Genomic DNA, 72,089 nt, shown 5'->3' with positions numbered 1-72,089 from the left:
TTGAAGACTCCTGTGGGGTCGGTGGGTCAACCTCTGGACTCGGATGGGGAAGTGAAGAACACCCATCCAAAATGCAGCTGTCGTCTCACAATGTCTTGATTTATAAGCCCTTGTTTATTTATTTTTATTTACACGTGGCATTGTTTTCCTTTCTAAACTCTACGGGAAGAATTACATGGATGCTTTGACCAGTTTCCACGCTGACATTGTGGATACCAGGCTCCCCTCTTCTTCCCATCAAGACATGTCATTTTAATGGGTTGCGTTTTTTTTCCCTCTTCTGCACAGCTTTCTTCCCTGCAACACCGTGTCTTGCTGTCTTCTAACCAGTTAATGAGTGGCCACCCACCGTGACTGTGGTTCTCTCAAGGTTTCTGACTCAATGAGGCTGTTTTTTTTTTTTTTTTTTATTCCCCTTAGTTTCCATAGAGCTTGTTCTCTGCGGCTGCACGTGATGTGGAAAAAGATGCGACGTGCTCCACTGGTACTGTTCCTCAAAGCTGTGTGCTGTAGAGCAGTTTGAGCTCCAGGTGTTTCAATAAATAAGCAGACACACTGCCGCAGGGTGTGGAGTCACTGGGTAGTTTAGGTTGTCTACGTCGAGATAAGGTCGACGTTTACTGTTCCTCTTGATGGGTGAGGTGAGGTGATCGCGCCGGGACCAGATGGTCTGCAGTTGACTGATGCTTCAGGTCGGCAATAAGTGGCCTGGCCTGAGGTCCCATCGACTACATGCCAATAGAAAAGTCAATTGCATCAGTCACTGCTTTGTGAAAGAGTATTATATGCTTTAATTAAAATCCAATTCCATTGATAGAAAGTGATGCCTTCACAAAAGCAATTGGCTTTTTATGTTTGACATAATGGAACTACAAAGGACGCATGCAGAAGACGTGCAGTTTAGATGATGAAACCCTAAACACAATGAATAGTCTCTCTGCTCAAGGCTCATGATGCTCTGCAACTGTGAAATCTAGCAGCAGGTTCACTGTATAGTCTTGTTTCAACAGGGAACCTTTGTCAGTGCAGGAGTTCCTGGTCCACTGATCCCACTGATGCACAAGACACGTGGCAGCTAGGATGAGAACAACAACAACAAACATGGAGGAATCCCTGAACAAAAGCAAACAAAAGCATCTGTTTGCTTTTGTTCAGAGAGGTTTTTCACTACACAGTGACCAGGGTTTCCACTACTCTGAATGGACTTGAAATTCTTATAAAACTGAAATTCTTATCCAAATATTTTCAAGACATTAAAAGAGCTTTAGTTTAAATAAGGTGATATACAAACTTGAATGCAGCCACCATCCTGATTTATTGTGGTATTGTCAAACTGATGCAAAATAAACAATATTTTGTTGTTTAAATGTATGTATGGGTCCATCATTTGATTCAGTAATATACCAAATTCATTCGAAAATGTGGCGTCTTGTGGCAAATATTCTTAAACCACTACACTGCGATGAATTGAGATTAATTCATCACAAATTCTCGAATTAACTACATTACTTTTTTTAAATCGAATCCCACCACTACATGAATCTCAACTCATTTTTCAGGGTTTTTTGGTCTGACCAGTTTGTTTTCCTGATGTCTCCTGCCGGCCCTGCTGCACCATTGTTTGGTCTCATCCTCCTTGCACTAAATGGTTTTTAAACAATGGCAGGGATTTGTTCATCAAAGAAGCGAGAGATTAATATCGTGCTCCCCCGCTATGAAACTGCCAAGAACAGCAATCAGATTATGGCGGATTATGAGGTCCATGACATGATGAACTACAACAAATAAGTTTCTGTCTGACTGGCACTGGTGTTGGCTTGTTAGTTAGCTGTGAAGTGTTGCAGTCATTCTATATGCATGTGGGTAGTGGGTGCCCAGGTTTTATGTCACTTTCACTGTAGTCTCCAACTATGGTTGGATGCCAGAGGAAGAAAGACAGGATGCTATTGGACAGAGTGCGTCTACTCTTTTGCACCTCAGGGCCACCATGGTTTGGAATCTCCAAAGCTCTCCACCATTGTGAAAGAGATTTGTGGATGGAACTTGGTGGCACACCAGCAACATTAACAGAGTGGTATCAGGTGAATTTAAGTTCCATTGTTTATCAACTGAAGAACTGGAAATACAAGGTTAGAAAGGGAAGGAACATAGCTGCTCATTTCAGGCTTGTTGTCATCTGGAGTTGATGTTTTTTGTCCCATGTTTGACGCTCAATCTTTTGCTCCTCAAAGGAAGCCAGAAACACCACTGTGTTCAAGTGGTATTGGAACAGTTGGGCAGCCTACGCCTATATTCTTTAGCAACCCAAAAGTCAAGTCGACACCACAGCCACGTAGAAGTTGCTGTGTTCTGTAAACTTTGTTTTTCGTTTTCCCCAAACTTCCCTGAACGCAGCGTGGTGCTGCAGCTCTCTCAACAGTGAGAGAAAAATCCCTGGATCCAGTTAGTGACCTGGAACACCACCAACATGTATTTCCTTGTCTCATCTTCAACACTTCCTGAATGTTGTATTTCTAGTTATTCTGCCAACGTACAGACAGATTGTCTGGCAAAAACAGAACCGTCTTGGCGGAGGTAAAAACGTACCCTTCGATGTCTTGGAGTCTTCCTGACTGCAGTTTACACACTCACCGTATTAGCAGTAATAACTGCCATGGAATCACTCATGTTTCCTCGGGGTCAAAGGTCATGTACGTTCCTAGTTGTCAATCTAAGCTCCAGTGAAAACATTGATGTGAATTTCAATTATTTTACCATCCACCTATTTCCTCTCAGGCACTTTGCATTCATCAGCTTTACAGTGTTTTTGTAGTTGTGTGATGTGATTTTACATGGTAATTGTTATTCTGCACCACTGCATCTGTAAGAGCTCCAATTACAGGCAGATGCTGTTGACGGAAAATATTGATTTAGCAAACACCACTGCTAATGCTAATAATCATTGCACGGCGACTCTCTCCGCCTGCATTAGAGGCGTTTTGGCGTCTGAATAAACAATTCAATTCATTTTAAGGCAATTATTTTATTATTAATATGTCATCCTGAAACTGTCCAGTCAGAGTTATGACCTGCATTTGCTGACAGAGGTTGCTGTTCTTGATCCGCAGGATGGGCGAGTGTCCTTTATCGGCCACCAACTGGGCGGCGTTTCCCATTCGGCGAACAACAGGGACCAGCAGGTCAAGTTCGCCCGTGCGGTCCAGATCACCTACTACCTCCGTAACCATGGACCAGTGGTACAGGATGTTATCGCCGAGCGGTGGGAGAACGAGTTCTGCACACTGGTCAACCGGCTTTCCACGGCCGAGGCGCCTCACCCGACAGACCAGCTCCATATTCAGTCCCTCACTTCTTTTAGTCTCTGGAGGGACTTCCACCAGACTGGCGTCCTGGCCAAGGGGGAGGTGCTGGTCAGCCTGGTTCTGGTGCTCCTGGCTGCCACCATCTCCAGCTCAATGCGCGACTGCTTGAGAGGGAAACCGTTTCTGGGACTGCTGGGCGTGCTGACCATCTGCATCGCCAACGTGACGGCCGCAGGGATCTTTTTCATATCAGATGGGAAGTTCAACTCCACGCTGCTGGGGATCCCCTTCTTTGCCATGGGTGAGTCTGGCCAAGCGTCTGCTTGTGTGTCTGGGACAGTTGGCTATATTTCCATCCCAAATGTGACAAAGCAAAATACACACAGTGTTGAGTTTTGATGATACACTTCATCACAGCTCTCAATCCTTATATTCCACTTGTTAAAGAATAGTTTGGCATCCGGCGCATCACATTGTTGGCTCCTCTCATGGGTCCTTTGGGGCTACCAAACAGGCATCTCCCCCACCCTTCTGAGTCACACCTATCCCATGACCTCTGTCAAATATCCGGTGTAATGATGAAAAATAGCATTGCTGTGACGGAAATTCAGTTGCCGCACGTGAAGTAATGTGATCTAGGGCTGGGCGAAAAATAAAAATTGCTGCATCGGTTGTTTTGGTTTTCACCGTCTTCTGACGCTCTCGCCTTGATTTCCGCCCTAGATGGATCACGGATTAGTTCAGAAACAGCCATTCCAGATGGCCGTTCGAGAAGTGAATTGTTCGAAATCTGAATCGATTTTTCCCATGACAATGAATGGAAAAAGAACTAATGCGTTCCAAGCCTTAAAATAGTCTTTTGTAGGAGTGAATGTCGAGTGTCTGCTGCAGGTGGCTGTTCCTCTATGTGTGTGGCCGCTGCATGTGGGAGGGGTTGCCGAGTGAGTGACGTCTCTCCAGAAGTGAAGAGGTGCCCGGTGCGTGTCCAGCTCTGAATGTGCGCTTCTGTGCAGTTTGGCTGTGACAAAGTCATAAACCAAGTCACGCTCTGTCCCAGACTCGCCTCAGCCCTGTCCCAGCTCCAGCCCACAACAGGACATCAAACCCTGGAGTGGAGGTGTGGAGAGCGAGCACCTCCCCTGTGACACTCTACCACGGTCCAGTGCTGAGACAGGAAAGGTTTTACACCTCAATATGAAGAAAAAACAGTCAGTAAATGTAGGGACACGTCTGCATACAGAGGCTGCGTTATACACAATAACAAAGCGCGTCATGGGTCTGCTGGTCGGTCCGCGCACGTTATGTTTTTTCCGGCTTTTTTCCGGCGCGTTCGAGTTCTGGATTTTCGAAATCCGAAGCAAAAAAATCTCGAAATTTTTGTTCGAACTCCGATTTGTTCGAAGTCCGGGACGTTCGAGAACAGAGGTACCACTGTAATTTGAAACAGAATCAAACAAGAACTTGCAGACTTGTTGCTGGATCCGTGTCGCTCACGCTAATCGTGGTTAGTCGCACTCTGCAAACTAAGAGAGAGCTGCTCAGTATGGTTCCCTTGAGGTTGTAGCCACATTATTAGCGCCAACACTGTGGTCGTTCCTGGGGTCTTGAACTGTGGTGAAATTACACAGATCCAGATCGGTTTTTGTCTGATGCGTTTGAGCAGAGGTGTTATCGCACCTTAATATGGATACCCTTTACAATACTTATTTACATATAGATGAAACATGCTGAGGTTGGGATAATTCGTGCATAAACTGAAACTCAAGTGGAAGATTCAGTTAAGTGTGATTTTCATGTTTGTCCTAGACCTAATGCGAGTTTCAATCTGGCTTTTAGCTGGAGAGGCATCAGGTGGTCTTAGGGACACCCTAAACTGAAAAGCATGTGAATTCTGGCAGCTCGTTTTTAAAGCAGGATGCTCAAAATTCCCGATCTTAAGTGCCTGTATAGTGCCGTTGTACTGGTTTCCATGGAAAGGGCATTTTTCCTTGTTAGTTTCGTGGAATTACATTGAAGTTCAGCGATTTTCATGCCGTCTGTGAGGTGCGCTTACCCACATCTCGCAAGTCACAAGACTTTTGATTGGTGGATGCAGCGTGTAAGAATGTTGTTACTGGTGGGATGTCAAACGCTGTTGCAGAGTCAAATTTAGAAATTTGTGGAAACTCTCAGTGGAAAAAAATACACTATAGGTTGCACCGTAGTGCTGTCGATGGAAGGGTTTTTTGTACTGTTTTGCACAACCTGTACAATTAACGCTAAAAACCCTTCCACTGACAGCACTACAGTGCAACCTATAGTGTATAGTTTTTTTCCATTCTCCATTAATGATGAGAGAAGTGAAGTTAGTATAACTCAACGTTTTTCCTGCAGTGACAGTGATAAGCGAAAAGGAAGACAAATCAGTGGAAAGCGCTGGCATTTAACTTAAAATAAATGGCGTAATTTGCCCCTGAAAATGCACGGAATAGTGTTTCAGTTGGATTCGAATTTCAAAATATCCCGGGGGGTCATGACCACCTGCTCCACTAAGACGGCTTGTGCCGTCGGCACTCAGCTCCTGCTGCGCCATATATAGCCACCAAAACCAAAACTGGGCCACCGTGTCTTCAGTATACTCTGGAATATCATGCTAGAGCTAAAGCAAAAATCTGTTCTTTGCTGAACCATTTTCCATTCTCTGCTTGCATATTGACAAGAGCGCCCCCTGCTACCTTGAGTTTCCCTTCCATGCACAGTAAGGTCATCTTATCCCCGGAGCTTCGGCACAGCTCTGCTGCAGGCAGGGCTGACGTCACCCAAGTTTAAGTGAGACTGAGGAAGAGGAGGACCAAGTCTGCCTCGTGACCAGGAGGAAGTCGAGCTGTGACCGGGACGGAGAGGTGCGGAGAAGGCCGGGCCAAGGAGAAAAAAGAGGGGAAGGAAAAAAGACGTGTGATATATAGCGCGGTTGAGAAATGGTACAACCAGAGAGGGAGGAAGGAAAGTCAGATGGAGGAGGTGGAGGGAGTTAATTAAGTCTGTAATTTCATGTGACGGGACCTCAGAGGCGGCAGATGTCCCCCCTCCTTCTGGGAGGCACTCGCGCACTGCTGTCTGCAGCTTGGCATCAGGGCAGATGTGAAGAACCAGCACCATTCTTTCTTCTGTTTCAGAAGCACTTAAGGAGGACATTTTTTTCCTTCTTAACATTTTACATGTGAAGAAATGTTCACGGCAGTAAAGTGGTCCTCGGATCTGGAAAATCTTATTTCAACCCCCCCAACCCAAGTCCACAAATGAACCCCCATCTAGTTCTACATAATGGCCCCATTAGTTTGTGTGTAATGCTACAGTCTTGGCAGAGGTAACATGTAGATAACTCTCCATGAGCAGTTTTGAGTTGAGGTCCTGAAGAGAAATGCCCCAGCACGTCTGTGGGAGCAGCCAAGGCTCCATCATTGTAAGTGGATGAGATTTGGGAGAGCCAAACCTCCATCCGTCTCTGCACCTTCCCATCAGGCCAATGTGGAGGGAGGAAACAAACTAGGGGTAAAGGCAATATGAATCTGGAGTGCAGATTTGTCTGAGTGCTTTATTGACCGCCACATCAGCCTGACTTGGACAAATATTAAAAAGTCCAATACGTCTGTAAATCAAATTCCAATCTCAGGTACCTCGCCACAAAGAGGCCTCTGAGAGCTTTGCCTGTATTGGAACAAGCTGGGCCAATATAAGGTGCTTCAATATCAAAACCTGTGGCTCTAAAACCCCCTCACCTCCCGGGAAGAAGAGAGATCTTGGCGGTGATGAATGAATATTAGCGGAAACTGAACTTGTCTCCCAATATTAGAGTGCGCCACAGTCATTTTTCACAAAGAGAAATTCAGATGGAATTTGTCAAATGCAAGTTTCAGATTGAATGAATCACTTTTTTTCAACACTTTGTTAGCAACATAAAAAAGGTGGAGAGTGAAGGCCTCCACCCACTGATTCATACGTGCACATTGTTGTTGGTATTTTAGTTTCGAAATGAACAAATAAACACAAGTGCAGGCATCAAGTTAGAACGCAAAAAGGCACATGATTTAAAGATGGCCACAGATGTGTTGATTCCTAACATTCAACAGGTGTGTCGTGGACATTTTTTTACTATTTATATATTGTTTAAATGTAAAAGATAATGCCTACAATGCTTATAATACATGAAAACTACTGTTACATGTCCATGTCTGTTTTTGCAGAGTGTTAATTCTCTGCTTCTTTTTGCCCACTGGTCCTCGTGGTGTGTCCTGGGAGCGATATCAGCAGGGAAATGCAGACGTCTCAGTGAATAGGTTTTCCACTCCCGAGTACCTGATGACTCAGACCTGCTATTGTGTCCTTTTTCCACAACAACAAGTGCCTTTTGGCCGGCATGTGGAAGACACCATGTGGACTCCACTGGTGTAGCAGACTTGACTATCATATGATGCTGAATTGAATTGAATTTTTTTTACACATCCGAGTTATTAACCTGAAAGGGAACGGCTTCCCACAACTGTCTCAGAGAGCATCCATGTTTTCAGTCTGGCTTTTACCTGAAGCCTTTGCCATCAATTATTTATCACTTTATTCTTGCACTCTCTGAATGTGTTTATTTTTAGCAAGTTTTTGAGTTTTGTCATGCCGATATTTATTGACCAATATCAGGGTCAATCATGAATCTGAATCTCCGCCCCGTAAACAAGGCCACTCCCCTGACGTAAAAATTCAGAAATAAGATTTGAATTGGTCAGTTCAGAGTCTAAAAATAGTAGTTTAAATTATATTCCTGTTATTTTTTGGGGGGTGGGGGTTTCTTGATATCAGAATCAGAAAAACTTTATTAATCCCAAGGGAAATTGTGTTTGTAACATGCTCTGTACACAACATATCACAATAAATTAAAAAGAAATAATATTATAAAGTGCAAAAAAAAAGTGATACAAAAGATCTTAGAAAAACAATGTGCGACAAATGCAGTTCAAGAACAGAAAATGTGCCAAAAAAAAACTTCATTGTATTTTTTTCAGGGACGAATTGTGTGTTTTTATTGCCACACGAAGAAAGGACCTCCTGTGGTGCTCAGTCTTTGAGTTGTGCAGTCGTAATCTAACGGTCCATGCGCTTTTGTATTGGACCAGGAGCTGATGGAGGGGGTGGGTGATGCTGTCCATGTTGTCTCCTGAAACTAAGGAGCATCCTTCTCTCCATAACTGTCTCCAAGGAGTCCAGTTTCACCCCTACCACATCACTAGCTTTGCGGATGAGTCTGTTGAGTCTGTTAGTGTCCGCCACCGTTAATCTGCCCCAGCAAACCACAGCGAACAGATGCTGTGGATCTGACTCCGTAAGGGCGGCATTAGCATTTCCTTTGTCCTTTATATTCTCCAGCATAAGTTTGTCCTGTAGGGCAGAAGAACACTGAAGAAAAAAAGTCTCGCTCGGTTTGCTTCCGATATTAACCACCGATGTTTGTTAGCGAGAGTTGCTAGCTGAATGCTAACATCAGGGACGGTTTTGTAGACACAGCTTTTAAGGCCACTTTTAAAGAACATTGAACCATCCAGTCATCTAATTCCGCTTCTCTTTCAAACCTACGTTGTCACTTCCAGTTTTGCTGTGTCATGCTCCTCTGTTTCATCGAAGCCAGGATTCACAGCTAACCTAATCCGCTATTCTCTCATAACAATGGAGCTAATGTCCAATCTGGTTGGTGGAGCAGTTACCTCCACGTGTGAGTGCACCTTCCCCTAATATTAAACGGCGTCCTCCCCCCCTCTGATCTGCTGTGTCATCTCTGAGCCGGCCAATTATTGCTGAGCGGCGCACGCCATTCCCTTCTCTCTCCAGATCCGTGACAGCTGCTAAAAAACAGACAGAGAGAGGTGAGGAAAGTAAAGAGTCCAGAGCTGGACTCATGAAAAATAAATGTTGTGACATTTAAGCGCGAGCGCCGGCCTGCTCTTTGTCTCTTGCTGAATTAGTTTACCTCGGTATATTGACCTTTATAAAATACAGATTTATTTAGTTAGCACAATAGGCAGCCGGCACGCGGCCGGCTGGGTTTGTGACATCACGCTGAGATCTGATCTAGTCTCTCCCATCTGGCTCATATTTTGCTGTCAATTACGCTTAGAAACCATGGCTGAATCCCATATTTGGCTCCAACGGCACTGACGTGAACGTATTGAAGTAAAATGTTGCATTTTTGTTTTGCATCTCAGCAACCATTCAGTTCAAACCCATTTTTTTAGGCAATTTTTACCTTCAGTTAAGAGTAAAATTGAAAAACTGCCAAGGAAAGGGTCACATTTCTGGCCTCTGATTCTGGATTCTTCCTTCTCCAACAATTGCTCTTTGTCTTCATGGTTGATGCCTCCTGTCACTGTAATTCCTTATTCTTTTCTGGCTCTGGAGCTACTTTTAAAACAACTTTGGTGTCATGATCTAGTCTTGAAATTGTTTTATTTTCCAATACTTTTTTTATCAGCATTCGACATTTTTACTTTCCCCTCCCAAAGCGTCCCAATTATACCAGGAGTTCTTGTACTCTCTGTAGCCTCTGACTGGCTCTGCATGGTCAACAAGTCGTAGCTAAGGGACCAAGAGTGACTCTGAAGCAGCTCAGGTTACAGCGCAGGAGGGACAGAAGAAGCTTCACCAACCAATTGACACAAACTTGAAGTGAACATGTGAGCATCTTATGGATGTTTGCTTTCAGTTCCTTCATGTTAGCGATCTACTCAAGCTACTGGGCCTGACCCTACTCCCTTGCTCTTGCACACTCTGTTTGGGTTTTGGACTGGAGAAGCCGACCAAACGTTTCAGATGACATGTCACATCAAAAGTTAAGTTAAAAAAATCGGAACCCGCTAACCAATTGGAGGTCGTATTCTATGGCGAACAAATAGTCAGTCAAAGACAAAGAAGTTAAATGAAGGAGAAGCTGATCATAGCAGTTGATAGGATCGGATAGAGACGAACCGATTCGCCATGTTGATCAGTAACTCTAGACCCGCCCCCAGTAGGTGCCTTCGAATGCTGGAAACCAGTGATGGGTAGATGAGGTTTCATGAAACAGTGCCCTGATTTTCAGAGGCCACCAGAGGGCACTGTCTGCTGTCAAATGTTTGGACCTGAACTACGAATTCACTGAAACCTCACATCATTTCTAAACCAAGAGCGCCATCTAGTGGCCTCTGAAAATGATGACAGTGTTTCACCAACCCTGCAACACTGTTTCATGATACCTCATCCACCCATCACGACTGGAAACTGACAATGACCGGTTACTAAGTTGCATTTGGTGTGAGTTTAACTTATGAAAAACAATTCATACTCGACGTCATATCTGACGGCTAAGTCATTTTTTGTGGTCCCTATGAGCTTTAGTGACATACAACTGGATCCAAATTGTATTAAATACAAATAGAAAACTCAAAAAGAGATTGACTCAATGTCATGTTTGCATTTAGCTTCCGATATTTGAAAGTTCAATGTTTAGACAAAAAGTATTCTCCAACCTCCAACTTCAGTTGGAAGTGCCTTTTTCTTTATTAAGAAATGTTTATAATCTTAGCAGAGCCGATGTTATTGTAAGTTTTGAGCTAAAAGTTGTGTTTAGAATTAGAACTGGAAACTGTAACAGCTGTTCACTGGTCTGCAGAGATGCGTCAGTGCTCCCGTGGGAGCGCCAAGTCTGGTATTATTAAATGCTCAAGTGTTTGATGAGTGAATCTAATAATGGATTCTTCTTCTATTTTGGGCCCTTTTTTGATCTGTCAGACCCATTTTTCATTTTTATGCCTGCTACAGTGACACACTCACAGAGAGTGACGCGTCACATTCGGAGCCAGTCACGAGCGCTGGCAATCTCAGCAGATGGTGAAAAGCATTCTGGGAATTCCTGCCACTTTCTCGATGCAGAGCTGGTTGACTGATGATCGATCCATGGAAGCTCCGGGATGAGGCTGCTTTGGCAGCTTCAGGGCCGATAATAAGGACTGCATGAGCCGGGTCTATACGTCAATTAGAGAAGGTGAATTACAGCTCAGCAGCAAACACAAGGAAATCATTTCCCAAACAATGAATCCATGGCCTCCTCCATGGATGTGGGCACCTAGCCTCTCTCTTTTTGTCCTATTCATGCCACCTAAATATGCCCTCCAGGGGGCTCCATTTCACCAATGTTGCTCTTGCATCATAGATCAGCTGACTGCGCTTGAATGACAGCAAGAGATTCTTGAGTCGTGAGTCACATATATCTGGATGAGTCCCTCTGATAGTAGAGTCCTCTCCTTTCTGTTTGCTGTGACACTGGTGATACACCAGTCTCTGTTGTAGAGATTTGTTTGTGACGTCTATTTCAATGTCTGTCATTTTGCTTGGAAACAGAATCTTCAGATTTGACATAGTTCATATCATTTTGTTGGACACACACATCGATTGCTCACAGTCACACAGAAGAAGTGTTTTGTTTCCTGAGCCTCCTCCTCTGTTCTTTTAAACATTTCAAATAATTCAGAATTAAATCAACGTTTGGTGCGCACTATATAAAGATGTGTATTTTGTATGTATGTAGATGCCAAAATAAGTCCCAAAATCACAATGTTATCTTATGTTATCTGATCATTCATTTATCTTAATGCATTATATATATATATATATATATATATATCCGATTTTTTTTTTTTTTTTTTTTGTATTAGCCAGAATGCTAATTTAAAGTTGAAAACCCTCAGTACAGACACAAAACCAGAAGCAGGAATTACTTTTCACATTTTATATTTCATATATTCAAATAACCATTACAACTCAGAATCAGCTTTCTCATAAAGAATGTCTACCTAAACATTTAGGAGTCATCCATTTGTGATGGAGACTAATGGCATTAGCATTTCATTTTCCAGAGAAAAAAAAAATTCTCAGAATATATATATATATATATATTATATATATATATATATATATATATATTTCATTCGTCTACTCACTAAACAAGTCTCATTCATGGATTCGTCTCATGGAGACATATTCTTCCGAGACCACCTTGGGTCCTTAGTATGTCAAGCAGTATTGATCTTCCCATTTCTTCCTGCTCTGAGTTCCACAGTTTCCAGGTCAGCTGACATTGAACACACACACACACACACACACACACACGCATGTCTTTGTATCCCAATGACCACTGTGTCTCAAGAAAACATGTCGCTGCGTTTCAGTTTCCAAGAAGCGGTTGGTTCTTCCGTGGGGCTCCTCTTCCTCATCTGTGGTGTTTACTTCCACTAATTCCTCACACATGAAGAGCCATAATGAGGATGCGGCACCGAAACGTAATTTATCGATCGGCAGATTTGATCCGCTCCGATCCTAATGAGCTCTGCCGCATGCGGTTGGGGAGGCTCCTGTTAAGTGTGAAGCATTGCATGTCGAGAATGGAGGCGCTGTATCATTTCCCATTCATAAGTGTGATGAGTTGTAAAGGGAATTTGAGGATGGATTGTTCTGACGCTCCAAGTCGCCGAGAAATTAGCGTTACGTTCATGACTCCGTCACCAGTCAGTGCTGATAAATATTTCAGCCTAATGGAGTTGATAGGAAGGAACCTGGGGTGGGGCTGGAAGTGGGAGTCAGGTACATCGGGGGGTGGGCTCCGTCTGACTCCAGATACAGACTTGGAATAAATCTGCCGCTCTCCAGGTGCATGTGTCCCGCGTCTCCTCCTGTAGTTTTTCCAGTGAATATTATCATAGAATTCACTTCCTTAAAAAAAAAAAAAAACTAGATAATAACTTGTCATTCTTCTCAAAGTTTCCGGTTCTTCCACCTTTCATTTATGATTAAATATGCAAAAAGTCTAATCCATTTGAGAAAGAACAGAGCCTCGCCCCTGCTGCTTTGTTGCTCATTAGGCCCTCATAAATATCATTTATCAGTCAGTCAATAATGAGGCGCTTTCATCTAATTTTAACAAGACAGTCGGCTGAGAATAGATGTTCAAAGCATCGGTTGGAGTTGAGCTAAACATAGCATCAAATGATGGCACTTGATTCTCATAAACTAGGTGTACTTTAAGAAAAAAAAGTCTAAAAAAAGAGTTTGGGACGAGTGATTTCTCAATAATCCAGTCACTCATCTGAGTTTGAATAATGGATTTTGCATTGGATTTTTCAATGTGAGGACAGAAGAAGACAGAATACATGTGTGGGAATGAGAGGGAGCCAAGTGGACAGGTGAAGTTACAGGACGTAGAGATAAAGAAGGTGGGGGGTGTGAAGTACTGAGGCTCAACTGTCCAAGGCAATGGAGAGTGTGTGAAAGAGGTGAAGAAGCAGGTGCAGGCAGGATGGAATCATTGGAGAAAAGTGTTAGGTGTGATGTGTGACAAAAGAGTGTCGGCAAGGATGAAAGGGAAAGTGTCCAAAAGGGTGGTGAGGCCAGCAACGTTGTATGGTTTGGAAACAGTGGCACTGAGGAAAAGACAGGAGGCAGAGCTGGAGGTAGCAGAGATGACGATGCTGAGCTTCTCTCTGGGAGTGAGCAGGATGGATAGGATCAGAGGGACCGCACATGTGCTCTGGTGTTTAGGAGACAAAGTCAGAGAGGCTAGATGGAGATGGTTTGGACATGTACAGAGGAGAGAGAGGGAGCCAGTACATTGATAGATGAAGATGTTGAGATTGGAAATGCCAGGCAGAAGGTGGAGAGGAAGTCCAAAGAGGAGATTGATGGAGGTGGTGAAGGAGGACATGAGGTCTGTAGGTTTGAGAGAAGAGGAAGCAGAGGACAGGGGGAGATGGAGGAGGATGATCCACTGTGGTCACCACTGAAGGAAGAAGCAGGAAGAGAAAGAAGGAGAAGAACAACAAAATCAGCAGTTTAAGATAGGATTTTAGAATCCTCGAGTAGAATCGCAGAGACACCACAAGAGTTCCTAGTTGCCAGATAAATCTGTATGTTGCCACCAGGCCGTTGACAGAGACATTCTGGGGGTAGATGGCTTGACCAAGAGGGACAACACATTCTCACCCCTGAGGCGTCACATATCAACAATTGTAAAGTGGACTTCTGTGTCTACAAATATTGATGCTGAAGTCAGCCTTCCGCGTTTCATTGGATGGACATGCTTCCCCTCCTGAGTAACGTCCAGAGGGACGGGTCAGGGGTAGGATGACTCCATTAAGGCGGGGGGGGGTGCACTTCACTCATAGTGCTAACAAGTACCCATAATAGTGTAGTCGATATTTGACAACTTGGGACTGAGAACATGTTGAGAAGTAGCATGTAGATGTAAAAAAATAAAGGACCAAAAGTCGAACCTTGCGGATCGCCACAGGTAAATTTAGGTGTCGATCTATGGTCTATTTAGGTGTTATCTATGGTAGTATTTGAGTGGAGTGGTCCACTAAAATTGCCTACACAACAGTGTCAAATGCTGTGCTGAGCTCTGAAAGGATTCGAATAGAGCTCTTGTGCTATGCTAATACACTCAATGTCTCGTAGCAGCATCTTGAATTGACAAGCATTGCACTGACTTTATTTAACAGATGTTGAGCTTCCTCTGCACTAGGGTTAATGAATTGCCTCATAATTAAGCAGGTAGTTTGTGCAATAGCTTAGTGAACAGAGTCAGTCATTATGATGGGTGGAGTCTATCCTGCCTAGAGGGAGAGGCAAGGGACTCCCTAGTGGTGGCAGGTTGTATACCGCCACTGACACCCATGCTCACATTTAAAAACACTTCACAGTAGCAATTGACAGCTACATGTATTTGGATGGTGGGAGGAAACCAGAGTTTCTGGAGGAACCCGCCGAAAGCTCAGGGAGGAAATATAAACTTTCCAGCTTGCTCTGCACCTTTAATCCCTTCTGCACAATTGTCTTTTTTTATATTCACCTGCTCAGAGACAGGGAAAACTTGAAGATGCAAATTGCAAGTGTTCTATTTCACACCTGGAGCAATTCCACCAAATCAGTTTCATTCCCACCCAGACTCCTACTCAATATCCTGATAATGATGCGGCGGAGACAGAGCAGAGGGAGTGCGAGTTTTCGTGGGTGTTTTGTTGCCTGTGGTGATAATTCTGTTCTTTCTTATGTCCCATACCCTCCATCATCAAGAGCAAGTTGTGGACTATGGGAGCGAGGAAGATGAGAAAAAAAGTAGGCAGGCAGAAATTTAAATAGCAATTGAGGACAGGGAAAAAAATGGTGATCTGATTTTAAAACATTGGATTTATTTGGCTTTTACACCATTACAGTTTCATCAGTTCCTTCTCAATCTTTAATCTGATACTGTGTAGAGCGTTTTGATGCTTTTAACCCAGCAGAGATCTATGATCCTTGACTAAACTTTGGACCTCAGAAAAAAAAACTATTCTCAAAGATATTGCAATTTTTTCATGACAATATTAAATATAGATATTTCTGATAATAATCTATTTTTTTCGTACATTATGACGACGTCATATCCGTTTCATTCAGTTTGGAAGCCAAGGTCATGCGTGTCTCCTTCAGCCGATCAAACACACAAGTTCCATACTTTTGCATTTATTTTCAAACACCAACTTCTGTCAAATGCATAGCAAGGACCTGTTGCTGGATTCACTTGGCTAGAAAGGCGAGACAAAAGTCTCTTTCGTGAGAGTTTCAGGGTGGTTACAAGAGAATTGGCAGCCCTGTGCTAACATGTTAGCGTTCTCTGGTAGCAGCTGCTCAGAATAGCTCTGGAGGATTATAGATATTGGAATATCACCATCTGTGCAATGCAACCTGAGCTGTAAAACTGTGGCAAAAGTAGTTGGATCTTGGTTATTTAATCCAGCTCCCACAGTGTCTCTCTTCTGCTGCATCTGTGCTTTGGTCTGCGATAACACAGGCTCTCTGCCACTGAGACAATTTAACCCCCAAAATATTACTGTCAGAAGCTGTTCTGACACCTTGATACTGCACATCAACTGCTTTGTGTATTTATAGACAGTGAATAATACCTTTCTAAATACACAAATAGAACCACAGTCACCACTTTGACCTGTGAGCCTGTAGATGGACTTGAGTGTCATGCAATGGCCCACTTCCTGAGAAAGAAACGTGGTAGGTACTGGACCTAGTGTGTGTCTGAAGATTAAATCTGGGCTGAAAGGGGTATTTTCCAATTTATACCTCAATGCCGTGGTGGAACATGTGAATGCCATGCCATGAGGCGGGGCATATGACCTGGTCTTTCAGAACCCAGTATGTCTTACCATCATTTTTGTTTTCAGTTTCTGTAATTATTCCTTTTTCTTCCTCCCGTTTTTGTTCACTGTGCACTCTGTCGCTGCCCGTTCACATCAGGGAAATAGTAACCCAGCCCTGTTGGCGACATCATGACTGACTGGACGGTTGATACCCAGACTCACCAGTCAGTGATCCACACATTAGAACAGAACCCAGTTTTGGGGTGTGTTTTGTTCCGAGCATTTACGGTGTCTCTGGTAAGGGAGTCACTAGCAGAGAAGGGGGCGCCCTTTTCTTTGTGTTCTGAATCTGCCTGAGGAAAAAAAAAAAAACAACATTGTTGTATATTGTGAGTTTATAAACCCCAGTGTTCCAGGAAAGCCTTTTTAAGAATCTCTCATTATGCATGCTCCGATGATACGGCCCAGAAAGTTAATCACCCTGTAATTTTGGTAATGGCTCTATCTTGCCGTAGTCATTATTTCTGTGACCTGCCGCTGCCGCACCTCGCGTGTATCAAACAGTGCACGGCCTAATAGCTGCAGTAATCCGTGTCCGCTCCGGGGAAGCGTCAAAATCTGAAGCCGGGAAGTTTCTTTCACAGCCACGAGAGGCCAAGCGTCAGAGGTGTTATCACCCAAATATTGATTCTGGGGGGGATAATTGCTTTTGAGCGTGCGTGCGTTCTCATCCGTTTCCGTTGACTTCAGATCCCTCCTTCACTTCAGGAGCTCGATGGTGGAAGCAGCTGACTGTGTCTTGTGTACCGCAGACATTTGGTTAAATGACCCAGTGGCTCAGTGCTGAGCTCTGCCATTATTTCTGGGGCAGGAGGGATGAGGCTAATCCGTAACACCTCAACCCCACAACTCCACCAAGCCCTCGAGGCTTCCTGCAGCCCACGACCATCTTTTCAAGCGGAGACTTGGATACAACACCTCTAGCCTCCTGATCCTTTCACACCGAGCTGCAGCATATTTTTCTCAAACTTAACAGCGACTGCCCTCTGACAAACAGTGAGGTGGCAACTGAAAACCAGACAGCATTCCTTATCAGGGAGCACTAGAAGACTGACTCTATGGGGGTTTATTCAAGTGAGTGGCGACCTTCCAGAATAAGTTAAAAGTTAGAGTGAAGAAAAGGCTTTTAGCGAGACTGACTTTACAACTTGCTTTGTAAAAAACAAGCTGTAAACATCGATTTGGTCAAAAAATGACTTTTTATAAAAACAAACATCTGAGTCAAATAACTCTGGTGACACAGTAACACTTTCAGATGCAGAGGTCTCCTGGGCAGCTGTTTTACTCAGCTGAACCTGATTCATTCCAAAATATATATATTTATTTTATTTTTTATTCTTTCCCTTACGACAAGCTAAACATCTACAGTTGTGTTCATCTTCTTTTATATATTTATGCAAGATAAACTTTCACTCATATAAACATTCATTCATTCATTCAAACAAAACATATATGAAGGTTTGCCTTAAGTAAAAAATAGAACCACATGAATTTTGAACCCTGTTAAGTTATGTTGCTCGCATTGGGAAAGGGCGCATAATAGGGCATAATACAGGCACCAATAATGGGACAGTTAGGGCGTCCTGCTGAGAAAAAGTGGGCGTCCATTTGTTCGTCCTCATGACGCCTCCTAGCTAAAAGCCTGTGTTGAATAAAGTCCATCCACCGGTCTTCAGTGGAAGTGATCCAAAGTTGTAGCGCAACAGTCCGGTCCTTCCTCCAGACTCATCCCTGCTGTCACCCCCACTTTCACCCATCAATAATCCTTAACAGTTAGTGGCCCTTTGTAAAACTCATAGTCTGATTTTCCCCTCTCTTGAGTTGTGAGATAGCAACAAAGCTGATTAGAATTGAGCGGCCGTCATGCCTCCAGCCATCTGCTCCATGCTGCGTTTCTTCTCTTTGATTTCGATTAAAGCTCGAAACAGGTTAAACGTGTGGAGAATAATTGAAGTCTGGACTTTAAGGTTAACAAAAGAAGGTTTGTCGCCAGGGGTAGTGTTCAGTATGATGTCCGGTCCGATGCCCTGAAGAAGAAACCGACGTTCTTTTGTAATGTATGAATTGAGCATTCATTTACTGTAGAGAGGCGGTATGTCGTACAAGGTGGAGGCCACTGTGTGACCCCCTCCCCAGTACCATCGCTTTGTGCTGACAGTTATTACCACCAAAGAAGCGAAAACACCAAAACACTCCTCAGATTATAAGGCTTCCATTTTGTAAACAAACAAAAACGTTTCAAAGTTACGTGTTTTCTTCCCGTCAACAGCGTCGGACATCCCCCCAATAACAGCGCTTTTTGGTAAAGGTCCGACCGAAAATAAATATGGTGCCCGCAATACTAAAGCCCCAGGTTCATGAAGGCATGAGATTTTCTGCGAAGAACCATGTAAGTCAGAAAAATTACCAGGGAGAAAGACCCTTTTCATGGAAACCAGTATGATGGCACTGCGAACAGGGCACAAATGACAAGAAATTTAGGGTGCCCTACTGAAAAAAAAGGCATCCAATTGCTCATGTTTTTCAGTTTAGGGTGCTCAAATGCCCCTCTAGCTAAAGCCTGTCCATGAACAGTGGGGGAAACGGTGGCATTGTGAGTCACCAAAATCAGTTTTTATATCGTGTTTGACTTCTTACTTTTGTCATTTCTAAACATGTGTTGCCGCAGACAGTCTCCTTCTTAATGGATCTCAATCCAGCTTCTTCATGTCCTCCTTTACTGCATCCCTAAACCTTGTTGGTGGTTTTTCTCATCTCCTTCCCCTGGTGTCTCCAACACCAACATTTTTCCAACCAACCTGACTTGTGGCCCTCTTCTAATTGAGTCAAACCATGTTCATCTAGATTTACAGCCTCTCCAGCTCAAACGTGGGTTGAAATTCGGCTGTAAGCAAACTCTGACTCATGGAGAAAACCTGGGCCCTTTCTGTGAGAAGTTTTTCTGTGAGACGTTTCATGTTGTCTTTCCATTCAGATGTGAACTGGTTAAGGTAAATTGTCCACCCAAACATCCAGCCCCATCATAAAAGTGACACTTATTGAATCCCTAATACAATCAGATCGCATTGCGTATTGCATTCTTTTTGCCTGGTTAATATCAGTTCCATGTTTGTATAATGCTGGCCGTCGCACACAGCTGATTTAACCAAAGCTCCCGCGCAGAATTCCTCCTGAAACTAAAAGCAAAAAAGAAGCAGTCCATCCAAAGCGTTCAATCCAGCCTTCGCCTTTATGGCTCATGAGCTTTTTCTTCATGTCATGCAGGAACCTTCACGATGGTATCAAATGGCCAGCTGGATTTGTCTAAGCCCTCTGCTTTAAAAGATGAACGCAGTGGATGAAAACGCGACACTTGTGTGAAGAAATTCATCAACAGTCAACAGTCCCCCCACAGTGATTTCCACCGCCCACCCGACATGGAGCCCAGGCATTTTACAAATAAAATGGACAGTGTGTGTGGGAGGGCGGGTGTTCCTGTGTGGGAGACTTGGCGCTGAGGATCACGCGCTTTTGAACACAATATTTTTTGACTGGTGAAAATTTTTCAGATTGGACTCACACGACCTGTGTCTACGGCTGAGAAGTGCGCTGCTTTGTGGATGATGGGTCTAAAATAAGAACTGCCTTTGTTCTTATTTTCATGAAGATAGTTCTGACCAACTTTGAGGGCTTAGTCAGCTGTGAGGCTGGTAACATGAATATGTATTTGGATTCTTCTCGGGGTGTGACGCCTCCTACAGGCCAAGTCATGTGTTCAGCATGAGGACAGCTCATGTGCCAAGTTGCCAGACCTAAACAGCAACAGAGAGAGAGGAGATGGATGTTTTCAGGCTGGAGATAGAGTCACAATTCTGAGCTTGTGTCTGCTGTGGTTGACAATATTAAACCCGCGGACTCTCAGGACTGTTAAAAGGAAGCCTCGGAAAATGTCAATTTTTTTGACTCTATGACTCCGATTTTGAATGCTCTTGAATGGCCTAGTAAAACAACACTTAGGATCAATTTAAATATGCGTACTTTGCCTTTATATTCGTCATATTTGGTGCAGGAAGAAAGGGTACGGACGGGCTGTTCTGCTGTCTCTTAAAATAGAAATCACTGGAGGAAGTGCTGTGGAGTGTGACTTGTTGTTTATAGCTTTTGTATGACTATTTATCCTATAAATTTTTAAAAGTACTTTATTTTTGCGATCTGTTTTATCTTAAAGCAGGCATCACCAAACTGTTCTAGAAAGTGCCACAGTGGGTGCAAGCACACACACGGAAACTGCAAGCAATGTGTGCTTGATGTCTGGAACAGTTTGGTGACCCCTGTCTAAAAGTTTATTTATTTATTTAGTTTTGCGAAAATGTGGTTTGTCCAGTCATTTCTAAGACTCCGATTTTATTGAATTTTTTGGTAGTTTTAGGTTAAAATGTTTTTAAGTAAAAAAAAAAAATGACTTTGCTAGCATTAACTACAGAGCTATACAAGGCCTTGTGAATAGTTTACTGATATTTATACTCCAAACCCCTGGAAAGAATCATGACCAGAGACAATGTCGACATTACTGCTTAAGGTACACTTCCATAAAGAGAGTACCTTAAATAAAAAATAGCATTTTCAGATTGAAGTGAAAGTGAAGCTGCTGAATGCAACTACAGTAGCAAAGTAAGTTTTAAAATCAAGTCATGAGTATGGGAACTCAGTTACTTTTTAAGGGAGTACTCAGTAGTGTGGTGACACTACTGGGCAGTCAAAAAACTGATCAAGTTAAATATGATACTTTTTTTTCCAAAATGGCTGCCTCAGGGGCTCAGAGAGATTCCAGACACTTCCCCAATCCCAACTCAAAAAAACTGAGGAGATGACAGTTTGTATGTTCTAGCTGCGCGTCATGAGCCCTGAGGGTTGCACCCGATTGACAACTCTACATTGTTTGCTTGTATGAGTCTTCGGTCAATTTTTCACTCCGCACACCAAGAGTAGTTGCTACATTTTAATTGCGTTGGTAAATGTTTAATGTTTAAAGACAGATGTCCATTAACTGCTCGACCGTTCTGTCTTGCAGGTCACGGAACCAAAGGGGTGTTCGAGCTGCTGGCTGGCTGGAGAAGGACGAGGGAGAACCTCCCGTTCAAGGAGCGTGTTGCGGACGCTTTCGCCGACGTGATGGTGTGCTACACCATGACCAGCTCGCTCTACATCATCACATTTGGCATGGGAGCAAGCCCTTTCACCAACATCGAGTCCGTGAAGATTTTCTGTCAGAGCATGTGCGTCGCCATTCTGGTCAACTACTTCTACGTCTTCTCCTTCTACGGCTCCTGCCTGGTGTTTGCCGGACAGCTGGAGCAGAACCGCTACCACAGCGTTTTCTGCTGCAAGATCCCCTCGGTGGAGTACCTGGACCGCCAGCCCACGTGGTTCAAAACCATGATGAGTGACGGTCATGACCTGTCCACGCACCATGACAGCGTCCCCTACCAGAACCACTTTATTCAGCACTTTTTGCGCGAACACTACACGGAGTGGATCACCAACACTTACGTGAAGCCCTTTGTCGTCATCCTGTATCTCATCTACGCCTCCTTTTCATTTATGGGATGTTTACAAATCAGCGACGGCTCGAACATTGTAAATCTCCTCGCGAGTAACTCGCCGAGTGTTTCGTACGCGCTGACGCAGCAGAAATACTTCAGCAACTACAGTCCTGTGATCGGATTCTACATCTACGAGCCCCTGGAGTACTGGAACACCACGGTGCAGGAGCACATCAAGACTTTGAGTCACGGCTTCAACAAGATCTCCTGGATGGACAACTTCTTCCACTACCTGCGGGTGGTGAACGTGAGCGCGTCGACAAAGAGTGACTTTATCTCGATTTTGAAGGATTCCTTCCTGCGGAGCCCTGAGTACCAGCACTTCACCGAGGACATCATATTTTCAAAGAACCACGAAACTGACGAGTATGACATTATCGCCTCCCGCATGTACCTGGTGGCACGGACCACCGAGAAGAAGCGGGAAGAGGTGGTGGAGCTTCTGGAGAAGCTGCGCCCGTTGATGCTCATCGACCCGATTAAGTTCATCGCCTTCAACCCCACCTTTGTTTTCATGGACCGCTACAGTTCCTCCGTCATTTCCCCCATCTTAACCTCAGGCTTTAGCGTGCTGACTATTCTCGTCCTCACGTTGTTCCTTGTCATCAACCCCCTGGGGAACTTTTGGCTCATCCTCACAGTGACATCCGTGGAGCTGGGAGTCTTGGGTCTGATGACCCTCTGGAACGTTGGCATGGACAGCATCTCAATTCTGTGCCTTATTTATACCCTCAACTTCGCCATGGATCACTGTGCACCACACCTCTACACCTTTGTGCTGGCCACCGAGCACACTCGGACGCAGTGCATAAAGCTGGCACTGGAAGAACACGGCGCGGCCATCCTGCAGAACACTTCCTGCTTTGTGATCGGGATCATGCCGCTGGTGTTTGTGCCTTCTAATCTGACCTACACACTGTTCAAATGCTCCCTCCTTACCGCTGGGTGCACTGTGCTGCACTGCTTTGTCATTCTTCCTGTCTTCCTAACTTTCTTCCCGCCGTCTAAAAAGCGACACAAGAAAAAGAAAAGGGCCAAGCGGAAAGAGCGGGAGAGGGAAAGAGAAAGGGAGCGGGAGAGAGAAAGGGAAGAGATCGAGTGCATTGAAGTCAGAGAGAATCCTGATCATGTGACAAACGTCTGAATAATCCGCACACCGGTGGATAGACGCGACGTAGTGCCGGACGACAGGTGTTGGTGAATGATGAGTTACCTCTCGAGCTATAGAACCCAGTCTGAGGTGTCGCCTTCAGAGGGAGCGCTCATCACTTCCAAGCATTCGCAGCCCAGCAGGCGAGCGTAGAGAACAGCTCCGCTCTCAGACTGCACGGTGTTACCATTCGCACAAACTGCAACGCCATGGGTTCAGAACTCTTTGAAATACTCGGTACACAAACACCATAGATTCCAGAATTGTAAATAACTTTGAAACAAACGGTATACCCGTCTATTTTTTTGGCGAGTCCTACATCTATTTCCAATTACTCCAATGAGCTGTGTAGTCCGCTCGGCCAATCCAGCCCAGGAAAATATAAGACGCATTAGTGGTGCAGATGAAAGCAGTGCACACAGCTACTCTACTCTTAGGATTAGAAAATACTTGAATATTTTGTGCACGACTTTGGGCGATTAATGCAGTGCGTCCACCCTCGGTGGGGAGCCGAACAGCTGACAACTGGTGACCCAACATCTCTCACCATCATTGATTTAGAAGCTTTACACGATATATATATCCAATGTTATCCAAACTTAAATACTGGCCTTTTTGCATTGATTCCTCACATCGATTTGTTTATTACGTAAGATGCAACGCCCTGTGGCAGAAACCTGTGGTCACCCGAGAACAGAACAGTGACCTCAGAGGCTCAGATGACCAAGTTATCCTTGGCCTTGTTCTATTGATATTGAAACAATGTGCTCAGGGTGATGCAGAGGGTTGACAGCAGGTGACGTAGCTTTCTCCTTTTGCCTGGATTGAAGTTGGACGGTGGAACTCGACTCACGGAATTGTTTATTATGACATCCATTTGTGAAGCTGACTGAACCCCTGCAGCCTAAAATGAATGTTGGCAGTGGCTGTAGACCACAGGTGTCAGACCATCAGCCTTGGGGGACACACCCGGCCAAGATTTTGTCTGTGGCCCAGCGAGAGGTTAAAATACCAATAGGTGGCTTAAAGTAAAATCCAAATAACCCACAATGATAAGACAGCTTTGCTGTTCAACTGGCTGCTTTCTAGCTCGGACGTTATAAATGCCAACAAGTGCTTCAAGGACGAAAGCCCACCTCGCGGAATGGAGTTAGGAAGGGCAAGTTGCATATTCTGAAGCTAAAACTAGCCTCTAATTATTGAAAGTTAGACAGGTCCTGCATTTTGTTTCTGCATATTGTGACGGAACTTGCCCCCTTGTGCGACTGAGTTGGTCATCCCTGCTTTACACCAAAGACTTTTGAATGTGGTTAAGGCAGGCTAGACTGTCGGAAAGAGATCAGCATGAGAGGCTGGAACTATGTTCCAGACTAACCGGTACTGTCGGTAGCCATGGTTGCTCGGGCACTTTTTCCTCAATCGGTACGAATGTTTTCCGAACCGAGATTAAATCTTCCCTGTTTTCCCGACGCAAAATTACACAGTCCGATTCAGATGCATGTAGTCCGAACTCACCTACACTGAACAAACCACCATCCGTTACTTAGCAACAGAATCTAGCAAAGAATATTACGTAGTCACCTCTATTCCTATCTGTATTTGGTTTAATGCATTTTTTCCATTTTTGTCTGGCGAGTGCTTGTGACCTTGCTGGAGGACTCCAGTTTTTTAAGGCATAATTTACTGGTCATGTCACATGGGGTTAACATGCGCAGTGACACAAAAAAGATAGTTGGTCACATGGAGGAAGACCTAATAAACCAGTAACATAAACCATCCCTGCTGAGCCAAACGAAATTTTGTTCACAAGGTGTCAAATCGGGTCATTTCATCCCGAAAGAAGTATTTATATGAAGCATTTTCATTTGACTACAATGCACCATGTAAAAGCAGCTGAAACACAGACAGGTTTAGCTAATGGCCGAAGGAAAGGCATATTGTTGTTATGGGTCAATGAGGTGTCATGAGATAGAGTCCTACTTTTCAGAGACCACTAGATGGCGCTCTTAGTTTAGAATGATGTGAGGTTTCATTGAATTGGTTGTTCAAGTCGAAACACTTTACAGCAGACGGCGCCCTCTGGTGGGCCCTGAAAATCAGGACACTGTTTCACGAAGCTTCAGCGATCCATCACGAGCACATGGCATTTTCCACGTATTTGTACCGGACTTACACCAAGATCAGTATGAAAACACCACCTATATGAAGATGTAAACAACTTCAAAATCAGGTAGATTGGACTGAAAAAAGGTTCAATTTACTCAGATGGCAACGTAGTTTTATATTTAATACTGAAGTTGAGAATACCTCACCCACACTAGGGTAGCACAGTGGCAAGCTAGTCGTGCCAGGGCTCAGAATGACTCGGCCCCCGTGGTCATTTGACAGGATGTACTGCTTTGTTGTCTATGACTACAGGCTTCAGCGCATGAACCACTCTTCTATAGGCAGTAAAGCAAGGTGACGTTTAACTTGTACAACCTCAGAGCAGGGTGACGTCACTCCAACCACTATGTACAAGAGATATGAGTTCTATATCTTAGAAACAGGATACCTCTGTGTGTCGCACATGTTGAAGTCATTTCAATGCTATTGATAATTGCATGGATTCTTTACGTCCTGCGGGAGGATTTTTGTTTTCGACTGCAAAACGTGTCGTGTTTTCACGCAGAGATAAAGTCCAGGCGAGAACCTCGGCGTTATCTCGACCAAAACTCGCTGAAGGTCGCCTCGCAGGTCCTCGATATGAGCTCTGCTAAATTGTCGGATTGCGGTAAAAAGGCTGTGAGTAGCTTATTGACAGCGCATTGACAGGTTTTTACAGGTGGCCATTAAGGGTCCTGCCTCGACTGTCTGGTTTGTTTGTTTCATGAACACGACTGTCAAATTCAATCCGATCCAGAGACACACCAATATGTCTATTTTTTTACATAGGTGTATTTGAAAGTGTAATGCCATTCAGTCTGGATGTTGTGACTGAGAAGTCTATGAAAGTGTGGCCCAGCAGCTGGAGCAAATGGCTCACAAAAGCTCTGTTCTATATGTATAGCAAGAAGGCATGAACTGTTTAAAACACAGGAAATAAATACAAATCTGAAATGGATGACTTCCCAAAATGGACTACGTTTGCATGGCACTGTATTGTATGTATGCATGTATTTCATTTCTATGTATGAAGTCTGCGTATTTTCCCATGAATTATGGTTCTTTTTTTCTTTTCGTTTTGTTTTGCAACACTGTACTGACTTATGTAAATTCTTTTGATGCATATTCTGTTTGTGCTGGAAATGAAAATAGTCTCACATGATCCGTTCCAAATGCCAGAGGATATTCCGTCTGTAAAATAACTGTAATTACTCTTTTCTATATTTTATAAGGAAAAAATATACTATAGAGATTTTTAAGATGTTTCTTAAATAAATGGGGTTTAAAAGTAAAAAAAAAAAAAGGTGAACACAGTAGGCCAGTAATAAACAGTGGAATGTTGCCAATATACTAGATCTTATTCCTTGCACACTGCAGTGTCAATGTCTGTTAATTATTCACAATTAAACTGCAGCCACCATTTTAATTTTGCTTTCTGAGTCTTGACTAATTTATACTCTCTCTCTCTCTCGATCATCACGGGTGTTACGCAGGTGCATCCGACCCGACAGATGTTCCCCTGTTTTCAGGCAGGCAGCGTTTCTGCACAGAGAGAACAATCAAAACAGAAGAAAACTCAACTAGTTTGACAAACAAAGGCATGAGTCGCATGTGTTGCTGAATCGATATCTATATGACAAGACATCTGTTTCCAAGCTGCCTCTCTTACGTACCGTCGAGAGGACACTAGGAACAGGGACATTTCTCTCTCTGTCCTGGATGTGCCCTCGAACCTCCTGTCAGTTGGATGTGCACCAGAGAGGAATCCATCTCTTCTGGGTTCTGGATGCAGAGGCGCCTACAAAGCAGGGGTGAGAAATAAGGCAAGTCACCTTTTCACCCATCAGGTGTCTGGATATGCCTGTTTCAGCTGCAACCTCATTGGTCAAACTATATGTGCTTGACTGGTTGGAGCGAAAATCAGCACCAACCCACCCCTTTGAGGACCGGATTGCTCAGGTCCGCTCTAAATGACGGCCTGAAGATCTGCCACTAAAGGGACTTTCACATCGCATGGGAAGAAAACCCCATCAACAACAGACAATTGCTTACACTGAACAACAGACTCCACCATGAAGATGTGAAGTGGTACTGTGGTAGACACCACTTCTGTCTGCAACCTTACGACCTAATGTGTGCCACTGTAAACCAGGGAGTAGATCAAGAGCTGTGCGTTTTGACTCAGCATACACTGAGTCCTTATTCGTCAGGCAAGATGCGAAGCTACTACTCTCACCCTCCATCCCACGTTTTTACGTGCTATGTTCTGACTGAGGAGAAAGCTGAGCTGAGAGATTAGAGAGCTGTCAACTCGTGAACAGTCTGGACTAGTGATGGGTAGATGACGTGTCATGATACAGTATTGAAGGGATGATGAGGTTTCATGAAACAGTGTGCTGATTTTCAGAGGGCACTGTCTACTGTAAAATGTTTGGACATGAACGGATACAATGAAACCTCACATCATTTCTAAACCAAGAGCGCCATCTAGTGGCCTCTGAAAAAAATCAGATACTGTTTCACAATACCTCAATGACCACACATAGCGCTACCCAGTGTAGCGGAGGTTAACGGAAGCAGTGCCGTTGAGCATGTGGTTTCTATTTTTATCACATAAGGGACGACAGGCTTTGACTATAAAATGAGACTCTGCATAAAAGTGTTTCCAAATATGTATTAAAATCAGTGACACGTTTGGCCTCCCGATGACTTAACCCTGTTTATAACTCCAGTTGAGTGACATAGCTGAGTTTGACGGCAGCGTCAGAAAGGAGGAGGAACAGCCCAGAGGACTGGCTGGCGATGAAAAAAAAAAAAAAAAAAACAGGTAAGCCCTGCTGATATTTTAGAGGCTTCCAGCAGCATGAATGACGACGGCCTTGCGAGGATTATATTTTATTTTGGCGAGCGATTATTGGATTTGCATAAATCAGGATGAAGACGCTTGTCATGTCGTATTCTAATTCATGTGTCTCAAATAATGAAGACATGTTTCCGTCTGTGATTTGGAACGATGGCAGTGTCGTGGTTCGTGTTCCGCCGGCACAGATTCCCTCAAATCCTCAGTTGTGGGTCGGATACAAGGACGCTGAAGCTTTCGAACCGAACCTTGTCTTGTCAATGACAAACAGACGGCAGACACATCTGGAGATAACCAGGGAAGCATGGCATGTTGGGGGGTGGGAGGGGTGATCTTCACTGAGTGTGGCAAATGGTGTCAGAAGTGGGATGGTCATAGTCACAGTAGAAGCAGTCCCTGTTCTAACATTCTTTGGAATGTTAGGAGCATCCCTTGGGCCTGCGACTTCACTGCTTGCTCTGGTACACTGGTCTGGTCGCGTTCTCTGCAACAAATGGTGCAGCAAGTGGGATGTAAGATTAGACCAATATTTTTGGACGTCATGTTTGGACTTGGACGGCTTCATACTGGCATCCATATGCCCCATTTACATGTATCCTTGGTGCGACCTTGTGCCAAGTGAGGCAGCTTTTGAAAAAAGGGGTTTGATGCTTTTGCCAATTTGAGACAAACAGCTGTGTCTCCATTTTGGCTTGATTCCCATTCCCCAAGTCACATTTCCATTGAAGGCCACTGGGTAAGGTGACATGCTCGGATCAGACATGAGGGAACATGGACTCAGGTCCTTGTCGAGTCTGATACCAGCTGGAGAGATGGACACGGAAATCTGCTGCATCGTGGTATAAATGGGACTCATGAATAAATACATGAGATGATGTCATAAACATGACCATTTTAAACCTTGTTTTCTCCCAACAAACCATTTTTTTTAACTCCCCAAACCTTGAAATGAACAAAGATCGGACATTTGCACTCTGCGTCTTAATCCCGGAATTCATTCGGAAAAGCAGCGTGATATAAAATTGAGGTGACACTGAAAGTTTTGCGGCAGACGCCAACTCAGAAGTGTCTTTTTTTCCCCCTGAATAATCCCCTAAATATCTTCGAGCCTAAGCTGGCAGCAGGGGTAGCTGCTGTCATGCGGCGCACCATTGCTGCACCTCCTTGCTGTGGCGCGGGATATTTTCGGATCCCACCTTAATCCCATCATTTTTAGGAGAGAAAATATTTTTCCTTTCACTGCCCTCTTCATCCTTCTTTGTCACGTCGTCACAGCCCATTTCATCGTCTTCATCGCGGCGTGACAACATACCTTTATGTTTTCAGTGCTTATGAAACTGTATATTATTGAACTTAAACTTTAGAAATGTGCTCTGAGAGGACGCATCAGCTTGTTGACAACTCATTTCTGGTTCTTTTTTTTAGAGTGTGTCATCATGATACTTGCTAATGTTTGTATTTTTGTGTAAGTATGGCAATGATTCATAAAAGAAATACATGGCTTTATACTTAAAAATCGCCTGTTGACTTTCTTGTTTTCTGCCTCCCGTTTTCCATGCTTGTCAGTTAATTCACGTTTTTGGTATTTGCGACCCACGAGCTGTTCATTACAAAAGCCAGTCAGATAATGAAAAGGCTCCGTATGGCAGAGTAAAGGGGGAGGAGAGGCAAGCACTCAGAGGCAGACGGGGAGAGGCGAACCACTGCTGCGAGAGGGAAGGCGGCGATAAGAGACGGAAATTTCCTCAATCTGCCACCGTTTCTTTCCCTCCTCCTCTTCACTCGCTTTGACTTGCATCTGTCAAGGAATGAAATATTCATAAAAGCCCAGGCGGCTCTTTATCATCGCTGCAACATCAGGCTACATCCATTTATTTAAAGAAGCACGGCGCCGAGCAGAACTTCGCCTCTTCATAAAAAGAAAAAGTGGTGAAGTGTAAGGGATTTGGACCTCATCAGAAGGAGATGTTTGCGCGGAACTTTGGGTCATGACTCTCCAGTGGGGTGGTTTGCATTATATTATTTCAATAAATCATGAAGGAATGCGAAGAAGCGATATCACAGAGGAGGAATGAGGCCAAAGGCAGCAACCTTTCAGTGATCTGCTGGTGTTGTCAGGAACTTACTGCAGTTTTCAGTCCTGGTCATCCCAAACAAGAGCAAGTCTGCCACCTACAGGCTGCACGGAGTGGTACTTCAAGTGGTGGCGTAAGATCATGTGCTAGACTTTCATATAGGGGAATTCAATTTTATTTAATTTAAACAAAAATAAAATAATATAAAATAGATTGTGATGGGTTCATGAGGTTTCATGAAACAGCGTCCTGATTTTCAGACGCCACCAAAGGGCACCGTCTGCTGTACAATGTCTGCACTTGAATCTCGTGAAGCCTCACATCATTCCTAAAGCAAAAGCGCCACCTAGTGGTCTCTGAAAATGAGGCCAGCGTTTTATCAACCCTGCAATACTGTTTCATGATACCTCATCGGCACATCACTAGTAGGTGGGAAAGCAGTACTTGCAGTAGGGGTAGTTAAAGCTGAAGTGGTAGTAGTGATATTTTTGCTGATATTTTTACTTCAATAACAATTTTTGTTCTCATTAATGAAGAGAATTATTTCATTATTATTATTCAAAATAGCTTGGAATAGTAAGGTAGATTTTGTTTTTAAATAGTAAGTAGAAAAAGTGTGTGTCCTACCTCAAAATCGTTGCAGTAGTTCGAGTATCGAGTAGAGCAGAGTATCGAACTACTGCTAAACTAAAAAGAAGTTCAAGAGGAAGAATGTACAACTAAACTGTTCAACACTTCATCAGCTCGATTTCGAGAAGACGTTGAGTTCAACAAAGAAATTATTCGAAGGAGCCTAAATAAAATGCTAAATACTGGCACAAGACAGTATTTACTCGCTCATACTAAACACACAAAGCGGAAGAAGAACATCACCTTTTCAGTGGAGAGCTGTTGGTTGCACAGGTGGAAGAGACACGGGTCAAGCAGCAACAATAGCAAAGTGAAACTCATATATATATATACTACAGCAGGGAATGAAAGGCACGTGATCAACACATTTAAAATGAGTTTGAAGTGGTGAAGATTATGGAGTTGTAGTTCACAAAGTCAGCCACTAGAGGCCAGTGTCTTCATTTCCGATACCATCCGTGGAACAACGGCTGTATTTATATTGCATTTAAATAGAGTATATTTTCGATGAAAAACGAATATTTCTGAAGCTGTTTTCATGTCAAATAATCAAATAATAGTTGAATTGAATTGAATTTGCATTATCTAGGAAAGTTCATGGGATAAAAACTCTGGTTGCACTTAGCTCTGTAGCTCTTACAAACTCTCATAAAACATTGATCCAATTTGATTCAACACATCCTCTCTTCTTATGAGGGCAAATATTCCTGTCATCTTCATGCAGCAGGAAATATGAGGGCAAGTACAGTTGGATAAGAGACACGTCCATCGCAATACTGTGCATGTATTTGACATGTGTGTATGTCCTCCAAATGTCTCTGTCTCAGATGTCAGAATGGTAAATAGTCAGTCAGTCAAACGGCTTGATATTTAGGGGTCTTGATATGGTGTCTGAGTCTCATGGGTTCCTTCCATTCCCAGTATCTTCGTGCCCAGCTGTGACCTATTGGCCTTTAAGTCCATCTACCTTCTGGGACTCATGATGACATCAAGAGCCAAAAGAAAACTGAAACGATTCATGGGAATCAAAGGAGAAAGACAACTAAAACCTGTTCTTGTACTCAGTTCCTCAACAACTCAGCATGACTTTAGAATACCCGTTGAATAAAACATCTGTTAACACCAACTACATTGCGATTTAACCATTCAACTTTAGCTCTCTGTGACCCAAGGTAAAAGAAATACCACAGAATAAGATGCCTTTGGTTTATGCTCTCCAAGACCCTGCCTCAGAACCACCCTCTGGGGACTTGTTTTTGCTGGGTGCCTGCAAAGCTTCTAGTCCCCAAAGGGACCCAGGTTCCTGGAATTGCAGCATGATTCTAACCTTCCGCTGCTTCTCTGTCACATTTAGACCTAGTATGAGGAAGGGAGGGGGCTTTTCTACTAGGAAAGCTACACCGCCCCCTGCTGGGTGGTGAGTACATCATCCTTTTCTCAATCTACGTTCACTCTCCCAGAACTGGAGTTACCCCCTGGAAACCGCCGATGTCCATTTTTGATGGCAACATTACCATTGACCGGGACTGAAAGCAGCTTTGTGTGATGTTGGCAATAAAAACCAACTCAATGTTAGTGCTGTAAGATGAAAGGACTCTCTGTTCTTCCATCCTAAGGCCCTGCAACACTCACCATTCATTTGCTTTCGTTGACCAGATGCTATCTTTAAGGAGCCGTCGGATTCCATCCCCCCCCACGCTGCAGGTTCCCTTCTAATTCTTCTGTCATTGCTTCACACTGATCCTCAACGAAAGGCTACTTTCGCTCATGGTCTTGCTTGTTTCCCTCCTTCTTCATCCACAGCAGTGAGCAATCCTGACTTAACTTCAGCCAATCGATGCTTCACGTGCTTCTTTCTAATTCAATTTATCCGTAATGAACCTGTAAAGTGTTTACATGTTGCAGCCTGTTTCTCCTCTCATTATTTTCAACCTCTCATCAATATGGTTTTAAACAAGCCTGAGACATGTAGACAGCATCTTGGAAGGTCTTCCTCCTCTCTTTCTTCTTCTGTCCGACCCTCAGATGTGGAGGCTGAGATATTCCAGCGAGGGCCGTCTCACTTCAGCTGCATCTGAAGTGTTTGCTTTGCTACAAGCCATAATATCTCAGCCACAGACTTTAAGTGTTTGTGCTCCGTGCGCTGGCAGGTGTCGAGACGCAAGGGAGGAAAACTGAGGAGCCATCAGCCTCAAGCAGAGGAATATTGTGTGTGACAGCAGTGCTGAGTGCAGAATTAGCTTCAGCTGCAAGACTTTAACTCCATGTCAGATAAACACATCATTGTTTCTTGCGCTTAAAAACCCTCAAAATCTAGGGATGTTGGATGTGGACTTAAAATGAAGAGGAAGATGAAATTGCCCGAAACAACAGGTGCGTTTGATCATTCTAGTTTCAGCAACTAGTGATGGGTTGATGAGGTTTCATGAAACAGTGTCCTGGTTTTCAGAGGCCACCAGAGGGCACTGTCTGCTGTAAAATGTTTGGACTTAAATGAAACCTCACATCATTTGTAAACCAAGAGCGCCATCCGGTGGCCTCTGAAAATCAGGACTGTTTCAACAGCCCTGTAATACTGTTTCATGATACCTCATCCACCCATCACTAGCGCCAACTCGTGAGGAGAACATGACAAATCAACATACTTGAAACAAGGCAGCGAGTCAAAAGTAAACAGCGAATACGTCTTCTGGTCTCCATATTTCTTTCTCTACTCATTCCTGTGCCGAAGGTCAACAAACAGAGCAATTTTTCCAGAATGAAAATAATTGTTCGGTGGTAGACTTCATGAGTGTGTGACATGCATGAGAGCGTTCATGTCCAAGCAAGGAGACTTACAGTAACTGCACTTAAGACCAAGTGGAAGATTTAAGTGGGAGAAAGGCAACAGGGTTGAGGCCACCTGTTGGCAAACACAGTCAGTAGGCAGTGACGCGGTGCGGTATCTGAACTGCCAGGAGTAAACAGTGACAAACAGCTAAGATCAAACCAGCAACCTCTCAGTCCAACAGTCTTGGAAAAACGAGTGTAGAAACTAGTACATGGGGGGGGGGGGACTCATGTGGAGACCTTTGGAGACGAAGTTGCTTTGGACACGAGAGAGAGTGTTGCCAAAAGAAAAGGGAGGCAACAAAGACACAATAAGATGGATCTGATCTAGCTTGAGGAAAGTTTTGGACGTGAAGAGATCAATTTTACGACTCGAAATCGTCCATACATGTGTTACCTCCAGAGCCACCAGCATCAATGTCATCTTCATCAAGATGTAACCTGTTTATTGTGCTTTATGAGCTCAAATCTACATTGGTCACGAGGTGTTGGAGGACAAACTATTCAATAGTATGCTAAGATGAAACCTAAATTTTGAGCTCCAGGAAGGTGGTCACAGCAAACCTACAAACTGCTCAGCTGACCAGTGTCCGCCGCAATTTCACACTTGGACATATTCCACCATGCTTCCAACTCCAAGGTGGGAATTTGTTTGGCACAGACCATCGGTCGCAGCGGAGAGAAGATGAGAGAGAGGGTGGCTCTGTTCCGCTGGCCAGCAGATGATGGAAATGTGAGAGGGAGACCTGGTGACCTTAATAGGCCATTCCTTCTCGCTACAGTAGGTATCCACGGTGAGCTTACCTGGGCCATGGAAGACCAGATTTAGGTTTCCATTTCCAGCAAAACTGGAGACATTTACATTTTGTTTGGTTTTTTATTCATTTATTTTCTGTGGCGCAGAAGTGTCATGTCTCATTTCAGAGACCTAAAAGGGCAGTGATGCCTGTCCATCACAGCACAGACAGAGAGCCACCTACACCACCACTTTATAGGTTTTTGTGGCCAGCAAGAGCTTAGAAACACAGAAATGAAGGATGGAAAGCTGGTTTACCTTCCAGAAAACACACTCTCTTGTGTTATAAGGAGGAATTGGTGGTGAAGAAGACATCAGTCAGCTTCTAATCATTAATAGCTGACATCCGATAACACTCTGTTTGGACCTTTATTTCCCCATTGACAAATGAGGATTCTTCTTGTCGTGAAGCCAAAGATGCCTCAAGCTCGGTCCAACCCTGCTGCGTGGTCATGAGTGGTCGGTCCAGGGTCATTGGGCGTGTCAACGCCACTCCCCCTTTTGTTCTACAGTCACTTTTTGGGTTTATCTTTGCTCTCTCTGTCTTGCCATGCAGTTGAATTCTATTGGTCACACTGGAGAAGGTGTCCTCGGACCTGCTTGTGCTGCCCCCAGTGGACTGGAGGTCAAGCAAAAAAACATGTTTTTGTTGAGTTTAACTAGTGTTGTCATCGCGATCTTGTCTTGTCTAGGTTTCAGATTCAAAACTCTGGATTTCTATTGAAGACCGGTCAAGACCCACAGAGAAAACCAGTTGGTGAAAGAAGGATTCTGGCTTATAGTTCAGTTTTTTTCTTTGATATTTATCAAGGGTCTTGAACTGATCCTCAAGAGGGCCACTGTGTGTTGCTGGCCTTTGTTGCAACTTGTCAGGAGGATACCTAAACATCGACTGTGTCAGGTGTCTGAAGACTGGTGCTGCTTGTTTCTGCTGACACCTGACTGGTTAACCAATGTTAGACTCTTTAGACAAACTGTCTTGGTCTTGTCTCAACCTTTTCCAGTCTCGATAATGTCATGGTCTCGGTGGAGTGGTCTTGACTACATCACTAAATCTAACACAAACAAAAACAGCTTTATTTCAATCCAAATTTTAAAGCCTTTGTGCTTGAATCCTGGATTATTGTTTTCTTTCCGAGCACTCAACAGGTCATTGTAGGTGACTGAGGCGGCTCCAACACAGAATCATTTCAGTAAGGTTTTTATAAACCGCAACAAAACAAATGACAAATGCCGTTTTATTTCACTTCCATACAAGTTTATTCTCCATAGTTGGTCATGCCACTGTGAGATCATGAACAGCTGAGGACAAGCGGCTGAAAATCAGGAGTGTCAAAGCAACAACGCCACAGCTCACTCACACACCGGGTACGACGTATTTGGCACGCTCAAGATAAAAAAACAATGCAACCAAAACAACCCGTTTGAACGTTCACTGCCCTGCAACTATGGCATGGCACTTCCACTCATCCTATTCTCAGTGTATTTTTGGTAAAAACTTGAGCGTCGATCAGGGAAGAGTGTTGCAGATCAGAAGATTTGTGACAAGGAGTTTGGTTTTGCATTTTTAGAGGTCTGAACAGACCCTGCAGTTCCACACTGCAGATGAAAATTCAATGAAAACTCTCGCACAGCCAAGCACTGGTGTCTAAAACTGCCCGAGTCCTGCTCGGGTCTTGGGGTGATTTGAGATCAGTGAATAATGTCTGTGAAAACAGAGGTTTGTTTAATGTACCAGGGAAATCTACTTCAAAATTCTGACTCATTGTGCAAGAAAAAACACTGTATTAAAATAGTGTTGTGCAGTCGGCTGGACAGAATGGAATCTCATTGAAGTTTTTCTTTCTTTTTTTCACCAAATTTATTTAAATTTAAAATTCCCACATTCTTCATTTTTAAACTGGTCATTACCTGTGTTCTGGTGTCACTTCTCAAACAGGTCAAGCAAAAAACAGGACAAAATTTTAAGCTTCTTTTTGTCAAATCTCCCCTCTGTGGCACTAATAGTTTTTCTAGTATAATAAAGTTTCAACATTTACTCCAGTACAAAAGCTACAGGGTCAACTCTACTGTAACACAGTAGGTTTTTGCTGTTTTACTTTTACTTTTACTCAAGAAACATTGACTAATATTTCTGTTCATGGCAAGTACAACCACCGCTCTCATGCAAGAGTGGCGCCTCGGTGACCTGAGTGGCTGCAGTCTGAGGGTGTCGGCAGCGTTTTCCTCAGGAGTCAGGTGTTTAGGACACCAGCGTTAATGTCCGATCACGAGCTGTGACTGACACACAAAAGACGTGTTGACAAAAGCGAGAGGGTAACCAGAGTGCAGCGTGTGATGAACTGCTGCTTCATCTTTTATATTCACCCCTCGACCTCTCGGCGAGGCATCTGCAGCTCTGGCGCGTTCCCTCTCCAGTCACTGCTGCGACACGGATGCCTGAAATGCCACAGTCCAATCCGATTTAAGCGAGCACGAGGTAAGAACTGTACTTTACCACTTCATGTGAGAGTGAAAGGAGAAAATAAATACTTCCCAGTTGATCTGAGCATGAAATGAAGGTGCTGAAGTACCGAACCCAAAATGAACTGCCAAGTCAGATCACACACAGGTGGGGGGAAGAGGGAGGGTGACTGGCAAATAACACACATTACAGTGACAAAATATCTAAGTGTAGGGGAAATGACTGAAACAACTCAAAAGGAATTGCTCACAGTGCAGGGAGGAGGCTTGATTCATAGACTGTCAACAACAGCAAGAGCTGCAGTCGAGGGAGCTCAAATTCGTGAAAAATAGGTTCACGGTGCGAGGAGGAAGAATGGAACACAGATGTCAGAAGACAGATGAAATGTTCGGGGGAAAGAAAGTCATGGTGACTGGGGTCACAGCCTGGTGAAAACTAGGGTTGCTAATAGATAAAAAAAAAATCTCATTTAATCGCAATTTTAACTTGAGTTGACAACATCTAACCATGACGCAGTAAGTCACATTTCTAAAAAGTGCAAATAACATGAGTTAACACGTTCTCAGATGATTATTATTATTATTATTATTATTATTAATCCATTGACAGCCTAAAGGCCCATTTCCTCGACACACAAAATTGTATCCGACGGATTCAAATGATATCACCGTCATCACGTTTCCACGCGTTATTTGCCTTGCTATTGCTGTTAACCAATATATCCACCAGGGGGAGCAGACAAACTCCAAAACAAACATGGCGACTGTGCGAGAACGATGAATTATGTACCTCTTGCACGAAAGAGGAAACAGAGGCAGCGTTGTAGGAGGCGGTGGTCGGTGAGGACGTTAAATATATGTCGTGTCTGTAGGCCGGAATATTTCTACCATTGTTACGTCTTCTTCGTGTCTCATTAGAGCTTTGTTTCTGGTGGTAGAAGCAACACTGCCACCCATGGTTTCCGGTGGTACTGCTCCGTTTGGTCGTAAGCTTTGTGGAAATGTGCTCCATACGTATCCGGAACTGAACGGTGAACATAAATGTCCCTTTAAAATGGACTAAAGGAAAGACAGAGAGAGAAATAAACAGAAAAAAGATTATTTAATCTCTCAAAATTCAACATTGGCCGTTTGTTCACCACGTTGTACGTTGTTTACAAAGCCGTGTCTCATATTCATTCCCTCCTCTACAGGCTTCTAACCCAGCGCGTGAATGCTGCTGAACAAAGCTGTCCACACTCTCTCCTCATTCAACCTTCACGGAAGCAAGTCAACTTTTCCAAGAGAAACCCTTCATGTTAATGGGAATTGATTTGGATCTGGGTTCCAGCTGCTTCTGAGCATTTAATCAGGGGCTGGATGTAGAATCAAGTTCTGCGTCCCAAGATTGAGCCGCAGCGGACGGAACTACCAGCCGCAGCCTGAGTGCTAATAGTCGTAACATTTCAATTCAGCAGTGTTCAGTACCAGCTTGTGGGACTCGTGGTCGCTCAATAGGGATGAAGTTGTTTTGGAGAATAGCGGACCTTATCTGAGGTCACTCAACCTGTTTCAAAAACAAAAACACACCATGATATTTGGACTCCAGGGCAGTCTGACGTCTGGCCCCCGGCAGTTCACAGCCTCCTCAAGCAATGAGGACAATGACAGGTGACAATTTAGTGACGACCTAGACTCAGTCCTTAGACTTGGACTCTCTGTGTCACGCACAAGTGACAATGCCGTCGTTGTTATAACACAGAATATTGCTTGTTAAAAACCACTTACTAAACTTCACATTTTGAGTTTGTGACGCTTGTGTTAGCGTCATCTGAACCACACTCCTCACATGATCTTTTGGGTCACGTTGAAAAAGTCATTTAACTCTCTCCCTGGACTCTTTGGTCATTCCTACTGTTCAGCGCTCTGCAGGAATGGTCTGAAGCAAAAGCCCCTCACACTTGGATGGAGCACTTCAGTGGCTCTGGAAGGGGTGAACAAGCCTCACGTGACAGACGGCCACAGCTGATGTTGTCACTCTGCTACTTTGAGCTTGACTGGGTTACAAAACTGTAGAATTGGGGTGTTAGATGATGAAACTTGATGGAAAAAATGGACGATTAGAAAATGAAAAGGGGAAAAAATGCAGCGGAATGTGAAGTTAATACGCAGAAGATAACTTGTTTAACTGAAACTAATCTTCGCACACTGCGTCCCAGACGGATTAATGATGAGGCTCTCAGTGGAGGTGAGTTCTGAGTGGCTGACAAAGGCTGGTATAAGGTAACTCTGATGCTTTTTATTGATGCTCCCTTTAGGACAAAATTGTAACCGTCCATTTCAAACAATGCTACGTCACAGATCTCATGCTTCCATACGTTATGTTAATATTGCTGTTCACCAATATGTCCACCAGGGGGAGCAGCCCAGTATCAAAGGTCCAAGACAAACATGGCGACTGTGGAAGAGGTATTGACGATGTACGTCTTGAATATATCGCGACTGGAGGACAGAGAATTCCCGCCAGTGTTATGTCTGCTTCGTTTCTCATTAGAGCTACGTATATGGCAGTAAGAGCAACACTGCCCCCCTTGGTTTCTAGTGGTACTGCTCCTTTTGTCTCCGAAAGTTTGGTGGAACGAAATGAAGGCCGCATCCTGCGTACGTATCCGGATCCGTACGTAACGTCATAAATGGGCCTTCAGAATGACTTGGTGTTGTTCATTTTTCTTAATAAAAAAATAAAATATGCATGGGATACTTTATATATCCCTCTTTAATAAAAGAAAGCTTTTGATTAAATTGGGTTTTTCTTTTGCGCTTCAGGAAATGAATGTGACTAAAATTGCCTTTGTCTTTTTTGCTGCTAAATGCTAAACTAAAAGTCCAGGAATTACTGTTAACCGTCTTCACTGAAATGAATTCAAGACTATTTTAGGAGCCTGGTGATTTGATCGAGAGCCCCGCGACATTTTCTGTTAGCAAGTGTCTTCGTGTGCATGCTACGTCCTTGGGACCAGTCAACATGGCATCCTCCTCTAAAGACCTTTATCCACTTAATAGATGCAAGGACAGTTTTAGACACTCAGTTAAACATGATGCCGCCTCAGTGATTGTACATGAGCTTGAAGAATATTTCAGATGTTTAAAATACTCATATTTCATGGTTCATTCGAGTCAGCTGCGTGTGTAGAAGAGTGTTTTCCTCAGCAGAAGACGCTTTTGATGAGTCAACTTGATCCTTTCCTTTCACAAACTTCTCAACACTTTTCTCATTCAAATGGCCACCGATCAGAACAAACCGAATATTCAGGCCAGTAACACATGAACCACAGCATTGACTTCAACATTGAAGTGAACACGTAACGGGGAAAAGCGCTCGGTGAGTGCTGCGTTGCCACGTCACTCTTGAAAAATGTCCTCCTCCATGATTGAAAACTCCTCACATTAAGGTGCAATTTAAAGGCAAAGGCGAAATCTGATGCAGAATTCAACGTCCTTCGGGAATACTCAGCGTTTACACGACACAATGCGGTGCAGAAGACAACAATCTGTACAGACACCGGATTCTTAAACACAAGTAGCTGGACTGAACTCACATTGTGTCGCTCCAAAAGTAAAACAAGAACTTTTAGCACAAAGGTGCTTCAACTGTTCTCTCAATCGAGCAACAGAAGTTGTCCACAGTCGAGTCGACGGCACTTGCAAACACGATGACACAATTTGCTCTTCAGAGGGACTCGAAGCGGATGTTAGGAAGCGCACAGAAGGACCAGCGTGGACGTCAACACGCAGCAGGGAACCAGGAAGAGTTGCAAACGCGGGCTCACAACATCACAGCAGGTGACAGGCAACACGTGACTGGGTTGGTGTCGGGCATAGAAGTGGTCCATCTTTGCAGTCTCACAACTCGATGTGGGCTTCTTTGGCTGGTGCAGGGTCTCGTAATGAGCCCGAGATTGTGTAAAACCTGCACAAAGTGAGAACAGAATTTGGAATCTGTGTAACTACATAATAATAACATTCCGTCGCCAAGAAAGCTTTGAATAGGGATTGTTTTCCACATCAGACTGGATCAATGCAGTCCAAAGGCACCTGACTAGTGATGGATAGATAAGGTTTCATGAAACAGGGTACTGCTTTTCAGAGGCCACCAGAGGGTGCTGTCTTCTGTAAAATGTTTGGACTTGAGCAACAAATTCAATGAAACCTCAAGTCATTTCTAAACTAAGGGCGCCATCCAGTGGCCTCTGAAAAGTAGGACTCTATCTCATGACACCTCATCGACGCATAACTACAATATGTCTTGTTCTACAACACTGTTTCATGATACCTCATCCACCCATCAATACAAACAACTATACAGTCACAAATAAGCAGCGCTTTGGAATGAAACAAAGAGAAGAAATGATGGAAAAAAAAAGGAGATCGCATAACGTAACATAAATACGTACATAACATAAACTATGACCATTTTGTTTGGGCTCATTGTCTATGCAGGCGAGCGATTCAAAACAGCTTCATCAAGTCATGTGATTTGGAGCTGGTTCCCGGTTCTTTTCAAGTCATTTTTATACTTGGTGAACCATGGTCAACCACAGCCGTTAAGACTGAGTTTTCAGTTTCAGAACGGGATTAATGGCTAGTTTAACCGCCAGAAAATCCACAGGGTCAAATTTGGCCCTTTATAAAGTGCGGCTGCTCAATGGGCTTCTTGGGTCCTTCAGGGCTAAACCAACCTAGATTTAAAGCTGAGTCCAGCTCGTGTATGAGGGCGTCAAAAGCCCTCAGAAAATGAAACACAGATTATACAATTCACCATGGCAACACATGAAACTAAATCTGACTCCTACTTCCCCTCAGCGCCAATGGCAACACGATTCTGTATCATCGCTAAGCTCCGAAAGTGAACATATAAAGACAGAAGGTTTTTTTTTTCTAGTTTCCAGTTGAACAAGAAGTTTTGGAAGTGGTCGAGCTTTTGGCAAATGCTAAGTTTTTTAGCTTTACTAAGCGCCCAGACCATGAGCCATCCTGCCACAGCATTTCCGGCCATCACGCCCGACGTGACAGCAAAGAAGACTCTTACCGTGAAGTTCTAAAGTGCCTGCGTCTCTTCAGGAAGCCCATGCACTGTGATTTGGCGCAGCTGTTTTTCAGGTCCACCAGCTGGTAAATGATGGGGTTGTACATTGCAGAGGACTTGGCCAGCAGAGTTGGGATCACAGAAACGGGGATGGGAACGGAGTCTGGCTCACCGAACGCTGATACCACTGACACCACCGCATACGGGATCCAGGCTATTAAAAACCCTGCGCAAACCAGCATGGCCACCTGAGAAGGACAACAAGGGTGACTCCAACCAAGTCTGGGTAAAGATAAGGTCAGAAAACACAAGGGCTGTTCACTCACCTTTGTGAGCTTTATCTCTAAAGTATGGCTGTTTTTGATGCGGGCGTCAAAGTTTGAGATCTCCTTCGCAGAGGACTTGACTTTGAATATTATCCTAGTGTAGGAAAAGACTATGACTACGGTGGGGAGGATGAGGCAGAAGAACAGGATGGACATGACGAACGTCTGGCCAGAGAGCGAGGCTTGAGCCAGCCACCAATTTAAAGTGCAGGACGTCCCGAAGGGTTCTGGGGCGTAACTCCCCCAGCCCACCAGAGGCATGGTGGCCCAGAAGCCAGCGTACACCCATGTGAAGACCAAGCAGAGGAACATGTGGTGACGCTTGAGCCAAGTGCCTGTCAAAAGAAAGCAAGGCGAGGGTCAAAACAGCCACAAAATCCAGGGAGTTTCCACAACAACACTGCAAATGATGTGGTTCTTGACAAGATAAAAGAAACGTAGACATAAAACCATGATACAAGTTATCTTATTTTATTTTCTTATTTCTGGCGTTTGACTTCTCACTAAAAGCTTATCTCAAGCATAACCTTTTTTATTTTTGTCTATAAAAGACAGGAAATTCTAAAATAAGGAAAATAACTGGTGAAATATATTTTATATCGCTGCCCCTGTTTCATCAAAATAAAACTGAACTCAAGTGTCTATTGTTGTTTCAAGCACTGTGAGATAATGCCATATCACAACTCAGTCATTTATTTTACCATCTTAAAACCAGTTTTCTGTGATTTTATCATTTAGTGTTGAGATGTAAATACAGATAGTTGTTGTGTGATTATGTGAATTATACAAAGAGGATTAGGGAGGGTGAAGGAAAAAAAGGCAGAATTCTTGTTTAACTTGTTTAAAGTTCTCACTTCAATCTCAGATTTCTGACTTTAAAGTGAGAATTCTGTCTTTTTTTTTTTCTTCACTGGCCCTAATCCTTGACCGTAGAATTATCTGTCTTGTTCTTCTTATTTGGAATGTTTGTGTTCATGTTTCCCTTTCTTACAAATACAGTTAGCGCTGTAAGGGTGTCCTACGTGTGGAGAGGATCTGTGTTCTGTAACGTCATGTAACAAGTACAGAAACTAGGTGTCAGGGTGTATACCAACCTAACTCAGTGTTTAATCTAGTTTACATGATGTCCTTTTATTGCAGTATGTTTTGTGAAAAAAAAACTTATTAATGATGAGGAAACTTGCTTCAGATTAAACTAAACCAATATCCAGGCATTTCGCCTTGATTTTGGAATTCATGATCTTGTTTCTACTCTGGACATGAAGAGTCATTTTAAGTAATATATATGTGAATTTACTTTCAATAGCTGGCTTTCAGGCTAAATTCAAATACTTATCTAGAATGAAGAGACGAGCATATGGTGCTTATTTCTAGGTTACACACTTCCACCATAGAGTTCTTATTTCCGGTCCAGAGCGACTTGTTTCAGGACTTTTATGCTTTATATTAGTGTTAAAATCTTAAATTTGGAGCACACTTTTTTGGAGTGATCGCAGTGCAGATGGGAAAGTTTCTAGATGAGAAGAACTGACACCAGAGAAGCAGCCGTTTCTCAAGGTCATGAGGGAGCGCAGAAGAGAGCTCTTCAGTTAGCAGTTCATCTGTATTCCACAGTCTCGTAGCAGCAGGCTTCTCAGCAGGTTGTCTGGACTCCACCTCACGCAGATGATTAGGTTCGCTCAATTAGAACAGGCTCATTGTAGCTACTGCTCAGCTGCTAACTCAAGGGTTTCCTGGAAGCCTGTCTTTTGAGGTCTTCCTGGAACATCCTGTTCCCCCGGGGTAATACCAGGGTAGTGGACACGCTGCATCTTAGTTCGGCTAAATATCACTGCCGTCATGACTCCGCTTCCTGGCTCAGTGTCCCTGAGCCATGTTTTGCTTTTTTCCCTCTGTTCCTTTGGCACACGGCTGGAGCCGATTAACCCCTAATCAACTGAGTACTTAAGCACCTGGACTCTAGCAACAGGTGCCAGATCGTCACCTTCTCTCTGTTCCCCAGGAGCGTCACTTCCAGTTCCTTGGACTCACCCGCTGTTTCCCTTTCTTGGGATTTTGGACTTCTCGTTCCCCGTAATTCCCGAGTCGCGTGTCTCTCCCTCTCTGTTCGGCTTCTTGTTTTCTCATGCTAGCTAGCTCATTTAACTCCCGGTTCTCATTGTTTCGGTCTCTCATGCTAGCTAGCTGGTTCTCGTGTCTCCCCCTCTCTGTTCGGCTTGTTGTTTTGTGTGCTAGCTAGCTCATTTAACTCCCGGTTCTCATTGTTTCGGTCTCTCATGCTAGCTAGCTGGTTCTCGTGTCTCTCCCTCTCTGTTCGGCTTGTTGTTTTGTGTGCTAGCTAGCTCATTTAACTCCCGGTTCTCATTGTTTCGGTCTCTCATGCTAGCTAGCTCATTTAACTCCCGGTTCGGTGACGTTTTCGGTTTGGACTTTGTTAGTTTGGTTACTCTTTTCATTCTGTGTTTGCTCTGTTTCTCCCGGTTCGGTGACGTTTTCCGTTGTGTGTTTTCTTGTTTGTTTAATTATTAAATATTTCTAATTTGCTCCTGCCTCGCTGTGGCTTTCACCACTTGCATTTGGGTCCCGCTCCACGTCCCTTCTCTTGATTCGTTACAACTGCAATGCAGGGTTCCACTCGCATGCTTTGAAACAGCGGCTGGGCCCATGATTCCTCACCCAAAACTGGACTGGGATGTCGCCAATGAAGAAGCGATCCAACTGAGAACCGAGGAACCAACAGTGGAGTTTTGACATTGAATTGATGGCAGTAAAAACGCTACAGCAGTCCGTTCCTTCAGGTATTCGGACAGGACGTACACGCCTTAGTTCCGCGAGAAGTTGAGAATTTAGTTATACGTTTCTTTTTTCAAGATTTTTCGGTTGAGGAAACGCACCATGAGCACGTCCACCTCCATGATGTGTGTGGTGTTTTTCTCTTGCTTCGATATTTCCTTGTTTTATCACGTGAGATTTCATGTAGAAACAAAAAGTCACCATTCCGAAAAGATGGGGGGCTTTTATTTAGCCGTAATGGTGCGCCAGAATCCTTTACAAGAAGCAGAGACGCTGCAATGTACAGGAAGCACCGGCATATAATACGGTCAAAGACGCAATGATGCAACTCCCTGGAAAAACAACACCACAGATGGACTCTTCCTCATTTGGGATCTGAACGTCCGCCTCCCCATCAGAATCTAAATCTTCCTCTGGATCTGGTGTCACCAATCAGCACCTTATGAATGAACAAAGCTGTGAGCTTTACGTTGTCCGCAACAAGAATGAAGACCAATATCGACTGAGTGCTGAAGAATCTAGACAAGTTAGTTTTGTTTTTATCTCCTTCAGTGGGTTAGAACCATTTCAGGTTTAGTGTTACGGAGTTGCCCAACATTTAACAAAGGTTTGAGAGATTGCTTGGCCGACTTGGGATCATGGGGCATAACTTAGCTTGTCCTTGTTGTTTTGATATGAAGCTACTCTGTAGAAATGTGAGACAAAGAGTAAACTCACATTCGGGCCCCTCGGATCATGGGTCTACCTTACAAGAAAGGGCTGGTTGTGACGCCGTGTAATGCACCAAGCATCCTCATAACTTCAGGGTGCAAACACAGTTCTGCCGACACCCAGCAGCACAAACATCATCCAAGACCCAGGGTGAAGTGGTAATAGTGAAAATGTCTTTCATTGGTTGATGCCTGCAAGACATCATGTTTGAACCTCAGCAAACTGCAGCTTACTGACGTGAAGGGTGATCCACAGTGACGTGGAGTTGGAGGCAGCTGGAGGCAGCTAACGTTCCAGCCAGATGCGGATCAGAGACTTGGACTTCAACGGATGAATGATCAATACAGCGAGGGATTGAGCTGGTTTTCAACTCGCTGGCGGCTTGTTATAAAATATGCATGAAAAGAGGCTTTAATAAAAATAAAAATGCTCATTTCAGTTGTCCTTAGGCAGCCAGCAACAAATCTCATAGACATTAATGAACTTTTTTTTTTATGTTTGTCATTTGTCGATGTTTAATTCAGATCAAACATTCACAGTAAAGAGTAAAGAAGAGAACCAACCGTATCTGAGATGGCAGATCTTCAGATATCTGTCCAGGCTGACCATGGTCATCGTGATGAGGCTGCCGCACCCGAAGAAGAAGCCGGCCCAGCCGTAGAACTGGCAGCCCTCCCAGCCGAAGGGCCATCGGTGGGAGAGGCTGGATATGATAAAGAAGGGCTTCCCCGTCACTGAGAGGGCGACAGAAAGAGAGAAGACACAACTGTATTGATTTCTTCGTAGAGAGTATATCAACGCCCTCGAGGCTAAGGAGAGAAGGAAGGCGCGGGATTGCTCCAAATAACAAGTATAAGTTCACCGTGGCGGATGTTGTTTTCGATTTCAAACTGATATTTTCAGTCAGAGGTCTCAAACGAATCCATCAAAGGGTGAAGATTTTTATCCCGCAGCACCAGACTCACAATCGAGTGCAGTCTCCAGACACCTGACTGGTGAAACCCTGTGCTGTGTTTGGTTGGATCAGTTTGAAGCGCCTGGTCCAACGCTGTGTTCCATCAACCTCCGAAGTGAGAAGTCTGAGATGGTCAGTCAGAAAAGAAGACAGTGACCCAGGACCGCGGTTCTCACACAGGCTGTGTCCAACACAAATGAGTGGAATGTTTGCGATGTGAAGTGATGATCAACCTTTCCTTATTGTCGTTTTTTGTCAGTTGCAACCTCGCAATCCATAAGTGGAATCAAGGTCAGAGCTGAATACAGAAACATAACTGACTAAAGGTGTCAATATGTCTCACACAAACACAACATTTTTCAAACAACGGAGATCATGTCTGTTGGCGTAACCTTGCACAGCAAAGTAGCTGGAACTTGAATGAAAATACAATGTGCATCTTATGTTCTGCGTTATGAGCAAAATAAAACTTACAGTACATGCGAACCCTGTCACCCGCTCGGTCAGGCACTGCTTTTACCGTAGAACCGTATTTAATGTCTTTCCTGCAATTTCCCCACAATGGGATCTCGAAGGTCTGATGTCTAATGTAATGTAATGTAATCTAATGTAATCTAGTCTAATCTCATCTAAACCCTTTTTACGGCACTGAACTATTATAAATGTGATTGAATTATTTAATCTGTTACACTTGTGGTATATTACATTGATTCAAAACATCTGCCGTATTGAAAACACTCAGTCCATCTCTTCATATGTGCAGCCAGATGTGTGAGTTTAGTTCCACATTCCACAAGCAACAGGCATATTCCACCTATTTAGTCACAATAAGGGATGCGCCTATATCTTTTTTTTTTTCCAAAACTAGTAGTGTACGAGTACTTGCCTTTGAGTACCCAGTGATGCAGATACCAGGGGGGTGTAACAAAGGTCCAACAACCACAGAGATTGAGATCAGTGCAGTATATGTCACCAAAATGAATATTTTACTTAAGAACCTCTGAACTCATGTAATAGGTGATGTAATAACTGATGTAATAACTGATGAATAGCGCCAAACGGTCCAGAATTTTCCCAGAAAACCTGGTAGCCATAGAGGCAGAGTTGGTGATGTAATGAAAAAACAGATTCTATCAGCACAGTTTTCCTTGGAATCAGCCACTGGAGCAGCTTCGAGCTCTCACACATGCATCACACGTCTAGTGAGTTTCGCACGAAGGTTTTGAATTCTAGACGTGGATTTGTTTGTTGCTGTTGCTGTTTGTTTATCATGGAGATGGAGAATGAGGTTTGTATTGACCCACGTAATATTACTACCAGATGAACTCAGCCAGGCACCGGCACCGTCTACTTGACCCCGGGGGACAGGTATCTATATGTATTCATTCTCTGTGGAAGCATGGGAGGAAAAAATGAGAAAAAGAAGGCTACACATGCGACAGTGAGACAATGCATGTCGTCACTTTGAGTTATCAGGTGGATGGACATTTCCAAATATGACCTCAATTTATATTTGGCATATAACATAGCTGGCTATTTCACTCAGTTTGTCAGGTTTATCAAGAAACGTCACTTCAGTGTGGTTATTTTTTTCTCTAGTTTTTCCATTCAAAGGCTTGGTTTATTGGACAACAACTGCCTAGTGACGCTTGTGTCGCCCACAGAGGAGGCTGGGTTTCTTGGAGCAGTTGTTAGGTCTCCCTGAGAGACCTGGAGAGTCGCTCTGTCATCTGCTGCAGACTTGAACAGCATCCAGGTTACCAGCCAGTCGTCAGGACACACCAGCCCCACCATCTATAAATAACTCACGTGTGGAACTGTGAGCTCATATTCAGTCATACGGTCCAATCCATCGGAGAAACAGCGTTCCTACGGTCCAACATAGGCATTTGAGAAACGTGTATTTAAGTGCATTTAGTTGTATCTGATTCTATTGGTATTTTTCTGGATATATTTTGAAATAATTCAAATTTAAAATCCATCATTTGCATACTTTTTCCATGAATTACATCTGTTAAAAAAATATTTTTGGACTCTTTAATTGAATGTCATATTGCAACAGTTACACTTTTTCTTTTCTTTTCACAGTTCACCTTTGCCTAATACCGTAATTTCCGGACTATGAGTTGCTACTTTTGTCTCGTGGTTTGAACAGCGACGCAGCTAATATAAGGATTTTTACAGGCTAAAGAGCATCATGATGGCAAAATATTGAGCTCTGAATATGTGCTGTTTTCAGCTCCGCCCTGAGAGCCAATCTCCTGGAGGATGGGACACGAGAGGCAGCAGCCGAGACCGGCTGCGGTGTTGGAACTTGAGACACTTGGGCAAAAACAGGGCATTTTAGTACAAATAAAAGATGTGAGGAGTTGATGACTCAAGTTCAGAACATTGCCCAGTTTGTTTCATGAGTCAGTCTCCATGCTGGAGCCCGTTTTCCAGACAAGTTTAGAAGTGATCCTCATGCATTTTTAAGCACCACTGACCTTTCTACGGTGCAGACAGCACCACTGCACCTGCGGCTTATAAACCAGTACGGCTCATATATGAACAAGAGCCATTTTCCATCTTAAATTTAGTGGGTGTGGCTAATGTTCTGGTCCGCGCTCTAGTCCGGAAATTACGGTAATTATACACTGTAGTCTTACTGAACCATTTTCATCACTCCGTCCAGGATTTTTCTCCAAAATAACTTGAGTTTCTGGATGGACTGCTTCTTCTGCATAGCGCCCCCTATATTTTTTATATGAACGTGACTCCTCTCAACAATGAGCGTTCAGTAGCGTTCCATTCAACATGGCGGTGCAGTGTAGCGCGAGCAGTCACGTTCTGGCACTCTTCGTTTGATATTACCGACCCAGAACAAAACTACTGATCCAACAGCTTGACAGTAGAAAAGACAGAAGTGTTCCAACTTCCCCTGAGGTCTACTTAACTTTCAGTTAATTATAGCAACAAATCCTCTGAGTCAGACAGCCATTTATTTGACAGAAGCTGCTGCACGACTTCAGCGGGTATTTTTTTGTTTCTTAACTGGAGGATGAAATTATTTCCTCAGAGCATCTTCCATTAATGAACAGCAGCCCGAGATCACTGACACGTATGAGCTCCGTTCGCACTTCCTGCGACTGGAAAATGAGCTAGATAGATAATAATGAATTTCGGCTTTTAAAAAGACTTTTCTCTAGAGTCTAGTAGATTTAAAGAAAAGAAACAGCACTGCAGTTTTTGTAGAGGGATCTGAAAATATGCCAGTTATACGTTTTTATGAAATGAAGCCAAGGTAAAAGTATGTTCTATATCAGTAAGGAAATGAACTGGAAACTGAACTTAAATAGAAAAACACTGAAGCTCAGGTTCAAGTGCAACAGGAAGAGGGGGTGCGTTCCACTAGTGTTCAACTGCAGCACAGTCTTTTTGTGAGCAATGGAAAATGACATTTCAACTTATATTTAGCCCTTATGGGCGGAAACGTATGGATATGGGAGTTGCATTATTGTTACTGTTATTTTCTGGTGGAACACAACAGTAAAAAGTGCCACTTCATTTCCATCTGCCACATTCAAGATGTCAAGTGCAAGTGGATTTTTCACCGATGTCTTACAAGGTGAAACAACATTTTTTTGTCTGGTATGAAGTTCACAGACTGGAAGTAAAGTTCCCAGACAACTGAGTTGGAAAGGTTCGAGCGCCATTCATGTCCAGTGTCAGAGCAACCATCACACCATTCACCTGCAGTCGACCTGTCTCTGACCTTTGCTCAACATCAGACTTTACAGCAGCAGACAATGCAATAAATTGACGGAACTTGAATGAATGAATAGTTATTTCAGTCGCCTCGAACACAGTGTAATTACATTCGACTTCCGTACGACCTCCAGCATTATAAAACATTACACAGCATCATTATTGATCCGTTATATACAGAGATTGAGAAGAAGCAGAGTGAGGAACGGTTCATATAACTTCTGATCCTCAATGAAAGGTTGACCAGAATATTGAGAGCGTCAGACGCTCCTTTAAAGTTGGTCAAAGGGTTTAAAAAAATCAGTCCCTCCGTTGTGGAACCGACAGTTCGAGCAAAACATGCCGCAATGTCAGGCAAGCATGTGACCTGAGGCTGCTCTCTCACTGGTTTCCCTCCTTTTTCCACTGTAGGAAAGACGACGTTCCTGTCTAACCGAAAACAATTTCAAAACAAGTGCATTTATCACGCAGAAAAGACAAACAAATCCAACAGGAGAGAAGTGCCCACAGGCAACACACAGTTGACAACGTTGCTCTCCATAGGTAGAAGTGAAAGTGAGTAGCAATGGAGAAGAGGATAATAAGGTTTCAGGGAGAAGACAGCACCCTATTTGCATAATATTTCCCACAGCACTGTTATTTTCTGAAAGTTTATTGTCAACATTTAAAAAAAAACAAGTCAGTGAAAATGTCAAAGTGGGGAGAGTGCGCGTATTTTGGCAGAAAGGTAGCTCTGTCTGACAAATTCACGAGGATTTTAGCGCTAAGACGAATGGTATTTCTGCTGTAAAAGTTCACTCCTGGAAGTCCAAACCTTGACATTGACTTCTACCTCTGAATGACCCGCTGTTTTGTTTCTGTTTTTGGTTCAGTCACAAGGCTGCGGCAGGAGAAACACTTTCTTAGTAAGTGGCTGCTGGGCAAACACATGCATGGGTTTGTTCACTGTGCACATCGGAGGAATCCTGGTTCACAAACAAGTCAGAAGGCCAGATGGAACCCCTGAGAGCTGATGTGATTTTCTGCAGTTCAAGCCTGTAAATGGACCTTCGTATAACTGCAGCCTTTCGTGCTGTAATGACAGTTGGACTTGATAAAAAACAGTGTACACGGTTGAGTTATCGTGGCTTATCTTTCTCTTGCTATTAGAGCCAGGAAATGTGAGATGACAATCTTGACACTGTCAGCAACTTCGCTCGCAGGTTTAAAACCTCCTCCGAGGTTATCTGAGCCTGACTTGTCCGCGAGCAAAATAACTCGCAGGAATGAATGGGTTACATTCATGAATGTTGCTAACGTGACACGGAGCAGATTAAACTGCAGATCTGGATCCAAGCTGTCTTTTACAGATACATAGCGAAGGGACTGCAGGGGGCATTCACCGGGACACTGCACCATAAATGTGCTGCCTTTTCAGGCTTCATTATGTTTCAGTGAGTCTGGTGCATTTTAAATCGCAGAAAACCTGAAGAATTGCTTTTGTTTTGGTCCCGATGCCTCTGAGAGGGCGGGGCACACCCTCGACAGGTCACAAGTCACATGTAGATAAAATCACCAGCACACATATATACACACACATCATCAATGAACCGCTGTACGAACAGCATGGAGACTGTAGGAGCGCCGGAGGGAAACCCACATGACCTGAACCCAGAGGTGCCTCAGTCTGGATTTGACAGATGCACAGCTCTGAGGCACGAACCACGATGCTGACATACAGACTCCGCCAATGACACACCTTCCACAAGTCATTCAACCATTGTACTGTACTTTCAATAGCGGCAAAGACGTCCTCTGACCACCACTGATGTTGGAGTGACCCAAGTTTGGCGATTAAATCCTGTGTCTTATGTAGTCAAGTTTGCTGGAACTGGTTGACTGGTGCGAGTGAAGTTTAAATCCTTCAAAACCTTCAGGAATCCGGATGGAACGACACAGGTCCTTGTCCCATTCTCAACATGAAAATATGCCCAGAACTTTTCAGGTTCTTCAGCTAACCGACGAGGAGCGATCACTCATTGCGTACCACCAAAACAAATAAATATCAAGTCGTATGAATACGATGTTATGAGAGACAAGTTATGAAAGCAATGATGGGGCGATTATCCGACACAAGCTTCAGTGGACAGGACGTTGTGATGTGATAATGACAGGATTGTAGAGCTCAATAACACTTAAGACAACTGCAGTTCTTCATCACAGTCGTCTTCAGGATCTGACACCTGAAGAAGCTTCCTCGTCTGTCATTTTATTTTTCTTCCGAGCATTAATAAACCAACAATGCTGTGCCACTTAAGTGAGCGATTAAAACAGCGGTGCACCATGATGTGTTCACACTAACATTGGCGACAATTGTCTGGTTTGTTTTATGCTATTATTTGTCGTCGCACTTTACCCAACTTGACAACTTTCCTGTTTCATTTCAGCAAATAACAGGTGCAGTATATAAAAGAAGAGAGTCAAAAATCTATCAACATCAGCTTGGAGGACAACCAAAAAAACATGTTTTGTACGCGTATAGACACCATCGACAATGCTTCACAACCATTGCTCTGAAGCCAGTCAAAGAAGAAAAAGTACCGTACCTGATATGCCGAAGTCAAAGATGGCCAGGTTTACGGTCATCAGCTCCGGCGGCTTCAGCTTCGTCTTCCGTTTAATGGTGGTAAAAAGGACGTATCCGTTCCCCGTGGCAGACAATATTCCTGAAGAGAGGAAGATATGCTTGTTGTTGGGAAACACAAGATTAAATCCATAGACACGTAAACATATTTGGAAAGAGTCACAGCGCTATAATTGGAGGCAATCACCGTTTAATTCGCTCACATCCAATTACCATATGTTTTGTGCGAAGACCGGAAATTGAGGTGGTGTCTTTCGCCATGCAGATCCATGAAAACAGCCCACCGAAATCTGAACCTCTTTAATTGCACTGTTTCAGTTATGCATTCACATCCACCGCAACACATCTATTCTTTCAGAGACTCACAAAAGCAACATCTCTTGCCTTTTTTTATCCAGGGACCCTGACCTGGGTTTGAGCACCATTAGGAGCGAAAAGATGACCAATTGATGCAACCACTTCACCTTAGTTCACACCCCTTTTGCACTGGTTCCATGGAACGACTTTAGCGTGGATAAATGGATGGATACGAACCAATGGACTGAGACTACCCATCTGAAAGACTGCGCGCCACAGGAGGTCCTTTCATCCTGCGGCAATAAAACTGTACCATTCACGCCTGTCAATTCACAATGAAATATTGTTTTGGTATGTTCTTTTCTTTCATCTCATTCTGTTTTTAACCTGCTTTATTTTTGCACATTGTATATAGCCACCACCCATACTCTCCCGCACTAGATAGATAGATAGATAGACAGACAGACAGACAGACAGACAGACAGAGAGATAGATAGATAGATAGATAAATGGATGATAGATAGATAGATAGATAGATAGACAGACAGACAGACAGGCAGGCAGGCAGATAGACAGACAGACAGACAGACAGACAGATAGATAGATAGATAGATAGATAGATAGATAGATAGATAGATAGATAGATAGATAGACAGACAGACAGACAGACAGACAGACAGACAGGCAGGCAGGCAGATAGACAGACAGACAGACAGACAGACAGCTAGATAGATAGATAGATAGATAGATAGACAGACAGACAGATAGACAGGCAGGCAGATAGATAGATAGATAGACAGACAGACAGATAGACAGATATATAGATAGATAGATAGATAGATAGATAGATAGATAGATAGATAGATAGATAGATAGATAGATAGATAGATAGATAGATAGATAGATAGATAGATAGATAGACAGACAGATAGAAAGACAGACAGACAGACAGACAGACAGACAGACAGACAGACAGACAGACAGACAGACAGACAGACAGATAGATAGATAGATAGATAGATAGATAGATAGATAGATAGATAGATAGATAGACAGACAGACAGACAGACAGACAGACAGACAGACAGACAGACAGACAGATAGATAGATAGATAGATAGATAGATAGATAGATAGATAGATAGATAGATAGATAGATGAATGGATGGATGGATGGATTCAGTCAAGGACTGGCAACTCGACTTGGACCAGAGGGTCACTTTCCCCCCTGCGACCAGATCCCGTCCGCTGGTCCAGTGCCACCCTGCTTGGCTCGCCTGCATCACCCCTGAGAGGATGCCATGCTGGAGGCATATGAATGTGGGAAGCTTCACACAGGCTAGATGCGGCTTAGCAGCCAGCACAACAGCAAAGCCGTCGCGGGTAAACAGTGTTCAGATTGTGTTGTTGGTCCATGAATTGAAAATGACAAAACGTTTTCCGGTGACATCTCCATGCAGCTTAATTCCATCTGGAGGAGGTTAACAAACACAGTCTCCTCCTTCTGCCAGAGCACATTTGCGGTGCATTAAAGATGACAAGCGGAGCCCTCGGGCCGCAGCCATCACACCAGGCTGTCAACACCCGGAGAAGCACCACCACTCGTGTCTTCAATTATCAATTCACTTGAGAGAAACGCTCTGTGGTATACAAGAAAAATCATTGGGTAATTTATAACTCATGGTTCGCCATTATGAAAGACATCAGGAAAGACACTTCCTTACTCCTTGCACTGTACTGTAATCCAAAGTCCAATCCTAGTGGCTTTTTTATTCGAAGATATCCTGAATATGTCATACGTTTTCATGCTCTGATGTCTACGGGTGTTTGTTTTTTTCATATTTCATAGGTCAACATGAGGCAACCGCACCACTGACTGACACTCAATCCCCAAAACACCTGCGGTAATACGGTGTACACACAGTGTTTATAGACCATCTGGCTTGCTAGCACACCTCAGATGTGAAGGCAAACAAACCAGGCTTTGGCCCAATAATAGAGTCCACCTGGAGAGGTGGATTCCGGACTGAAGTCGGAGGTTGGATATTCCGCCGCGCGAGAAATAAAACCATTTTTGGCGACGTATTAATATGTGTGACAGCAGAGATGGCGACATCTTTGTTGAACATACCAGAGTGGGAGCTGGGAAAATGGGACATTACCGCATGAGCAGAGGTGTCAAGTGTCAAAGCCAGGGGTGAAATAAGCTGTGGCCCACCTCTAGGATGAAAGCCACAAAATCAGTGACCTTGTTTTGTCAATAACAGAATACCTGATGAGGAGAATTGGCCTTTTGAAAAAGCTTAACCAGCAGGCGTTGGATCACAGCTTTGCCTTCATATTGATCTTTTCTCTCAAAGTCAGAGACCATAGTTGGAAAGTATGAAGTAACCAGTCCAGAAGGTAGGTTCCAAGTGCTGGGGTTGATCTATCTTGTGTCTCTCACAGTGCTCCCTCGGAAGCCGCAACAACTGCTCACACAGTAGAGCTATACCGCGCATAAACTTGAGCTTGCAAGAAGCAGCAGCAGCTGCGTAGGGTGCAGGCGATGGAAGGCAGACACTCGCACTCGCATGCAGATGGATTCAACTTGTAGTTGCATGATATTCACTCCACAAGCACAAAGATTTAAGTGAAGCATCGATGAAACTGAGGATGGAAACTGGTTTAACGGAAGCTAGAACTCTACAACTATCAGTGGCCATAATTTCACTTAAACAAATAATACAATACTGTAAGATAGATGAGGTTTCATGACACAGTATTGCAAGGTAGATGAGGTTTCATGACACAGTGTCCTGGTTTTCAGAGGCCACCATAGGCACTGTCTGCTGTAAAGTGTTTGTACAACTAATTCATTGCAACCTCACATCATTTTTAAACCAGTAGCACCATCGAGTGGCCTCAACCCTGAAATACTGTTTCATGACACCTCATCGACCCATCACTAGTTCTAATGCACTCCCCTCCTGGTGTTGTAAGCTCTGAACAGTGACCCGAAAGAAGACCCTTCAGGATAAAGCAGGACTGGATTCTCCTGTGAGTGAAACAGCCAGACGCTTGGAGTCGAACTGCTGCTCCAGAAAGTGGATATTTCAGCAATTCCTGGCGCTTGTCAGCTGCTATCCACAAGCACAGTCAACTGATGCCTATCAAAACAATAAATGCACTGTTTAGTCGAAAGAAATGGGTAGCAGCATCTAGTTAGGTCCACACTGTGTGATGCTTCACAGTCATGGGTGAGCAAACCTTGAAATAGAGGCAAGGCAACATGGCTGCTGGAGACGTTCTTCAGTGACCTGGACTCTAATAATCGTGTCGTTCCGCTGTCAATTCCTACAGGGGCTTCGAAAAGACACTGTCTTGAATATTACAGGATGAAGCAGCTTAAGCTGAGCTGATGTCAATAACCTTAGCACAATAGAGGTTCGCAACGCTGGTGAGAATAACAGTGTTGCTCATGCTTCAACACATCGGTGGATTTGTTCTCAAGCTCTCGCAGGATGTCTTCACAGGTGGTGGGTGTTCAGCAGGGCTTAAATGGAATGGAGAGCGCTTTGACTCGGTTAGCTCGCTGTTAATTGTTTTCATTTTCTGACCATTTTTCATGTTCCACTGGCAGCTGGAGAAGGTTCCTTTCTGGGCCAACGGTTTGCATTGATGAGGTTTAATAGGGGCAGCTTGGAAATATTGGGATTTTGTGGGATCGACTTGAAATAGATCCGCGACTCAGATGGATGGGTTCGCTGTGAGGCTCCACTCCTTGTTTTTTTTTCCCCTTACATGCCTATGGAATCTCACCATCAGCATGAACTGTACGACTTGGAATCCAGCTGCGGCTTTTCCAGTGTGAGACAAGTCAAGTCGGCTCATACGACTCCGGTGTTTCAAATTTTTACCATCTTTTCAGTGACAGCTGAGTCCATACACAAGGAAACCACATGGCCGTCTTTGCTGGCCCAATGATCCTAAAGGAGTCACACGCATACAAGGGTTTGTTGACACATGGAAATGAAAATTCTGAAGCTTATATCTGTGGTGCACCCCGGTAATTTCAACACAGCTCACCGCACACATAGATACCGATGAGGAGGAGTGGGAGGGGCCATGGAGCTCGCCAGCTCATGGTCAGGAAATGAATCTCACACAAACCCCCATCAAATATCAAATACATTTGAGCAAAGTTAGTCACTTTTTTTATGTCAAGAATTTAAGAATGAAGAAAAAAAAATGGCAGGGGGGCACTTTTTTCTAACTAGTGAACAGGGCGGGGACTAAGTGACTTTACGACTCAGGTGTTATAATTCAAATTCAAAGCATCTTTTCAACGACTTCCTGTTCAGACCATACATGAGGAGACTTCACGACCCTCTTCACTGGCCCAAGCAGGAAGATGAAAAACACCCAAGACGTAAGGCTACAAAGTGGAAGGACCCTGGGGCTTTCGCCGTCCTTGGTCAGCAAAGGGCACATTCAGAGCAAAAGACAAGTTCCACTATCAAAACGGAATCCGATATTTTGTCCAGCTGCCGAGCCGTTGAACCTTGCATTGCATTGATAGATGTGTCTGTCGCTTCATTATACCCCACACCGCCAATAAAGCAGAGCAATTTAAAAAAAAATTCAGCGATAGCAGCAGGAGCATTTCTCCACAAGCCTCAGGTGAAACCTGCTTTTTTCTCCTGCGTACGTGCCGCTTTCCTTCCTCACCGGTGCAGCCTCCAACACCATGGTCACCGCTCGCCTTGTGCGTGGGAACAATGGCTTCAGAGCCAGAAGTCCAAATCTCTGCAAATCAATGGCCCTCATTCGCACTGCACCCAGCAGCCGTCTCCAGAAAGAATTCAGCTGAGATTATTGATTATCTCTGCTCCTAAACAAAAGGTCAGCTGTCCTCAGAGGAACAAGCTCCACGCGTGGGTTGAGGGTGAGAAAGCCTGGAGGACACCTGCGTCAGAGCGCCATGTGAGGATCCAGGTTCACGCTCCCAGCAAGGGTCGCCTCCTGCAGGGCTGGATTGATGGACCTTTTGGCTCCGACGTGCTTCGGTCGACAGGATGCTGCTTTGGCCTCAGTCAGCTGATATGAGCATCTAACTGGCTTGTCGTTGATGGTTCCAAACTCTCATTGTTCAAGTTGAAGGAGATGTAGCTCAGACGGTAGAACGGGATGTTTACGATCAAAGAATGTTTCATTACAAGGAAGTTGTTGTTGTTGTGTTTTTTTCTTTGTTTTGTGATTAATTCGTCTTTGTATTTATGTTGAAAATTGTATGAAGAAATATGATTTATTTATTTTTCATAACTCAAAAAAACAAAAAAAAACTCCTAGGGTAGTCGGTCTGTGACTGAGAGGTCGGCCGGCTCCATCCCTGCTCCCGACATGTTTGCGTGGTTGTGTCTCTGAGCAACACATTTCACATGCCGCGCTGCGTCGCAGCCTACTGCCGTCAGTGTGTGGATGGGTGACTTGGTGTAAAGCGCTTTGGTTGCTGGATCAGCAAGGACAAGCTCCATATTCACCGTTTTTAAAAGTTAGAATGATTCATCTGACCCTGAATGAGGCATTACAGAGTCTCAGTCCTCTGTGGCAAGTTACCTTCTGTCTGACACCTTCAGCCTTGACGCATGTTTTCAACTCTACTTGTTTCTTGTTTTCCATTCATTCTCACATTTTTACTTTCTGCTGCCATATCGCACTGTTGAACACACACGATCAATATCTAACTTTCACGAGCAGCTTATCGATGCCTCAGCACATTGGGATTAAAAGCCGCCGGGGCTTGTTGATTCATTGGCCACGATGATAATGACGTGAACCTCCTTCCAGGTCATTAACTGGGCACTAGACGAGGGACTCGAACCAGCCAGTCAAAGGAGTTGGAGCTCACTGATGAGCGGAGTAACCAGGTGGTTGCTATGTACGCTGGCACATGAAAACAAAACAAAAGAAGCCACAGAAAAGAGTCAGAGTATGAACAGGAGACGGTGGATTAAATACCCAGATATTATATATCTGTTTTAGGGGTGGGATTCGATTAAAAAATGTATCTAGTTAATTCGGTTTAAGGGTTGGTTTAAGAATATTTGCCACAAGAAGAAAACAAAATATTGTTTATTTTGCATCAGTTTGACAATAAATCAGGATGGTGTCTATATTCAAGTTTGTATATCACCTTATTTAAACTAAAGCTCTTTTAATGTCTTGAAAATATTTGTATAAGAATTTCAAGTCCATTCAGAGTAGTGGAAACCCTGGTCATTGTGTAGTGAAAAACCTCCCTGAACCAAAGCAAACAGATGCTTTTGTTTGCTTTTGTTCAGGGATTCCTCCATGTTTGTTGTTGTTGTTATCATCCTAGCTGCCACGTGTCTTGTGCATCAGTGGGATCGGTGGACCAGGAACTGCTGCACTGACAAAGGTTCCCTGTTGTCTGGAGAGCAAACTCTTCAATTAATCTAAATGTTTTTAAATTTATTTATCATATACTGATACAGAAGCTGAAAAGTTCCATGTCAAAGAGCCATGCATAAACAGTTTATTCCGATTTAATTTCTTTTAAATTCACCATCAATTCTCCTTCCACACAAACTTCAACACGACTAATGTATTAAGTTACGCTTCAATCAATTCTGAACCTCCTGATATGAGTCATTCCTTTTTGTTGGGTTTCAATCGCGGTCTTTTTTTCCCTCCAACTAAAATGAAGGTCATTCAGTAGTATTTATGAGTCAACACAATTCAGTGGGAAACATTGGATGGAAATGCCACGAAGAAATGCAACATTTAATTGAGTATGAAAGTAAGTTTGCTGCGTCTGTCATAAGGGGGGTGACGTTTTGAAGGGTGTGTTCCAGCGCTGTTGCGTGGACCAGAACATTCTCACGAGGCAGAATCTACCGACATACATCTTGATAGTTCGTGTACTTTCCTGTCGTGAACCACTGTTCGTGTGCTCAACTGTCGCTGGACACTTCCTGTGCGTCCACATCCCTTCACTGTCTGGTCAGACGGTGGCATGCAGAGTGAAAGCAACTGACCTATAACGCAGATGTACAGCGCTGCAATGATGTCGGCTTCTTTGGAGAGTTTGGAGGCGAAGGGGTCATCGCGAAGGTAGTAGTGCGGGACATACAGGTGGGGAGGCCACGTCTTGTTCGCCATCGCTGCCGTCAGCCAGGAATGTCCTGCCAAGTGGAGGAAAGGGTTGAAACAATGAGGCCACTTCCTCAGATTACATTTAATGAACACCATGTAACACTCAAAGTGTTGGTGAAGGAAGAGAAAACTGCGGAATAATTCATTTTAAAAAAATCGGAAAAAACATCTTGGTCTTGTTTTTATTGTCGTTTTCATTTATGGAAACATCTCTGGTCTCTTGTCACTGTTACACGACAGAACTTTTCTGTTTGAAATCGCTGCGTTTTGTGACCTAGGGGCCTCAGAGATTATTATTATTATTATTATTAAATTGGTATATGTGACTCAGTTTTTTCTCTCCAGTTGAATTATGCCACTCGATTTTTGCCGCTGGGAGATCTATTTCAGATGGATCCCAATGGGAGGAAGTCAGTTTTTTTATTTCCCATTTCATCCTCAAATCTAACTATGTATTTATCCATTTTAATGTCATGATTTTGATGTATTTGTCATATGTATGTGTTGATTAATTAATTGCTATGTGTATTATTTTCATTTACATTTGTGTCTCACAGCAGATTGAAGTGACAGATAAGTGTTGCCAAAGTGTCAAACACCTATTCTATACAACTGATTCTCTTCCCTCATGGAGTGGAGGGGGTGGAGCCAATGTTTTCAAAGACAAACTGTATAAGAAGAAGTGTACAGAGAAATGAAGCCAATGTGAAAGAGTCTGCTGGAACTCTTCAACTCTCAAAACCCTCAGCAACCCCTCAAAAAGAAAACATTACTGTAATTTCTGCCAAATATGAAACAAACATTTGCTTTCATGAAAACGCTTTTGAAAGGCTGATAGAGACAAAGTGAATTTTTCAAAATCCACCCATCCAAAGTCATGTTTTGCATCTTTCATTCACAAAATATTTCAAAGTAAAACTGTCACACAGAGCACTGAGGGCGAGTGATGGGTGGATGAGGTATCACGAAACAGTATTGCAGGGTTGCTGAAACAGTGTCCTGATTTTCAGAGGGCACTAGATGGCGCTCTTGGTTTAGAAATGATGTGAGGTTTCATTGAATGAGTTGCTCAAGTCCAAACATTTTACAGCGCCCTCTGGTGGCCTCTGAAGATCAGGACACTGTTTCATGAAACCTCATATACCCACCACTACTAAGAACTTCTAAATCTGCCCATATGAAATGCCTTTTTCGACTGGTGTAACTGCCGTCGACACCGCTGAGGTCACACTCACCCCTCCACCTTCTTTGCCATGTATTATCACCTTGTTATGCCAAGTGGGTGAAACATTTATAACATGGCCTGCAGCTGTGTCACCGCACCTCATGCTCACCCACACACAGACCTCGGAAATTCTAAACACACAGTCTGTTTTTTTCCTGCCAAAATATGCCTTATATTTATTGAAAATATTAACTCATGTTACGGTAAAAGATGCCGCATTCTTGAGACAAAAAATTGCTGCAGACATCAAATAAACATCATAGAAAGAGCCCATGACAGGAAGTTGCCCGTCTGTAGTGCTGAGTGCTAAAGGAGAAATCTTGACGTGGGACTGTCAACAGGTATGACCGAATGTTGCGCAGCGAAACAGTGGCTGATCTTATACTGGAGGAGGAATTATAATATTTAACTGCAATAAAGACAGACTGGAAAACGAAACACTTCACTACATGTTGATAAAGATAGCAGGGATCCTCCTGTGTAGGAGGGGTATATGCAGCTGTAGCCTTGGGGAGGTAAGTTTCATGACACTCCATATTGAAGGGTTGATGAGGTTTCATGAAACAGTCTCCTGATTTTCAGAGGCCACCAGAAATGTTGTGAAATGTTTGGACTAATTCAATGAAACCTCACATCATTTCTAAACCAAGAGCACCATCTAGTGGCCTCTGAAAATTTGGGCACTGTTTCATCAACCCTGCGACACTGTTTCATGAAACCACATCCACCCACCACTAAGGGCAGGATTAAACAGTAGCTTGTGGCATGTTAATGGTGGTGATAGCAACATAGCCATCTCCTGGTTGGACTGATAAAATGTTGACGGTAGGGATGCATCCCTAGTAAAATCAGGTAGCGATTGGTGAATGCCGATCACTACCTGACTGTCGTCATTGCCGACCACAACTGATCACGTGTGACAGCCGGCGCTCAGAGGAAGCCCCGCTGGTTGTGATGCGTCTCCTCCTCCCTCCTCGCTGCTCACTAAGCGGCGGTGTGGTTGCTCTCTCATGTAAAGTTTGCATCCTGCAACACATGCATGGGAACATGTTGTGCAGGGAAGTGCGTTTAAATGAAATATACCATTTAAAGCGCCAGCACTTGACGTAGCACGGAGAGTTTTCTGGGCTCATGAAAGTGAGAGCGCCGGCTCCTCAGCAGCAGGGTGTCGTTTACGTGGAGACGGACTTGATCCGTCAGCGTTTTGGAGTCTGGTGCAGCGTTCGTCAGCCACCTGAATCTGAAACATCCGGACTGGAAACTTTCATAAATGCAGTGCTCTCTGTCTCTGAGTCCCGCCACAGTATGTAAATATTTCACGGACATAGAGTCTCAAGAGATTCACCTGCGACATCTCACATCGAATTAAATGTTTTTCAGTTGTCCTTTTGACAGAATAGTTGCTGCATTCAGCAACGTGTTTCTATTAAAACGTGTCTCACCTAAAATAATTGAATGGTTCATGTAAATATGTAAATAAATATATGTGTCAGTTATTGCAAAACACTTGTAATGTGTTAAATGTTGTTTCGAAACTTTGAATTATAGTTGCTCAAAATGTGGTTTGGAAAGTTTGTCATCTCACTTTAGAGCGAGATGTGTCCACTGTGACATGGTCTTCAGGCAACACGTCCTCACTTCCATGGCGTCTCATATTGACGTTGGGAAACTTGCCTTTTGAGTCCTATACTGACGAATCAATATGTGACGCCATGGGGGTGAGAAGGGGTTGTCCTCAGGTCATGTCGCAACTAGTCACCACATGAACTCATTTGATGAAGGACTAGTCATCGCTGCCTTATTTCTGAGAACGACTCCTGCCTGAGGCCTGGAGGGACCGATATGGTGGAGGCCGATAATATGGACGACAAAGACCATAGAAATCCATGCTTGAAGCACGCGGGAAGCCATTGCAGAGACGTGAAACTGGTGTGGTCTGTTGTGCATGTGAGCTCCGTGGAACCTGCAGTTTTGAAGACCAGAACAGAAGTACTCCTCAGGAACTAAACTCACGTGCAGAGAGTTCAATGGAGAAATTAACTTCTCCGCAGCCTCTGGCGCGACAGTCATCGACAGCTGTAAATACCGAGCGTTGCTTTGTGCGAATGCCATGTGACCGAGATGGCGCTGTGGCCTTCGAAGTGCTTGTGAATTCGCCAGCGTAGAAGTGTGTGACAGATTTCTGATGATGCGTGAATGTGGGAGATGTGGGGTGGCCTTGGTCTCCCAATGAATCCAGTCGTGTCAAACAGAAAAATCACCTACATATTTTTACACATTTTTTTTTATCAAGGACACAAAATGGGTTATTCAGCTGCAGAAACCAAAATAAATTTTCTTTGTTCGGATCACATCTTTTACTACTCATCCAGCTACAAACTAGAACTACAACCCGCTATCACTGTGTAAATCGAGTCCGAACAGAGTGTTGTGCTTCTTCATGTCTTGAGACAACCATTACTGTATATTCTGCAAGAATTTATCTTGGAAAAGGCTATTAAAGGCAAGTCAGTTACGCTTCACTTCAAGGTCTCAATGAAAATGCGACAGTTAATTTGGTCTCAAATTAATATTGACAATAGTGGCAATAATTTGTTGGACAATTTATCGTCCGTATTTTGACCAAAACACAGACTCCACTAGCGGCGTAACAATTAAATGACATCATCGATAACGTCTGTGCATCGATGCGTCGTATTGCTGTAGGTGTAAACACACAGGCCGCAGGATGGGCATCGAGAAGTGGTTGTTATTCAGAAGCAGTGAGACAATATTCTCTGGAATCAGATGTTCATTTCTGTTCCTTCAATTGGTTCCTGACTGAGGTCCGACTCACCACCTCCGACTGACTGCCTCAGTCACAGTCACGAGTGGCGATGGGTCATAGTGTTCAGAAGTGTGGCTTCGGTTTGCTTGTGAAGATAACGCGCCTGAAGGACGAGCAAACCCCTTCGACACCATGGTAGAACGATGAGTGTTCCGTGTTTGGTCTGTGACGCCACACACCCTCAAGCTAACAGCTAGCACGTCAGTTAGCACAGAGCTAACTTGTTGTAAGTTGTAGATGTAGTGAAGCGTCCTCAGTCCCTCTCCTCATCCTATTAATAATAACCAGAACTGAACTAGGGAGCTACTCTGAACACATTGTTTTGCATTATCATTCAAATAAGACCATTTGATGTGGATGTAGATGATCCACAGATATTTTTATGGGATATAAAGAAAGAACTGGAGCTCTCTGTCAACTGTTTCATGCTTCATGCTTCACAGGGTTGATACATGTTCCTGGATTATGTGTCATTATTTTAATATACTTGTTTAATAATGGATGGGGTCGGCGTATCAGAGTGAGATGATTTAAGCAACTTAAGGTCCAACAGAAATTCAAAATAGGTCCAAACAAAGGTAAAAACAATGAATAGATAAGTCGACAAGGAAAATAATAGTTGACTCCACTGCCTCCAAGTCACCACCAGCTCCACTCAGATATCCTCTGTGAGGCCCACACCACTGCACACCACACCGCCTGTGGCTTGAGATTTAAAACAGAATTAGCCTCACACCACTGTCTCCGAAACAACTGATACTAATTATACACATAAAATCCATAACTGAACGTGGGAATGAAAAATGGAATTTGTCCGGAGGGGGTCATTCAGGTTTTTATAGAACATGCTTTCTTCCATTCCAACTGGAAAAGGAACCTTTGTTTTGAGTCTGACCTCCAAGATTTCCGTAGCACAAGGCCTTTTATTGTCACTTTTACCACGCGATTGAGACTGGAATCATCCGGTTAAAACTCTTCACCACTGAAGAAACAAAAGGGGAAAATAAACACTCACTCAAAAAAGTATAATCTCACCAAAAAACATGGCAGTCTATCTTTATTTCGTCGATGTACCTGTTCACTACCTTTTAAACAGTCCCTCCTCCTGCTGGGCTTCGATATTCTCTTTTCAAAAATCAATTCTATGGTGCACCGCTGCAGGTCATAGGGACTCCTGGTTTCTCATGGTTTAGCATAATGGCAGCGCCGTGATGGTTACGCTTGTAAATACAGACGCACACCGCTGAAGAGCTGCGGCTGCCGTTTCTGATGGAAAGACAAAGATGTGACCTGCAATACTAAACTCACTCTCACTCCGAGTCGTGGCATGAATGTTACATTTTGGGGTTTGACTGGAACGTCTGTCAGTTGACAGGAAATGGAATAAATGGATGCTGAATTAGCAATTTGGACGGAGAAATGTGCTGTTGCTTGCTCATTCGAAAATAGAGAGGTGAAGAAGAATCGGCAGTAACAGGTGAAGCTGTAAACAGATGGTGTTGCTTTGAGTCTTCAGAGCTGCTGATGACACTTCAGCTGCTACACCAACGTGTTATTACGCAAGGAGATACTGGTGAACTTGTGACTGTAATTTAAAGAAGGAGAAAGTGTGTGAAACTGCTGTTTAGTCGTGAAGTGTAGATCATGACAGCGTATTTGTAAGATAGATGAGGTTTCATGAATCAGTGTGCTGATGTTCAGAGGCCACCAGAGGGCGCTGTCTGCTGTAAAATGTTTGGACTTGAACAACTAATTCAATGAAACCTCACATCATTTCTAAACCAAGAGCGCCATCTAGTGGCCTCTGAAAATTAGGACACTGTTTCATCAACTCTACAATACTGTTTCATGATACCTCATCCACTCATCACTGGTGTAGGGCCTGGGCCTTTCAAGTCTTGGTCTTGGTCACGACTCGGTCTTGGGTGAGGTGGTCTCAATTACAAGACTATCACATAATGATGGGTTGATAAGGTTTCATGAAACCTTATTTCAGGGTTTCATGAAACAGCATCCTCATTTTCAGAGGCCAGTAGATGGCGCCCTTTGTTTAGAAATGATGTGAGGTTTCATTGAATTAGTCCAAACATTTTACAGCAGACAGCGCCCTCTGGTGGCCTCTGAAAATCAGGACACTGTTTCATGGAACCTCATCATTCTTGAGATCCTGTGTCATGAAATTTCATCGACCCATCGCTACTGTCATCGGGTCGGGAGGAACATGCATAAACTTGAAAGCAGACAAACAAATTTCAATAGAATTCATTTGGTCTCACAATGGCAAACTCCTCCTTCGTGTCCAGGTCTTGACTCCAACTTGCGCCCTCAAAGTCTTAGTCTAACTTGGTCATGGCATGCCCTGGTCTTAACTTGGCCTCAAGTTAGGTAGTCTGTCTCTGACACTAGTCACCAGGCAACGTCTGACTTGAAAACCACCTCACAGTTTCAGCCCTTTAACTTCCCTGCTGAGGAAATAATGGATGGAAATGTTAAGCACCTAAACCAATAACTGGAGATCTGGCCATATATATATTTTGTATTTCAGTTATTTGGAAAATGAAGAATTCAAATGTTATGTCTTCACTCTAGTTTCTCACAGCAGTTGCAGATCAAATGCCACGTTAATTAGAAAAGCTTCACACAGCCACCAAACACCAGCTCCTGAAGAAGCAGTGGACAGTAAACAACATGCATCCCTCACAACATCCTCGATGCTCCCTGTAATTGGCTTCTCCATCAGCTGACCAGACGCGCTGGGCCACTTTTCTCTGCCTGATGCTAGATGAATTGATTTCTGAGCACAATATGAATAAGACACGTCAGAGGCGCTGTCAAAGACTGGACACGACAGGACTTAAGTGATGCATCTTCACAACACTCTTGAGTCTCTGAGGGATTTAAATAGTCTTCAGTGGAAGCAAAAAAGGCTCAACAAACTCTCACATATATATATATATATATATATATATATATATATATATATATATATATATATATATATATAAAAAAGAGAAACAGCTGTGATTTACACATGTGGCAGCCATGTTGCTAACCACTGCAACTGCAAGTGTTTCGGGATAACAAAGTGCTCATGCTGTGAAAAATATGTACAAGTGCTTTAAGAAATGTCATGAAATACTTAAATAATAAAACAATCTTAATATCTGAGTGATGCTTGGCACGCTGCCGTAGTTAGGATATAAGTAACCGGATCACTACCTTCGGATTAATGTGTCGGTTACGAACAGGTGTCGTGCCCACAGGTGACCAACCGCTAAAACGTCAACCCTAGTAACAGTTAAGGGGCGGCGTCACTATCTAAAAATAGCACCTAATCTATTTGCTGTTAACATTTGTGTCGTGTTAAATTGCGTTTTTTTGGGGTTTTATTTATCAAAATTTGGTGTGAAAGGTCTGTGTCCTTTGATGTGGCCTTTGTGAAATGGCCCCATAAGTTGGACATTTTGGGTCACAATGGTCACGTTTTACTGTGCATTGTGTCAAGAGAACGATGATGTCACAACTAGGCGACTCATGAGCCTGTCGTGACTAATTTAGCTATCCCATTGTGGGAAGAATAAAGGAAGTCTAAGCTAGTTCTAAGGAAAATAAGACGTTGGTTTTAGCAAAGAATCTGGCGATAAGATACGTGACCAGTGTGGGCGCAACAACGCAATATACAGCAGTGCAATATTGTAGGTATTGATATATATATATATATATATATATATATATATATATATATATATACGGAGAGAGAGATATTCTTATATATATACAGTATATACTGTATTTATATATATGTATATATATATATATATATATATACAGACGGCTCAATTTAACCCCCAAATACAGCTGGCAGAGCAGCCTGTCAGACACCAGTGGCCTCTATGTGACGTGACTCATTTCCGCTCTTAGTTAACTATGATATTTAAACATAAACATATAATGATGTTGGAGAAAAACTCCACTAGTAGATTTCATCTTGAAACAGTTTCAAGAGAGACTGCAGCGTGTCCAACACATGGAAGAGAATGACCCCACCCCACCCCCAACCTGAACAGAACACAGCCAATCGAGTGGTGATCTAACAGAGAGAGGAGGAAGCAGAGGGACCTTGACTAACGCTAGATATTATGACGTTTCCTTTGGGATTTTCCTGTTAAAAACACGCTGGAAACCACCATAACCAAGTCCACCTCTATGTTGTGCCCGATGTTAGTAGCTTGTTTTGATGTTTCCACTTGGTTTTGAATGTATTTGATCACGTAAGAGTTCATCTTTAACAAAGACGATTATTCTGTATTGAAGAGTTATTGCTAGACTTAGACTTAGACTTAGACTAGACTTTATTGATCCCTTTGGGGTGACTCCCTCCAGGAAATTCACAGTTCCAGCAGCAATAGAGGCAAGAAAGGGCATGTGGTCAGGAAGAGCATCACACAGAAAAAAAATAAAAATAAACTAGATTAATATTGTATTATTGTTATTATTAGTGTATTATTACGTATCACACAATATCGATTGTGCGTATCGATATTTTCACATGGCTATGGTAAGAAACAAATGTGCGATCTGACTTAATGCACTTTGCTATGACTCCTATACTCCTTTATCATCTCGTACTTTCCTGTTTCCATTTGGTCCCTGCTTCCACTCAATTCATCAGCAGGTGTTGTTGGACACAGCAAAACTTCTGGGATTCATTTGCAGCAGCAAAACTCAAAATAGCGACTGTCCTCAAGTTTTAATGAAAAAGTTTCCGCAGACAGAACTGCGAATCATCATTTAAATGAAAACGGTGGAACCTGTAGACGTGAGTTCACATGGTAATCCAGACTTTACGCTGTGAGTATTTTAAATCAAGCATGCCGACATGCACAAACATTTACTCCAAACACTCTTTTGAAGTCGGGAAACTGCATTCATTACGTCAATGAAACTGCCTTTGGAAATCCTTTGAGAAAATCTTCGTCCACATTCTGATTCAAAGCGAGATTCATGTCTGTCCAAGCGATAAAAAGGAAAATCCGAATAAGAGAATACTTTGTTGCTGGATGTTTTGAGACAAATCAAAGAGAAGAGTTGAAGGCGTCTGGAGTTCACGCAGAAGGCGGTCGCTGTTTTCCCAGTCTCAAAGAAAGACCACCTTTTTCCAAGTTTATTTTGACTGCAGACAGTCAGACAAACCAACACGGGCAGAAACATAACCTCCTCCATTGAGATCAGAGGTTGACAGATAAAGTCATCATTGATGGAAGGCTACAATTTAAAAACGTGAAGATTCAAACTGAAAATGTCCAATAATTTCTGTCTCCACCATCTAGTCACAAGTTCCTCTGCAACTTGCTGCTGGAACATCGGCTGTGTGGGAATAAAGATACAGATGTAATTGCTCATTCAATTCCCAGACGCTTTAAACCCGAAGGGCGCAAACATAATTAGTTTCTTATTTTTACTCTTCAGCTGCCTGAGAAGCTATGTTCATAAGTGCAGGTCCAACATGAGAGCCGCTTCATTGCCAGCAAGAATTCAATTGTTTTTCTTCAGAAAACCTCCCTGAAAGCGTCAATACACAATCAGAAATTGGTAAATAATGGAGAGTTTAACTTGAACCATGAACCAGTCTGTTTTCGGATTGTGGGAGGAAAACAGAGTGTGCACGCAGACTGTTATCAAATCTTCGTAGACGCTCTAAATACTTCAAATAAATGGACTAAACACAGCTAATTTGAATTTTTAAGGTGATTTAAACCTATTAAAATGTTTGTTTCTTTCATGACTAAATAATGTCAACGGTCATTAAATCTTTGTTGACGCGCTACATACTTCAAATAAATGGACTAAACACAGCTAATTTGAACTTTGAAGGTGATTTAAATCCATTAAAATGTTTTTTTTTCATGACTAAATAATGTATCATATTTAATTTAGTGCGTATTAAATCTTACTGTCTTTTTTTTATATAAATTAAACAACACCAAGTGGAGCAGTAAATTCGGGTCATCCATGTAAAAGAAAAGAAATTAAAAATAAAATATAATATGTAGATAAAAAAAAGCTGTATGGTTTCCCCGGACAGTATGTCAATATTTTCTTTCTCAGAATGTTGAGGTTTGTGGTGCATTTTGCGGTTCCGAGGCAAAAACTGGGAGCAACACCTTCCTCAATGTTTATCAGTGACACGCGCGATATGACCGTCGCAGTTCACCGCCGTCAACTCGGATCACCAACCTTCAGTCTTCAGCCATCCCGACGGAGTTTACTCCAAACTGGTCCGAGGAGAGCGACCAACAGATGTCTGAGAGTTAAACCGAATGAAGCTGTGTCTCAGTCAGAAAGCGTCTTAAAGTCCCGGCAGCGACAGAACAGGCGCCTCCTTAGTTCGCAGCATCAACTCAGATCCGTCTGCGAACAGTCGGTGCGTTATAAACGGCGTCTGGCCACAGGAGCGCGGACCGCGCCTTCAAAATAAAAGCCTCCTTCAAATCGAATATCAAATCTTCGAAATGCAGAGGATGTGCGAAATGGAAAGGACCACGCATTTGTTTAGCGTAAAATTAAATTTTTCATTAAATTGTTCCATTTTAGAAGGAAGGATGAATAGATCTATACTGAAAGTGGTATACCTCCGTTTTTTAAAAATGAAGCTTAATTCAAAACAGAATTATAGTGCATTTGTACATAACCATTATCCGCCAATATATTTTGTTTATTGTGTGTGTGTTGCTTAAATGAGTTACAGAACCCTACTGCCACCCGCTGTTCAAGTCATTTCTTTTATAATTTGTTTGATATTTCAAATGCTAAAAATAATAGTAATGATGATAGTGTATATGGAGGTCAGGCAGGGCAATAATATTGGGTGGAAATGACTGGCTCGGGCGAATTTTTCAAAGGTAGACAAGACCATCCGAGATGACTGGGGCTAATTTCATAGCAAATATAAATGACTCTAAATGTTAAGCCAATATAACAGAAAAAAATTTCACAGTGAGTTTCTGATTTATAGAGGGTTGAGGACTTTGTTACAATGAAATATAGCCACATATATATATATATATATATATATATATATATATATATATATATATATATATATATATATATATATATATATATATATGCTTTTGTGTAGCGTGGACAGGAGGAGATTCTGTTTTATAAGGAAGGATGAGTAGATCTATACTGAAAGTGGTTCAGCCATTAAAGCACAATAGGGCTAGTCACAGCAAATCCAGGTTTTTTAACCTCCCCTCTTTTAAAATGAAGCTTTATTCAAAACAC

General features: G+C 43.4%; 2 protein-coding genes across 2 annotated transcripts in view; one reads left to right on the top strand and one right to left on the bottom strand.

The window, feature by feature from the left end:
- Positions 1–26,768, top strand: part of ptchd4 (patched domain containing 4) — a 30,690-nt gene extending 3,922 nt beyond the window's left edge. Inside the window, exons 2-3 of the mRNA XM_053882076.1 lie at positions 3,108–3,603; positions 21,594–26,768. Of these exons, the coding sequence (XP_053738051.1) occupies positions 3,108–3,603; positions 21,594–23,269 (2,172 nt within the window). The 3' untranslated portion in view covers positions 23,270–26,768. The remainder of the gene's footprint in view (positions 1–3,107; positions 3,604–21,593) is intronic.
- Positions 26,769–37,705: 10,937 nt separating this feature from the next.
- Positions 37,706–71,182, bottom strand: opn5 (opsin 5). The gene is made up of 7 exons (XM_053881170.1): positions 71,037–71,182; positions 60,630–60,776; positions 53,256–53,375; positions 46,532–46,702; positions 42,465–42,799; positions 42,142–42,386; positions 37,706–41,022 (listed from the first exon to the last, which is right to left on the bottom strand). Exons 2-7 carry the CDS (start codon positions 60,751–60,753, stop codon positions 40,956–40,958), a joined length of 1,062 nt encoding a protein of 353 aa, XP_053737145.1. The 5' UTR covers positions 60,754–60,776; positions 71,037–71,182; the 3' UTR covers positions 37,706–40,955.
- Between the last annotated feature and the right edge of the window lie 907 nt (positions 71,183–72,089).

The sequence above is a fragment of the Synchiropus splendidus genome, chromosome 12 (genome assembly GCF_027744825.2).
Source record: "Synchiropus splendidus isolate RoL2022-P1 chromosome 12, RoL_Sspl_1.0, whole genome shotgun sequence".
Classification (NCBI taxonomy): Eukaryota; Metazoa; Chordata; class Actinopteri; order Syngnathiformes; family Callionymidae; genus Synchiropus; species Synchiropus splendidus.
This window is presented reverse-complemented; position numbering and strand designations above follow the sequence as displayed.

Bases quoted from the DNA above. Each gene is read 5' to 3' on its own strand.
- opn5 (XM_053881170.1), bottom strand. From the start codon at position 60,753: ATGGCGAACAAGACGTGGCCTCCCCACCTGTATGTCCCGCACTACTAC. The intron at 42,387-42,464 runs GTGAGTGAACAG...TGTCCTTCTCAG, and splicing joins TAGAGATAAAGCTCACAAAG to GTGGCCATGCTGGTTTGCGC. The intron at 41,023-42,141 runs GTAAGAGTCTTC...CACTTTGTGCAG, and splicing joins AGGCACTTTAGAACTTCACG to GTTTTACACAATCTCGGGCT.